Below are 67,264 nucleotides of genomic sequence, written 5' to 3'. Positions count from 1 at the left end.
TGTAAAAGACATAATTCAGTCTGATATGCACACACACACACGAGTCAATTTGGATGTACTGAATAATAACTGTATATAGAATTTTGCATCTTTTAATACCTCTTCACATATTTCAGGATCAGAGGTGATCAGGGTGTGGAGAAAAAGCGTCCACAACCAGAGGTAAATTACATCAAATGTTTAGCAAGATAACCTGAACCTTGACTCAGCATCATTTATCACTGTGTGCAGTTATCAAGACTATAGATATGATGCACTTAATTAATTTAACAACATAAATCTGAAAACAACTTATTGCCTTATCAGCACATGTAAAATCCATATGAACAAGGGGCTGATTCCATTCCCCAGTACCCCGTTGCCTAAGGATCTCAGTCTCCTGGTCTGACATTGTACTGGACCCTGACAGAGAAATTCCAAATGATGCTATTTGATGCAAAGTCTGATTCTCTCCAGTTTAGTACTGTATTATACATTTATTTATTATTTAAGTGCCCCTTTTTACAATTTACACTATTCCTCACTCAACAGATAAAACTGTGATTGTTTTTTATCTTACAACTTCTTCATGACAGAATCGAGCGGCTTTGGAGGGACGTGTGGACCGCAGTAACAAGCACATATTACGATGTGCTGCACAGTCTCGAAGAAGAGGGACTGCTAGACATCTCAAACACGTTGCACATCTTCCTGGTGCATTTTGTGTTCCTATACCTCGTCTACGCAGTGACCTTCAAACCTTCAAACCTTCATTGAGGGCTGGAACCATCACCCACTCCGCACAGAAGGAAACATGACCCCTCAGCAGTTGTGACAAATGGGGCCGCTGCAAAACAGCACAGCCGAGGTTGATAATGTTGAGGTGCATGCTTACAGTACTGCATTTATCTCTGTTGAACATACAGTCCTCTCAACAACTGAAACAGCAAGGCCAATTCCTTTGTCATAGGAATTGGCCAACATACATTTTTGCTTAATTGAAACAAGGGTTGTCAAAGTAAAGTTGTTTGTTTGAAATCCTAGGATCTGCAAGAACTTGACATTGACTGGGAGAGGGCCCTTCACAGTCATGAGCACCTTCCAGAATGTGGGGTTGTGGTCCCAGATTTCCCCTCACCTCTAAGTGACCAAGATGTGGCAGACCTTCAAGCTGCTGTGGACCCTACAGCATCATCTGACAACCATGGTCAAGACATTTACTACCACTGTCTTCAAATGTTTCAGTGAACGGTCATTTTATGTCAATTAGAGGCCTCTATAGTGCAAATAGTGTTGTTACGTTTGGGGATCAAGAACACACACACACACACACACACACAGCAGTGTTTCTGTGAGCTGATTGAGCATTTCCTTTTATTGAACAATGTTCAACTGTTGAAATCTGTAAATGATTCACAGATTCTCTGCTGATGTGACCAGATGTTGTCAAAGATAATGAAAGTTAATAGATCAGGTCTGCAAAGACACGCACTATGATGTGTCATTGCCGTTGCATAGCAACAAACATGCGTGCCAGAGTATCTGGTGACAGATCATCTCTACTTCTGTGATTTACGCCGTCTGATTTATGTGGTGCTCCCTCTAGAGGAATCCTCCAATCACACAAGATGTACGTTGGAAAGTATGTGAACATTTACGTTAAACTCTGCATGTCTACGCTCCAGGCGGCCAATCATATACTAGATGGGGCGGGACTTGTTGCCCAGGTAACAAGTTAAACAGATCACCTAGATTTACGGTTACAGGATGAATAACTTTAATATGGGGGACAAATCTTTCACATATTTAAGACAGCAGCTGTTTTAAAGCACGTTTCGCTGCAGCGAAACACACACACACACACACACACACACACACACACACACACACACACACACACACGCACGCACGTGAAATGTGAAAACCAGGAAGGAAGCAGGAGGGTAAATGTAATTGTCTTAAACAGTATGTACTGCATTATGTTCTGTTGTTTAATTTTCATGAAATGGTGAACCTTATTATTACATGTCAAATTGTAAATTATTTTCATTGATATTTAAAATTAATATTTTAAGTAAAGGTTAAAAGATGAAAATATAAACTTTAAAGTGATTAGGTCACATATGGCCAAAGCTGCTGTCCAGTCCTTACAGTCAAAAAGGTTGGGGACCACTGCATTATAGAAATGGTTACAATGTCTTCAGGGCATCCAATTTTCCAAAATTCTACATGCATTTCTGGAATATTCTTCTGTCCATATCAAGAATGTATTTGATGTTTTATATTTAACAGAAAAGGTTACGTAATTTGAAAACAAGCATTTTAACGTGATTACAGGTAGATACCAAACAAGCCTGATTTTAAATAATTATTAAAGTGTTACGTATTATTTTATTAATCAGAGTGTGAACTAAATGTCATGTTAGCTGGATACATACTTTTGAATTTCCTCTGCAGCACATTTTGAAACATCTTCCACCGTGGAAGGCATTTCCTCCACACTGTCAAGTAAATGATGAACATTACAAAAGAGTGTCTGTTAAGTTGTTGCATTACATAAGGTAATGCCCTTAAAAATCAGGACTTTCTATTAGAAGAGTGCTTAATTATCTGTGGACAAACAAAAACCAAACTTATCCTTAACCTTTAATTACCTTGTCCTTAATTATTCAGTATTTCACACCAAACACACATGTTCATCTCTCATAGGGGTCTATTTTTTACCTGTCTCCACATGCGCTTGCATGGACTTCTAAATAGTCCATTGGAAATTCCACCTGACATACTGGACAGGCAGCCTAAATGCAAACACAGTCAAACAGAATGACAAGAAAATGATTTAAGTTCATTTATAACTGATACTGGTTGTACAACAATTTCATCTTTATGGGGTTGTCATGGTTGTGCTTGTCCCTGGTGTAGATTCTTCCAGAATTGACTCAACCATCATTATATCAGGGGAACCCTAAAAAAGACATTTGAGTTACACTTAAATCTTAATGTGAAATAATCTGAGATATCCAAAAGCTGTGCAAAGTTTGAAATACTTCTCCATGGAGATCATAGTTGTCCCCCGACAATTGCTGTTCTACACAGGACTTTATGTGAACAGCCAAAACTTGCAAAGGCATGCCAGAACCGCATATTTTGCAAGTGGCCTTGGGCATCTTATGGAACTCATGCGCATCTGCTGGAAGAGGGGATGTATCCAATTCATCCTGGAGTGGCACAATATAAATGGTGTTCTTCCCTCCTCCAGTCTGTATTTTTTTAAAAGCTGCATTGTACCCCTCAGCTTCTGGGGGGATAACTGAAAGTCTCCTTTGTCCAGATCCACCTGAAACAAGCCATAAGTGAATGTTAAGAGAATAAGGCAATAAATAAATAATTAGACAGTTCAAAGCATTTTTAAAAGATTTATATTACCAAGTGCTTTGTAAAGCAGCCAGCCTCCTAATAAACTGCCAATCTTAGGGTACTGGCAGGTCAGGAGTCTTGAAATCTGTTCAAAGCACGATTTGCCACATTATATCAAGGCAGTTCATCTTTCACTGTACTTACATTGTATATTTTCATTTGTCACTGTTAAAAAGGTTAAATACAGCTTTGCTTAATTTACCTCTGAGTGGTCAGCAGACTCAGGCAACGTGAAGCTTCGCCGTCCCAAACTGGCAAGCAGCCATGTTAGTTCCCTGCTTGCGGATGGTGTTCTGTCTGTATTTTCTTCCATCATGTAGAACTGCAGCGTCACAGTTCTGCCACTGATGTTCTTACAAAGAGGTAGAAATCGTTTTTTCTACCCCTAGCCGAGGCTCTTGAAAAAAAGCCTGGGAATGACCTGTGGATTCAAATAAAGTCATATTCATCAGGCCAAACCTTAATTCTAAGGAATAATTCATTTTGATGTTACGTATCACACTAATTGATTTAACATGCTAATACACCTCAATAGTGCATGAAATTCAAACTCTTTTTAAGGGTGCTGAGGTATATCTAATTTAATCAAAGCAACTCCAGAATAATCATTACTATGAAGAGGAGGCGGTTGCTTTTGTCACATACTCTGGAAGACTAACTATAATCATACCAATCTGCAGTAAAAAATCAACCATAAAGATCTAAACCTGGAATGCCCTTGAAAGAAACTACACAAATCATTTCTAAAAATATTCAGAACCTGGCCATGTCTTGGTTAACCCCTGATGGCCTTTGGGATGTGGTTGCTTGTTGTTGTTGCTGAGGGGTCGTTTGATCTCCTGACTGCCCCTCTCTGTCCAGCAAGGAAATCAAATTCCTTGCCATCTCACGAATGGCGTTTCTCTGTAGGTTAGGTGGAAGGTTAATGTTCATCTTTTACTTAGCCACAATGATTTAACTCTAACAGGAGATTTTCTACACCCATAAAAGGAAAATCTACATAGGGCCAAGAACACAGAAGATAAATTATTTATTGTCTATTTGAAACATAAAAATAGATAAATTATAATATTACCCAGGCAAAGGTAGAATAAGCAGGAAAATATCCCCCCAACACACAACATACTAGAGTAGCACAAAAAGTAGAAACACTTACAAAAAAATATATATATTTAAAATTGTGTCAAAAAGATTGATTATTTGTGAAGTTTGTCACATTTGTTTTTGTGAATAAAAATGTGAGATAATTTAATTGGCAAATATAAATGTTAAATATTATATCGAAATGTTAAAAATACATGTCTTGATTATAAGTATTTAGGGTCTTAGTTAAATATTTAGACATTTTTTATATAGCCTATCTAAATATTAGATATTTATTTTCAATCTTAGCTACATTTTTAGAATCTAAACTAAATGTTTAAAAACGTAGCTAAATACTTATAATCAAGTGTCTCTCTCTCTCTCTCTCTCTCTCTCTCTCTCTCTCTGATGTGATTCTGCTCTATTTTGCTGTCTTAACACTAGGACCACCAACAGTCTAGACCCCCCTCCAAGCGCCGCAGCCCTCTGTCAGACGGCATATGCAAATGAAATTGTTTGTGCTCAGAAGCACACAAATAATGCATTTTTTTGATGAAGTTAAATACAACTTACTTTTATCTACAAACCAAATAGGCTATCAGCATAAGGCAGGATTTGTAACCTTTTAAATGTCGCATGTCAATTTACAATATCTGTCAGCTTTTTTAGAGCCCCGTTTTTTACTGCTGCTCCACGTCTCCCGTTTCTAAAACACATTGTACAATAATGAAACAGACATAACTTTTAGTCTATTATACTGTTAGATATATTAGGCTATGCATTTTAATAAAAACACTGCAAAAAAAAGAGATAAACATCGATGCTCCTCCTCCTCTCTGCAACTGGGTTTGTTTCCCCGACATAGAGGAAATCATGTCAACAACACACACACGCACGCCAAAAACAACAACAACAACAACAACAACAACAACAACAACAACAACAACAACAACAACAACAACAACAACACACGGCTATCTATGGGCATGACACACCATATAGCCTACAAAAATAACTGCAGAACTCCATAACAGATGCAGCGGCGAACAAACAAACAGATGAACAAATGAACGATCAGCACCTTGGACAGCGCCGCGGCACGTGATGCACAAACCTGCGGCAAAAGTGTTCAACCTTTACGGTGCACTCTCCACTCACAGGGTGCTTGCACCCCTTGCAGGAGACAGTGGTCATATTCTTCTTGCAGTGCGTGTTTGTCTGACACTGCCTCCTTCTCAGCTCTTGTGGATGCTGTGGCTCAGTGGGCACCGACGTCAGACTGGCCTTGACACGCAGGTGTTCCTCTCTCTGTTCCTTTGCCGGCTCAAGAATGAGCATGTATCTATCTGTCTATGGTCTCTATCTGTGTATGGTCTCTATCTATCTGTTGCTCTTTGTTAAATTCCTGCGCATATATATGAAGTTTATAAATAGAAACAATAACTACTAAAAAATAAAACAACGCGCGAAAACAATCCAGGGAAATGTATAATTTTCAACTGCTGTCAATATGAAGGCGGCGGCGGTTAGAGGTATACATGCTCAGAAATCTTGTGTGTTTTATTTTAGTTACACATAGACTTCAGAAAACATACAGGACACATATTTAAGAAAAGTCATTGGATGATATTGGATGTCATGATTTGGTATTATTTAGTTTTGTATTTTCAGTGTTTAGTGTTTCTCTATGTTCTAGTGTGTTTTGTTCATTCTTGAGTTCTGTGTGTCTTCAGTGTTTCATGTATTTATTTTGGAGTTGTCCTCAGTGTTTCTTGTGTCCATTCCTTCCTCTGTGTGTTTCCCTCCATTATGATTTCCCTCATTGTCTTCACCTGTGTTATTAGTCTCACCTGTGTTTGATTACCCCATGTCCAACCGTTCGTGACACCCTAACCCATTACATTTTAAACTACTTTAAATGGTTTAAAGTATAATATGCTTAAAAAATGTTAAACATCTCTGAATTATTTTATTTTTGTAAACTTTTGGAATCAAACAAGTTTTGAACAAAGTTTAATTGAAATATATATATTATATATTTGGCACTTAATTAAAACCCAAGTTATCAGTAGGCTACATAAAAACTATAAAATCGTCATGAATCAAAAAAAGTTATCACAGTCAAGTCAAAGTGAAAAATGAATGAATACAGTTTAAGATATAAAGATATATTTTCACTATAGATGTACATTTTTTATTTAATAAATGGTTCTGTTCTTTTTAGCTGTTAAATATTTTTTAATATCTAGTAGACCAACAGTGTAGGCCAACGTCGACAGATTAGACGGTAGTCATACGTTTGACAGGAATTTGATTGACAGACACACTGGACCAATAGTGGAGAAGACAGGAACGATTTAATTGGTCTAAATCTGTTCGTCTACATCAAGCGGAAAGAAATGAGCCAACCAACGTTCGAGCTGAGGGGTAGAGGGCGGGGCTTAGTTGTAGTATAAAACAGATGGTGGCGCCGTTGGTGCGCGCATACAGACACGTGAAGTCATTCATCGAAGGAGTCAGTCTACCAAAACAAAAACAAAATGACGGAAATTGTGCATCTCCAGGCCGGTCAGTGCGGAAACCAGATTGGTGCCAAGGTTAGTACAGGTTTTATGGAAGCGATTAGTGATCAGAATTCAAATGATAATGCTAATTTGAAAATTCAAATGCATTAACAGAAATTATTTTTAATTTTCAGAATATGAGTGTATTATTTGACTCAAAAATAAAATGATGATTAATTTATCTAATTTGAATTTTAGTTTTCAACTTTAAAAATGCATATTCTTTGACTAAATTAAAATGAGGAAGAAAATGACATTTGCTTTATCATTTAAAAAAAATGCTCCGCTAAATCTGTATCATAATTCAAATGAAAAAGCTAATTTTAAAATGAAAATACAGTAACAGAAACATGTTTTAATTTTCAGATTATAGGTGCTTTATTTGACCTATATTTAAAATGAATATTCAGTCATCCAGTTTGCATTATACTTTTACTCTCTATGTATGCATATTATATGACATAACTGAAATGAAAACGAAAAGGTCTTTGGCTTTTCGTTTTCAAACTTGCCGTGCTAAAAAGTGATCATAATTCAAACCAACTCGAAAACGAATTGGCAAAGTGGACGACGCAGGAAAGTGACGTCAGACTCCAGCTCCCAGGGAGGCGAACGTAATATTTACAGTCTATGAGGCGAGCGGGCAGAACGCGCAGTACGATGGGTGGCGGGGTGGGTTTTCGGTAATTGTTTATTTGTCCTTACATTCCTTCTCTACTAGCTACTTCTCATTTTGCATTTAAGTACTGTTAAGCTTAATTCCCTCCCCCTTTTTTTTTTTTTTTTTTTCTTTCCTCTTCTAGGCCAGAGTGGTGCTGGCAACAACTGGGCCAAAGGTCACTACACGGAGGGTGCAGAGCTGGTGGACTCTGTCCTGGATGTAGTGAGGAAGGAGGCAGAGGGCTGTGACTGCCTGCAGGGCTTCCAGCTCACACACTCTCTTGGTGGTGGTACTGGCTCTGGGATGGGCACACTGCTCATCAGCAAAATCCGTGAAGAGTACCCCGACCGTATTATGAAGACCTACAGCGTGGTGCCCTCACCCAAAGTATCAGACACAGTCGTTGAGCCCTACAACGCCACACTGTCAGTCCACCAGCTTGTAGAAAACACAGACGAAACCTTCTGTATTGACAACGAGGCTCTGTATGACATCTGTTTCCGCACCCTTAAACTTACAACCCCCTCATATGGTGACCTCAACCACCTCGTCTCTGCCACCATGAGCGGCTTTACCACCTGCCTCAGGTTCCCGGACAGCTCAATGCTGACCTGAGGAAGCTGGCTGTAAACATGGTGCCATTCCCTCGTCTGCACTTCTTCGTGCCAGGCTTCGCTCCTCTCACAAGCCGAGGCAGCCTGCAGTACAGGTTCCTCACTGTACCAGAGCTCACCCAGCAGATGTTCGACGCAAAGAACATGATGGCTGCCTGCGACCCACGTCACGGCCGCTACCTGACAGTGGCTGCTATCTTCCGTGGCCGCATGTCCATGAAGGAGGTGGACGAACAGATGCTGAACGTGCAGAACAAAAACAGCAGCTACTTCGTTGAATGGATCCCCAACAACGTGAAGACTGCAGTCTGTGACATTCCTCCCCGTGGCCTCAAGATGGCTGCCACATTCATCGGCAACACCACAGCCATCCAGGAGCTGTTCAAGTGCATCTCTGAGCAGTTCACAGCTATGTTCAGGCGCAAAGCTTTCCTCCATTGGTACACCGGCGAGGGTATGGATGAGATGGAGTTCACCGATGCTGAGAGCAACATGAACGACCTGGTGTCCGAGTACCAGCAGTACCAGGACGCCACCGCCGAGGAGGAGGGAGAGTTTGAGGAGGATGGCGAGGAGGAGCTTGCCTAAACCCTTAAATTGTCCAAAGCTTTGCTGGCAAATCTGCCATGAAAATGTAACGTTCCAACAAAGTGTTTTCAGTGTTCTGTCTGCTGTTCATGTGAATAAAAGTTTCTTCTGCATTTTTGAAGTCTTGATGTGTTTAATAGTATTCACAGGCTACTTTCAAATTAATGACATATAACTATGAAGTCAAAGTATTTATTAGAGTAGAGGCTCTACACTGTAGATAAGGTGTAGTGTAGAAGTAAACAAACATTTAAAATCTGTTATAATGTGACTTAAATGAAAAGTAGTAAGACCATGATGGAGATTCTGGATATAAATGTGGTTCATTCAGTGTTTTGTTCTTATTTTTATTCATTGTAGATAAAGGTGCTGCTAAAATTTAGACGACAGAGCACATGTATACATAATTACACTACAAATTAATTAAAATGATTACATTACAAGCTGAAAGTGTTCATCAGATATCACATGCAGTGTTTGGCGTTTGAATTCTACTGATAGTTTGAAGGTAACACTGATTATCCAGCTTCTTACTAATAAAATGATGCATCTTAAACCACCTCTGCAGACATCTCCATACTGTCGCTCAGTCTCTGACAGTTCCTGGTTGTGGTCGGTAGGTGGCAGTGTTGGCTAAACCACTCTCTTCCAAACGCAGTAGGTCAGGATGCTCACAGCCTAGGCCAGCAGAGTCCAACAGCACACCTTCTTCACCTGGCTCTCCAAGCCCTGCTTCGCTCCAAAGCGGGACACAAAGCCGCTCTGTCAACAACAAACAAGTAGATTGAACTCTCAATGAACACAGACATGTACTGCAATCATTCAGATTTCTAAGGAACACATTTTAACTTGAATTCTTACTTTAAATCAGAAAGATTGTTGATACAACTCAGATTCAAAAGTCTCAAGAAACCTGTATTTTACAGTTATGATTTTACCCAATTAGTTTGTAGATCTCTAAACACAATTAGGACAGCTGTTCGTGTTGTTACTGAATATACTAAACACTTAATAAAATAATCTAAATGTTCTCTACATGTTTGTGTGCTCCTGCAGCAACAGCTCAACAGATATGACTGATTAACATTTTTATCAAAAATAGATCATTGTGGGAAAAAGCAGATTTAAGTTACATGAAAAAAACATGCAGACATTCTCTGGGGCGGCATTAAACCTTCAAGCTAAAGCTAATGTTCCTGTACCTACACACAACATCCTTGCCTTTTGGGTTATACTTTCTTTTTTACAAAGGTGTATTTCTTTATGTCTTTATTTGAGAGACAGGGCAGTGTGAGATAGAGTAAGAAATCGAGAGAGTGGGGAACAACACGCCGCAGGTCGGATTCAAGCCTAGGACTGTAGACTCTGTACATGGGGCGTGTTGATGAACCACTGTGCTACCGGCGCCCCTCTTTTGGTTATTCATAGACCTCTACTCTTCTTTATGAGACAGTAAGAAGAAGAAGAAGAAGAAGAAGAAGAAGAATTTATACTTTATTGATCCCGCGAGGGGAAATTCGTTTTTACACTCTGTCTAGTAAACATGCTACACAAACATGAACTGAAATACACACACATGCACAAACAGGATCCTGTGGACATGCACTAATGGAGAGGTCTCAGAGTGAGGGGGCTGCCCTACGGCGGGCGCTCCTGAGCTTGTGGGGGGGGGGGGGGGGGGTTAGGTGCCTTGCTCAAGGGCACCTCGGCAGTGCTCAGGACGTAAGCGTGTGTTTTTGTTTTACACCTTATAACAACAGACCATTTTCTCTGTACATGAGAATCATTTTACTCCTAATCGCCTGAAAATCCCAGTGTAGCCTATTTTGAAAAAATGAATGACAGACGATTAAAATAAAAAAATAAACTCATTGGCCCAGGGATGACAATGAAAAGTATCCCAAGTAAATATATTTATAGTAAGCCTCTGATCAGACATCTTCTCAAGCCTATTCCTACACTGGAGTATTTTGAAATGTGTGTCTGAGGTTAGATGTGGAGTGTGCATTCAATTAACAACTTCGGTTTGAAGCCAAAAATAAGCTTTTTGTTTTGTTGAGTAATGTAGGTAGGTAGGTTGCTTTTCTCAGAGTTTAGAAAAGGATATCTGAGACATTGAAAAATTGTAGTGTGCCGTCTTCAGGTTTCACAGCTCAGATTACTTCAGATGCTCTAAAGGCCCGGAGATAACAATAAGCCATGTCATCATTTCTGAACTGATTTTTTTTAATTGTATCATTTAAAAATATATAAAATGAGTAGCTCTCATGCAGCCATCTACCTGATCTTTAATGGGACCCAATGTCTCATCAAGTGAATAAGTGACATGATTATTCTATGTAGGATGTAGTGGTACATAGTAGGTCTGAACTTTCAGCCTGTGCTGCTTTGATTGAAAAAGGTGTTTTTAAAATAGCCTCTTGTGTCACCAATGTTTATAAGTGCACTGCAGTATAGGTTCTCTCCTTGTTTGACAAACTGCATTTCAAATTTGAGCTTATTTATTTTCTTAGTGTTATTTCTTATTTCTATTCCTTTAAGATCTTATTTGTCATCATATTGTCATATTTAATCTTCTCTTCAGATTGTTGTGGTTGTTTCACAATCTGAACAGAGTGAAGCAGTAAACTTCTCTGTTTCTACCATTTGATCAATTAATGAGATAGAATAAACATCTTGTGATAAAGAGTGTTAATAATAGCTGCTTGAATCATTCTAGATTGTGAAAATTGAATTCAGATAATTCATTTAATGTATTATTACTTTTGTTCTAATGTTGTTTTTTTCCCTTCACAGAATCCTTCCAGTTCCAGTCTGGCAAGACAATTCAGAGGGAGGTCCAGAAACCTATTCAGCATGTCTCGGGAGAACCACGGCTGGGAGTTTTCACAAGTCTACTAAATATTTCTCTAGTCCAGGATAGTCCTACAGTACCTATAATTATGTTTCCATGTCAGATCTGTGGACATCAATGTAATACTGTAGTGGCCTATGGGAAACACATGCGTATTCATAGCAATACCCCAAACATAGCTCTTAAGTGTTGCATCTCAACCTGCACAAGAAGCTTCCTCAAATTTGCTACTTTGAAATCGCATCTCTACAGACATCACAAGCAGCCTCCTAGATCGCATCTATGCTCTTCAACAGACCTAAAATGCCATGTTGATTTGTGTAGCGCAAAATGTGATACAGTGAGTCAGTTGTATTCCCACCTGAGAGTGCACATTTAAAGAGGGACGAACAGTGGCATGCCCCTTTAATCAGTGTGACAAGTCTTTCACTGTAATATCATCATTTACGTCCCACTTATCAAGAAAGCACAAATATTCAACAGAGGCAAACCTCTTCAATCCCATTGTTGCCACAGCACAGGAGACTGAAGCTGAAACCTCTCAAAACAATGATGGTGATACGATGACATCAGAACAACATATAGACGAGGAAAAGGATTTTGAGGTTGGTCCAGAGAATATCGATGAGACCTTATTATTAAGGAATCTCGCTCTGTTTTATTTGAAGCTACAGGCTAAACTACTGCTTCCGTCCTCTGTCATTCAGACAATCATTGAAGACACAGAGTCAATTCACGATGTCAACCAAACGCACTTACTTTTTAAAATGAATGACAAGTTAGTTGCACTTCCAGAGGCTTCCATTAATGACATCACTGAAGAACTGAAAGCAGATGATCTCTTCCGGGCATGCAATAGCCGCACATTAAAAACAGACCAGCGCAGAAAAACATGGTACAAGAAGAGCTTTAATTATGTTGAACCTTTGCCCGTTTGTCTAGGACAGAATGAAGCTGGTAAAGAGTGTTTTGCTCAGTATGTCCCTATAAAACAGACAATTGAAGTCAGTGATGGAACAATATAGCAAAGTACACAGCCGTATCCAGTCAGATGATATTTTACAAGATGTGTGGGATGGTGAAAACATCAGAAACAACATGACAGAGACAGAGAGGTCAAATTTAGGCTTGATACTTTATCAAGATTCATTCGAAGTTGTAAACCCAGGAAAAAAGAAACATAAACTACTGGCCATGTATCTCACACTTGCAGACTTTTTGCCACACAACCGGTCAAGTATCGACCAGATGCAACTTGTTCTTCTCTGTAGAGAAAATGATTTTAAGTATTTTGGTCAGGATTTGGTCATGGGATGCTTGACGAAAGACCTTAAAGACCTTGAAACCAATGGGGTTGTCTTACCTAATGGACAGAAATGCAAAGGAATCTTGCAAGCCATTGCTGGAGACGACCTGGGCTCACACAAAATTGGAGGCTTTCTGGAAAATTTCAGTGGCAAGTACTTCTGTCGCTACTGTGAAATTGAAAGAGATACTTTTCAGGCAGATCCTCTCTCCAGAGGCAACACTCGCACACAAGAGTCATACAAAGAGCATGTTCAGAACCTTGGTGAAGATACAGTTCATAGTGGAGGTATCAAATTTGACTCATTGTTCAACGACTTGTCTCGCTTTCATGTATGCCAGCCTGGGCTTCCTCCTTGTCTTGGGCATGATTTGTTTGAAGGTGTTGTTGCCCCTGCTCTTGCTATGTATATCCGCCATCTTGTCACTGTTGACAAACAGTTTACTTACCTTGAATTGAATCGCAGAATCAATCAGTTCAAATATCTAGGTAACGATGCAAAAGACAAACCCTGTGCGGTAACCCCAGGGAGAGATAGACTGAGTGGCCATGCTGTACAGAACTGGTGTTTTCTGAGACTATTGCCTCTATTGATTGGAGAGAAGATTACCTCTCCCTCTGAAAATGAGATATGGCAACTAGTTTTACAGCTAAGAGAAATCGTGGCGTTTATTTGCGCCATTTCCACTGGCCAGATAGGGTATCTAAGAGTCCTTATCGATGAATATTTGCATTCCCGAAAACAAGCCTTTCCCCGTGATCGACTAAAACCTAAGCATCACTACACGAGCCATTATCCAGAGCTCATCATTCAGTTTGGGCCACTTATTCGTTTGTGGACTTTGAGGTTGGAAAGTAAGCGCACATAGTTCAAACAGTGTGCTCAAGCTGTGCAGAAAGACATCAGCTTCTGCAAGCATATCTTAGTGCTGGCAATCTCTTCCCACCTACAATCGTTTGCAACTGAGTTTTTTGAAGAGGACTACGATGATGGCATCAAGGATTCGGTTAGAAGTTATGATTATCAATCCACAAATACTCTGATTGCTCATGAAGCAGTTGTAAAAGGAACAAAATACAAAAAGAAAAACATGTATGTTGTTATAGGCAAGGGTGAGGATGGACTTGAGGTTGGTAAGATTATCACGATACTGATCCACAATAATTCAGCAATCTATTTCATCACTGAAAAGCATAAGGCTTTGTGTCTGCATGATGTAGGTGTTTATTCCCTCACACCAATCAGGAGCTGTTACTTATTATTACTTATTACCCTCTCCCTGAGTACACAATTTGTGACATGGCACTAATAGTTCTTCACCATTCTTTCCCCTCATTGTAGTGCAATGAGTGCAGTGGATGAAGAGCTGAGGGTTATCATCCTCAGAGCTTTGCCATTTCTAAAGACATCCAACAGGAATTAATAAACAAGATAAAAAGCTGTGGATTAGAATCCACTGAAGACCTGAAATACGTTGCAAAGGAAGATATTGTCGACATACTGCCTGCCATTCAACTCCGGAAGCTGCTGGGAGCATTTAAAAATGGTAATGCTGAACTAAATGTTAATAATGTTATAAATCTGTGTTGCAATATACTGTAAATTCTTAAATAGTGGCCTGACCGGGTTTTTTTTCTAACCAGTCAACCCACCCTTACTTTAAGTTTAATAGAGGGTTTTGTAGTTTCCATTTTTTTTCAAAGTTTTGTTTAGAAAAGATGACCAATGAGAATTTGAACAATAATTTTATCAAAAAAAGAAACGTGGTTACAAATAATTCCAAACAAAAATGTATATGTGACCAACGTTGTTTTCACGTCTTATTTGAAACTTGGAAATTATTTGAAAAGTGTCTTTTCAGTGAGAATTTATGGTTCAAGAGAATGATTTTGATCATCTCATCTTTTCCATTTCCAGAGACGACGGTGGTCACTTTGGAACTGCAAACACTGCCACACCCCAGCCCAGAAGTGAGCAGTCCATCACCAGTTCCTTTCTCCAGTCCATCTAGTGTACGCTCGCTCTCAAATCCAGAATCTAGCGGTGCAGAAGACTGTGGGTCACCCTCCACCATCAGAAAACCACGGCCAGAGACATTCCAGGTGCCGTGGAACCTCATGCCTGTGGAAATCCATTCAGCCATTTCTAATGGCAAGAGACCGCCACCTGCTGCACGGCAACAGATGATCAGAGTTCTGGCTGACGAGATGAGGAGGCACGAGGCAAACCCAACGCGCTCACAGTGAACAAAAAATTATCCGCCAGCACCCTCAGAGTTTTGCTGATCTGCAGAACAACAGTGATCTACTGGGAAATAGCTACTCATCACTCATAAATCAACTAAAGAACAGAATTGAAAATCTGAACCGCAGCAGCAGCTTTAGGCAGCACCGTTCATCAGGTGATGGGCTAAAGAGAGGGCCTACTGATGTATACGGCTGCACCAGATACCAGCCTGACCTTCCACCAGAAGAGACAGAGCAAACAGTAGAGCAGAAACGTCAGCGGTTGGAGGAGAGTAAAGTAAAGTAACTCATGGAAACCACCTTCTGCCTGCAGCACAGCCAAATGAATGCATTACCAGCACCAACCCTCACAGATCTAAGAGAGAAATGGCCGTACCTTTTCACCCAGAAAGGCCTTTATGCTCATTTTGAACTTCTTACTGACATCAAAGTGCTGCGTGCACTCGAGCTTGCCATGGTGGAGTGCGGCAGAGCCATCGTGGAGTTCTTCAAGCAGAAACCCACCAATGCAGATGTACAGGCCGCCCTCTTATGTGGTCCAAACCTTGAGCTGTCGTTCTGTGTGATCCAGCTTTTGATGGCTCACTTCTCTGAGCATTCAGAAAGGTTGATCCTAATTGCAAATGTAAGTTACTTTTTCTGTTTATTATTCTTTATGATGCCAAAGACTGCCCTGAAAAGCAATACAGGCCTCCCCTCTTTCTTTATTCAAAAAGGGACACACTGATAATAGTATCAATAATACAATACAGAGAATTATTTTTGCATTTTTTGCTACTGTTTATTTTGTCCTTGTCATACTGTATAACTTCTTTTCAAACTACCAATCACAAAAGTATTTACAATTTGAACTGTCCTAGGAATCCGCCACAGCAGCTGATATGGAGAGAACCCTCCCACTTCCCGCAACTCCTCGGCTGATACTCCGTGGTATGTATGAAGTATTCTTGAAATGTTGCTTAATGAAGAGACAGGAACACAATTTTACCAACAAATAATTTTTTGCAAATGGATTTCTTAGTGTGGAAGTCAAAGGGTGTGTTTAAATGTGTTTTTAATGTTTTGTGATTATGGTTTGAGCCATGTCACTTGACATATCCATTCAAAAAAGATGTTAATTTATTTCTGAGATCTCAATAAATTCAACCATTCAATCAAGAGAACTTTTTTTTCTACATGAAGAGCAACTTACAAGTTTCTGTAACACACCTGTATGTCCACTAGAGAGCAGTAGAGGACAGTTTAGACAGTTCTGGGTTTGTTTTCACTTGTAGGCTACCTTCTGCAGGGATCGCTCATATCACTCATCCCAGCTCATAAGGTAGTGTTTTCCATTTTATTTTCGGTTATTAGTAACTGAGGGATGTTGTGATGTTTCTCAGACAGCCTGATGACAACAAAACGACAGATCGCCTCATTTTCACAACATGCCAACAAACATGGACCAACATCATGAAATCAGAACACACACTTGATGCTTACTTCAAAGACGTTTTACTGTTTTACTAACAGGGTTATTATCACAATACCAGAGCTTTAAACTTCGATATGCTTCTATTAAAAATCTAACAGTATAAATACCTGTTTCAAAACCATGGAAATAGAAGTGCCCAATTTTGGGTGATTTCTTGTTTTTAATTAACAAAAGTTGTAGGCAAACTCATGCACACTGTCTAAATGCACAAATATGTTGGACAAATCACATAAACACGTTGGCAAAATTTTAACATTGGCAACATATTTTTGCAATTTAGGTGTTGCCCTCTCACTTTCACTCATCACTGCTTTTGGTTAAAAATATGACTGAATTTCTGTATTGATTTTCTGTAAATAAAACAAAAAAAACAAAAAAAACGTTGGCACTTTTTCAATACAATCAATCATTAAAATAAAAGAGATATCTTTTCAAACACATGGTATTGAAAAATATAAAGGTATAGAACATTTTGACAAGCATATATGTAGCTGCAGGAGAAAGTCTGCATAAAGTTGAGGTGAACAGCTTTGGACAAATTTGCATATTCACATGTGACTGGTATATTTTTAAAAAGTTGCAGTGTGTGAAAGTTGCTATAGTTTTGCACTTTACAATTGGAAAGGTGTGAATTCCAAGCTCATGGTTATGTCAGTCACAGGATATAAACAATCATCACCTCCGCCCGCTGACTTGCTCACTTGCAGTAAATGTTCCTAAATATTACCTGCTTCATTGGCAAATCTGCTCAACCCAACATGCAGAAAATTTAAGAAGAGGATAGCAAGGAAAAAGGTCTGGGTAAAAATTTCAGCTGTTTGTGTTCACACATGCATCTAAACCTGAAATGTTCAAGAATTTTCATGAGGTTTGTGCATGTGTGAAAACAGCTCCAGACTCTCATTATTCAATCAATCAATCATAATTTGTTTAGTGCCAATTCATAACAAATGTTATTTCGAGACACTTAAGAAAAGAGCAGTTAAAGACCTTACTCGTTTTGATGTTACAAAAGAAAAATGGGGATGGGGGAGACTTATTATTGAGACCCAGGAGGGCTGACACCCCTGAAGAAGCTACTCTGAGCGTGTGTCTGCGCGTGCATGTGTGTATGGTGTGTGTGTGTGTATGGTGTGTGTGTGAAAGGGTATGGGTATGTATGTATTTGTGTGTGAGCGGATGTAAAGAGATCAGTGTGTCAGCAGCTGTTTGACAGGCTCAGACAATACCTGAAAGCATCAGGTCAGCTCCTGCTGAGTGTGTGTGTGTGTGCGTGTTAGCCATGGGTCACAGACTCTGCTATCATGTCACAGTGTTCCCATGACACTTTACAGCCACCTGGAAACACCTGAAGCAGAGAGAGGAGGAAGAAGAAGGAGAGGTCAAAGAAAGGATGAACAATTAAAACTAAATTGGTCTCTGCGGTGAACTTTGGAACCATTTTACTGTTGGTGTAAGTTTATTTACAACATAATGGTAATGAACGCTGGTTAAAGGGGCGCTTTGGGAATTTTTTGCCTAGGGTCCCAACAGACTCTAAAAATGTCACTCTTCATACAGGAGGTCATAGTTCTAAGGTACTCTATCTATGAATGCTTCAATGTAAGACATTGATATATCTACTTTTCTATACTAGTCCTCTCGCCATGAATCTGGGATTTCTATTTCTATTCTATATTTGACTTTTCTTTCATAAGGCTGCCCTAGTAAGTCTCTTAAGACTCTTCAGCTGGTCAAAAATGCTGCAGCACATGTTCTGACTAGAACTATTAAAAGAGATCACATTACTCCCGTATTAGTTCTTACTTCTCTGCACTGGCTCCCAATGAAAACTAGAATGTAATTTAAATGTCTTCTTCAAAAGCTTTTATTTGCCAGGCACCATCATCTTAAAGAGCTAATAGTGCCGTATAACCCCTCTAGAACATTACGCTCCCAGAATGCAGTTCTGTGTGTGGTACCCACAGTCTCTAAATGTACTATGGGAGGTAGAGCCTTCGGTTATCAGGCCCCTCTCCTTTGGAATCATCCAGACAGAGTCCGGGAGGCAGACACCTTCACTAACCTTTAAGAGTAGGTTTACAAACTTTTCTTTTGATTAAGCTATTTGTTCGGGCTGTCTCAGGCTTGGACCAGCTGCTATTTGCTGCTATAGGCTTAGCCTGCCAGAGGAACTGACACACTGAGCTGCTCACCTGATTAAAGGCCCTGACTCATCAACAAGCTTGTCGGTTCTAGTTGGACCACCAGTGAGCGGTCGTCGCCTGTGTCCGGCTCTGACGCTACCTGCCGGACCCCATCTGCCTTTTTTTGGCCGATTCGACATGTTGAATCGGCATCGGCGGTCGGTGAGAGGATTCTCTGATTGGCTGTTCGGAGGTTCCATTTATCTCCAGCTCTTGACACACGTTTGGGAAAGCCCCTCTAGCATGATGCTGTAATCCATGCTTTCACCCATCGTTTTCTCCTTATTTGTCGGCTCTTCTTTTCTTTTCCACTAAGAGACCAAGGGCTGACAATGCCAGCGCCATTTTCAACTTTTTATCAGACATTATTCTCGATTAGTAGGCTACCTATAGTATGAGCGGTGTGAAAATGGTCTTCTCTTATCATAACAACGGACTACCGCCACCTGCTGCCATGGAGAGTTATTTCTTGTGCAACTTTTTGGACAAGGCGTGAGGCGATGCACTTGCCGTCTGCTTGGTGTGTCAGGGCCGTATGTATGAATTAAAGAGTGAAAAGGGAGATTTCAGACTAGTGTGTAGTTTGGTTGTTATCTGTGGTAAATACTTTGATGGAGGTACTTGATACTTGATGTGATTTTATGTAAGTATTCACTTCCTCTGGTAGTTTGCAGCCTGATAACTTTATTTTTTTAATTCCTCTCTCGTGTTTTTCTCGAGTCTTTGTGGTGCCGAAAGCCTTAAAAATGCTGAACGCGAGCAAGATTGTGCGCCAAACTGCATCCGTGTTTGAACTTCCTGCAGCTGCTCTCCATCGCCCAATTAAATCTGAACCTTTGTGAAAACAAAAAGAGAAGCTGTGAGGTGACATGCTCCGGCTGGACGACTGTATCATCACTGTCTCTTTTTAGCAGCGATGCTAACGCTCCACTTTTCCTTCCTTTACATTTCTAAGTTTCCTTTTCATGTGCGACATAAAGAGCGGAGATTAAAGTGGACGAGAGAAATCTCCAGTTATTTCCTGTTAATATGGTTCCCTTATTGGGCTCTAATGAGAGGAGTCGCCCCGTCACTTTAAGAGGGCTTAGCAGCAGTTAGCTGGCTCGGGGCCACGGGACAACAATCACACTTTAACTCACCATCACTCACACCGACTAATTCCTCCTTTCAGAGCGGCCATGAAACGCCACAGGCACAATTAATCGATGCTAATGGCCGCCTTCAATCAAAGCTGAGCCGCGTCCAAATCTGCCCGTAAGAACTATTAATTAACATGTGGAGGGGTGGGGGCAGCAGGGGGGCAGGATGGGGAGGAGAAAGGGGCTCTGCGGTTCACACGGGCCTCCACAGGGCAGCACATTGAAGGAGGAGGCAGGGGGGCTTTGTGGGGACTCTGGGGCCACAATCAGAGACTCCTGAATGAGCTGCCGTTTGTCCTCCAGGTCCAAAAGCTGCGCAGGAAAACGGGCCAGGTGGGCGGGGCAAATCAGACACTGAGAGGTGACACGAGTCAAAAAAATACAAGAAGATAAAGATTTTACTTCTTTGTAATTGTGTTGTGATGATGCCAGAAGGTAAACTTTGATATGATTGTAGAGTCAAATCAAATGATATTGATACCCGTTTCCACACCACAGCAGCTAAAACAGAAGTCCAAGGCACCCGATATTGGGTCACGTCTTGTTTTTAATGATCAAAGGTTGCAGGCTGCAACACCTTCACAGTGTCTAAATTCCACAAATACACAATGTTGCCAACATATTTGTACAATTTAGTCACCGTGTAGGAGTTTGCCTGCAATTTGTGATCTACTCTCTCCTACGCACCTGCTTAATGAGGACGATTTAGTTTGAATTAATTATTGAATAATCGAAAATGTATTTAATCTAAAACCCCCTCAGAAAAGTCATCTGTGCTCTGTGGTATTTTTTTTTATCTCTCAACCTTGAACATGTGTAACATAAATGTAGTATACTATAGTAAGGTATTGTAAATGTCATAAGATCCAGCCCCATGTTAACAGACGGGATTTGGGTCAACATACAAGTCAAATAATTTTTTCTCCAACATGTTTTCTGTATTTACAGTTATTATAATGCAGAAAATATCCGTTCTTCATGCTTCAATTTTTTACAACAGTCAGTGGCAAATGTCTGTACTTTTTGTAAGGGTCCTGAACGCCTCAGCAAAAACTTTTAATGTGAGTCTGTTAGCATACGGCTGAGTTAGCTGTTCCTCTTAACCTGAGGTCTGTTTACACCTTTAGATGTCTGACACTGACCAACCTGACTGTCAGAAAGTGTGTGTGTGTGTGTGTGTGTGTGTGTGTGTGTGTGTGTGTGTGTATGTGTGTTTGTGTGGGTGTGTGTGTAAGAGAGAGAGAGAGAGAGTGTGTGTGTATGTCACTCTGAACGACAGGTCAATTGACACAGAACAAGAGATTTGACCCTAAGAGGTCACAGGTCAAAGGAAACTCCCTCTGTTTCTGTTGTTCAGTGTTTTTATCACAGTGAGACGTTTCAGCTCTCGTTAGCTCTCAGACTGAACAAAACAAATCCACCTTGATAATCTGAAGGATTTAATCACCATTAATTAAACCAAATTTTCATTGATGCCAAATCAGATTGTGAAATATTTTTTCTGTGTTCGTCTGCTTTTGCTTGTACTTGTGTCTTTTGTATTATCCCTTTTAACATTTTTGAATTCCATTTTGAAATTTAAGGTCATTTTATGTGTTAAAAAGTATTCTTTTTTTTCATTTATAGATTGTGTGTTTTCATGAAAATTCATGGCATTTACGACAGCATCTTACTTATACATGAACAAACCCCGAACAGAAGAGACGAGGAGAAGAAGATGAGAAAATGCATTTCAAGGAAATTTGACTCTGAGATTAAAATATAGGAAATGATAATGAGGCGACATGCCAGATATGCATGACTGCTTTATAAACTTGGGACAGTGGGAGACAAAGTGGTTGAGTGCAAAAATGCAAAAAATGGTAATGTTCTGATCAAAAAAAAAAAAAGGTCTGAAAAAGTCTTGGAGCAACCCTTTTATTGATCATGATTAATAATGTTGACTTTCCCTCTTCCAATCAAATAAACACAAAGATTATTTGAACAGATCAAAGACAGGTTTAAATTCTTAAAGTCCGAAAATGTTTAAACTTGTCAGTGAAACCTTTACTGGCATCATGTTAAATCAATATATGGCACACATCTTGATTTCATTGCTCTGTTTAGGCTCTAAATCACTTTGTGTGGGTTCATTTTATTGCATGTGATAAAGTGAATAGATGTGGCTGTTGTGGTTGCACAGATGTTACGTGCACAACGCAAGATCCAGATGTGGGTGATTTTATTTATGTACAAAAACAAAAGGAAATATTTCAGAACTTTTTTTTAGTTTTTTTTTATATTTATTTTTGGGCTTTTTGTGCCCTCAATGGAGAGATAGGACAGTGGATAGATCCGGAAATCAGGGAGAGAGGGAGAGTAGGGAATGACATGCGGGAAAAGGAGCCACAGGTGGGATTCGAACCAGCGCCCCACCAGCTCCCCAAGATTTCAGAACTTATTTAATAACTTAAAGAAATAAATTCATAACTTCTAAATTAGGTTTCTTTAACTCACTTCATTAATGCATCCACGTCCGGTATTTCAATCTTTCTACAAACAAGTTAAATACATGAGGAATAGACGTAGAGATGGAAAATGGAAGAAACAGGCCTGAGGGGCTATAGCACATGTGATGATGGAGGGGGTTGGCACACCTGACCCTGACACTCCCACTGGCACTGTAAAAAACCTGCATTGTGTAAGAAACTTGGCAGCTTTGGTTGCCAGGGTAACACCGTAAAGAAAAAACATGGTACACCTTTTTCTCATGACGGTAAGAGGATACGAGTACCACAACTTTTACGCTGAAGGTTAGAGTTGAATTCCATATTACTGAATTCAAACTTTTTTTTTTTTTACCTGAATAAACATTGTATTGTCACGATGCAGGTGGGATGAAGGCTTGTGATTTAACAGTGTGTGTTTTTATGCTGAAAATGTCAACAGCGATGGAAACACGATGCAGCATGTATTCACTTTTCAGTATTAAATCAAACTAATCATTTGAACTAAATTGGCACGGTGTGTCTCTCGTCTTCCTAATTTTACAACAGAAGTCACAAAGTTCACACCTGACTCTGGGCATTTTGCAACTTTGTGCAGCCATGTTTTGAACCAAACTTCTCCATTCATAAGAAAGCTAAGCTCTTAATGAACGCCTACTTCTAACATTTAATAAAAAAAAAAGTATTTAAAATTACTAAGTATTTATTAGGCCTTTCATAATTGTGATCTCTATTAATGCAGCGTCATTTTTAAAAGAATATTACAAACCTTGAAAGAATGATTGTGTAGTTGCTAACAAGATTAAATTAAATGTTTTACCAGCTCATCTCATTAGGCCAATGATTAAACCCTCGTTAGTGACGTCGTCTTTGTCAAGACCTCATTAGACTTATATTACCATCATTCTCTGAATCATACACTTCATACTCACCTCCTCATCACTGTCAGTCATCATCACTCAGATCCTTCCTCCTCTTCCTCCTACCAATCAACAAAATGGCTGTCTGAAAGGTCGCCTCTGCGCATGCTCAGCGCACCTCTGTCGGGGAGGGCAGGGCAGGTATCACCCTCCACAGCCCGCTTTCTGACAGACTATCTAGCTCCGCTTTTCAAGCAGCATGCGGCGGCAGGAGGAGCAAGGACACACCGACTGATCAGAGCTTGGCACCCCGCCGCAGAGTGCTCCAAACCCGGCCGCTGCTACGAGGATCCACACTGCCACTGACAGGACACTGTGACGGGAGTTTTATTGATCCTGCACGGGCAGGAGAGACACCGCCCCGCACTCAGGTGAGAGGAGGGAAACTTCAGCCACCTTCAGGTGCACAGATCCGGACCTGCGTGCGGCTTTTACACACTCTTTGGAGACTTATGGATCTCTGGGGACTGCCCGGAGTCTGAGCCCCCCCGAGCCCGAGGAAAGTGGACTAACAGGACGCCGATTTGCTCTCACTTTCATCCATCCTCCCCCTCAAAGCTTCAGGTGTTTACAATGTTCCAGCACAGCAATAACAAGAAATGCTTCACCATCGAGTCTCTGGTTGGGAAGGAGGCGCTCGGCCACAGCGGTGGCTCCGGAGACGAGCCCATCCGGCCCACGGCGCTCCGCTTCCCGGAGTCCCTGCACCCTGCGGCCGCTGCAGCCGCCGGGGTGTTCGGCTCATGCTTCCAGGGGGGCAGCGGCAGGACTCTGTACTCCGCCGGGCCGGACATGGTGCTCCAGGAGCCCGGAGCGCACGGGCAGAGCCCCGGAGGGCTGCCGTTGCACCCGCTGCAGATCCCCCCGCAGAGCTTCTTCAGCCCGCAGCACCGAGAGGCGCTCAGCTTTTACCCGTGGGTGCTGCGTGGACGATACCTGGGACACCGCTTCCAAGGTGAGCCGCGGGAAGGAAGGAGGGAGGGAGGCAGAGGGGTGAGGGTTGGGGGGGAACGGTGGTTTTTGGCTTTATAGTCTTAAAGAATTATCTGCGATTGTGCGTTCAGATTTTTTTTTTTTGCACTTTGGAAACTTTCTATTTAATGAGTTTGTTTTTTTATGGCCTATTTTTTACAGATGTAAATTTAACATCATGTCTTTGAGTGTGTTTGTACCAAAAGAATCAGACATGGCATCACAATAATGAGATTTATTATTATTAATAGATAATTTACACCAGAAATGATTCAACTTCACTTTGTATTTCTTTACTTTTCTTCTGGCAATGCCTTCATTTTCTTATCCTTTTTTAAAAAAACCTGTTTTTACAACCTATTTGTTTCTTATAACGGAGACTTTTGTCCTAAATTAAAATGTCCAGATAGCAACTCACAGAAATCCCTCAAAACGTTTGAATAATTATTAGTCATGCTGAGTGAGGTAATGGAGGTAGAATTGGCGGTGTGTTTAATATCTGTACTACAGCCTGACTCATTGACAGAGTGACTAGTGAGTGAATATCGATTGTTTGATTTTGCAGCATTTGAAAAACATGAATTGTGTTTGCGTAGAGGAAGGAGAGATGCTCAGTTTAGTGTTTCCACCCTGAAGCTTTTATTTAGTTCAAATAAACGTTTGGCTAATATAAATAATCTATTGCCTAATATATATATATATATATATATATATATATATAAATAAATATTTGACACTAACTGATGTATTTTTTCCCTCTTCATGACGATATAACAACACTTTTTTTTTTAAACATTGTATTCTTTTATTGGGTGTTTTATGGATCGTTTCTCTCAGTTCATCCGGATTAATTAAAATTTCTCACGTTTTCTGTGGAAATAATTACCTCACCCCTCTCACCCCTCTCACCTTCACCCTCCTCCTCCTCCCCCCTCTCCCCCTCCTCGTCAATGAGTCATTTTAAATAAGAAATCATGTTAGGATCTTGTCTTGATTTATTTTGAAGACTATACATTTTCCTGCATCATTAGGCTACATCTCCCTTTTTTAAATGCAGGTTTGTTTTTATCCAGGCAGCAGTTGAAGTGACCTCTGACCTTTAGAGATATGAATCTAACCCTGTGTCAGATCCTGCAGTATTCTTGGTAGCATAAAGGAAAGTGTTTAGGGCCCTTAATGTTAAAGCTCTGTTTTCTGCTGCTCTGTGTGAACTTCAAAGAATCTTGTGTTTTTATTTTTCCTCTGAATATCGAGCTCATGAACCAATCAGATCATCTTTTTGTCAAACAACCAATCCCCATTCAACTTTCTGTAAATGTAAGCAGAAACACGACGTCAGATCATCATTTAAAGAATGATTTAATGTGAGGCTGAACGATGTGTGTTGTAGAGTTTCAGACCCACCAAACCCCATTTAACTTTTCAATTAATTTAGGAAGAAACAGGAAGTCACAGTGTCAGCCTACTTAAACAGAAACCTGATGTGAATTTGAAACAATCTGTTGTTCTTCATTATGAGAGTGTCAGATCGTCTTCGTTGAAACAACCAAACCCCCATTTAATGTTTTGATTAATTTAAGAAGAAACGTGTGAAATGTGCGTTTGGACCGGTTGTCTTCGTTTTCAGAGTTTATGAACCTGTAATGAGTAAATGAGATGCCCTTCTCAAGTTAATTGTTTTATAGATTATAGAATAATTATGCTATAGATAAATTAAACTCGTGTTCTCGTGTTTATGAATAGGCCTAAAGGTAGCCTGAACTAAAACTTTATTGAAACTCGAGGGGTCATCACAGACTGATGAGTGTTTTATAGTTTATTATTAGTAAAGAATATGATTAATAAATACTGTTTAGCATCAAGCCGCGATGTGTGTAAATTTAAATGAGTCTGATCTGTTTAGTGTGAGTTTACCCGAGAGACTCAATAATAGACTATAACATCCGGGTCTTGCTATTTAATTAGAGGAGGTGGAACACGTTTTCCCCCAAACGAGTAAAGGTGATTAAAATCCAAGACACCTGATGGTTTCACGAAAGGAGATTTGACGTAAAAAAAACAATCAGCTGAATGTTTTTATAAGAAAATGTTTGTTAATTAAATTCAGCGCCAACAAAATTGTTTACCTCACGCGCCCTCCTGAAGACGATCTTAAGTTGTTTACGCAAATCTTTCAGTAGGCTATTTGTTTAATGACACTACAAAAAGGAAAACCAAATAAATACTTAAGACTTCGTTCTGTTTAGAATTTGACAAGGCCCATGTGACGCCGCAAAAAACTCAGTAAAATGAAACGGCCAAAATAAATAAAGAATTAAATAAAAAATGAATTTTACTCTCGTAAATTAAGAAAATCAAGTCTTCAATCAGATTGTTTTGAATTGCATTTATTTGATCTTCTTTTAAAGTGATTGTCAATAACATGAGTTTTATCACGTGAAGGAGTATCCTCTGATCCTCTGAAGATCCTCTGACTCAAATCAAACAAACAATTTATGAAAAGTAAATAAAAAAAAAATATATTGAATAAGAACTAAACTAAAATATCACATATTAAAATCCATATGCAGAGATGTAAAACAAAATAATTATGAGTAAACATAAAATGTAAACATGATTACAAACTGGTTTAAAAAAACACATTCAAATATTTCTTAATGAGTTTTTGACTGAATATGTTAACCTTTTCGTTTCTCTTTAAATTAGAGTTGAAACATTTCCTCCTCATATTTACATAGAAAAAAACTGTCAAACTAAAATTAGACCGCCAGCTTATTTGATAAAACTGAACTTGGTGACATTTTATTAAGAGAGGAAGAAGAAAGAGAGACCAGAGGTGGATCTTCTTTTACCTCAGCTTTTTCTTATAGCAAGTCTTTCTTATGATTCTGATCAGTGACAAATAATCAGAAGGTGGAAAGTAACCGAGTGCCTTTTGCTCCAGAACTTATATGAAGTACACACTACTTGGCTTGTTTTGTTTTCGTGTAACTCTCCTTCTGAATGTAACTGACAGCTCCACAAATGAAGACATTCAAACAAAACATATTCAGCCTTTGATATAATTCACAAACTTTCTCTACAAGAGCAGGTGAATAATTAATTGACTAACCAATTATTGATGGACAGAAAATAATTCAGCCACTTCATGAAATCTGTTGAATGATCTTTCCTGTAAGAAATGTCGCATTGTTGATGCATGCTTGATATTTTTCAGCTTTTCCTTTTGAGTAATTGTCACTAAAAAAAACTCAATCTAATAATAGAGGAAATCATTTGTTGATTAATTCAGTGAACTAAATATTTTTTAATTGCAGTCCCATAAAATATATATATAGTTAAAATGAGCTCCACCTAAAACAACTCCAACATAAAAATCTACTTTTCTATTATGATTACTCCTAATAATCAGAAGGCAGAATAAACAACAATACATCTATATATATATATATATATATATATATATATATATATTTTTTTTTTACTTTTAATAATTTAATACTACAGGTTGCCTTACACTTTCTTGACGGTTTATTTTTTACAGTGTTGTTTTAGTATTAATGGTAGCTGAAGATGTGAAAACGTTCATGACCTTTGACCTCACACTGTGATGTCATCGAGCAGCTTAACTCACCTGTCAGTGTGCACGAGTAATAAAACTGATTTAGTTCAATTCAAACAAACTTTATTGACACAAGGTGACTCAACACAAACTGATTGTTGAATCTTCCTGTCAGTCACGTCATCATCAGCTGATTTAACCCTTTCACGTTTGCTTCATTTATCAGGGATTAAATCTGCTGCTTCAATACATTTTATTGTCCATTAATCTGATTTGATTTATTTCTTTTGCACATTAATCAGTGGATGTTTTTGTTTATAAAATGTTCTAATAGGCTAAATAAAAGCCCACAAATGTAGTAAAAGTGTTAAATGAAGAGGAATAATGTCCAGACCTAAGTTTAAATAATTAAAATAACTTTTCACTGTTAGACATATATTCTTCTGGAGTACAAGGTTTTTATTTTTTTTCTCTGTATCAACCCGTTAAAAGCAACAGGATAGTTTTCATCATCACTTTTTTACAAAAATGATAAAATGTACATTTTAATGACAAATAGATTTAGAAGTTGCTGAAAAAGAAAAACATATATCTCCAATATATTTTCATTGTTTCACATTTCAGTAATAATTCATCTTTATCTATTAGGTACTTAATACATGAGGTGTGGCTCAAAGTGTTTAAATTAATATAAATTATGAAATAAATTGCATTCAAAATTTAGTAAAAGAACATGTGAGTTCGTCAACCTGTGGCTGTGGACCCTGAAGAGGCCGCAGGGTTGTTGTTAGAGGGTCCCATGCTGTTTGAGGGTGATCGCTGCACGTCGCCTCAGCAGGAGACCTGTAGATACCTGTCAGTGTTTAACACACACACACACACACACACACACACACACACACACACACACACACACACACACACACACACACACACACACACACACACACACACACACAGCTCTTCACGTGTCAGATTAAAGGCTTGTAGCTCTTTTGTGTGACAGCTGTTAAAACACTCAGACTCTGTTGGAAATTTGGCTTTTGTGTGTTTGTAGTTTAAGAGATTTGAAACTCTTTTAGGATTAGTACCAAGTTTGGATACTTTAAATATTTAAAACATATCAGACAGGAAACAAGGAGTGACTGTAAGTATTCTACAGGAGAGATGGCCTCCAAAATATCTAAAAATAATTCACTTCATCTTTATTTTTTTCTGGCTATAAATGAATTAAATGTGCTCGTCCATAATTCTTGTAACCACACCAACTTGTTCTGCTTTTGGAAAATACAAAAATCTGTGAAAACTGAATTACTGTTCATATCAAATGTGTGACTAAAATAATTAAAGCCAGCTCTTGTGTTTGAGATCTGCAGGATTCAAACTTTATCATCACACAGGTGTAAATGATCTAAATCCTGCAGGAAACATTTCCTCTTTCGGTTGAATGAAAAACAAACTCTGCAAAGAGAAGCTAGAATTTAATCTTTAAGAGTGGATGTAATGTAGTATCTTTTCTCACTTCACTGACTGTTTGTTTTATGTATCAAATGTATCTACAATCTATCTAGAACGTCAGAAAGTATTTGAAATTTTGGATCAGTGTTTCCAAAAGCCCACAATGAAGTCCTTGTTTGTTTTGTACTGCCCACGGCCCTAAAAATATTCAGTTTAATATCATGAGGGAGGAATGAAATCAGAAAATCTTTGACATTTTTCGTCTTAGAATCACACTAAAACATGATGATGAAACTTCTTAAATTTGTAAATCTTTATTTTGTCCTTTTCTAATATAAATTGTTGATGTGAAAAAGTGGCTCAGTTATCTCCTCAACAGCTGCTCCTAACATTTCTGAAAAATCTGTGTAACATTTCTGTGGTGTGGTGCATTTGTTCAGGACTATTTTCTGCGGCGGATTAATCCACATCTGGTGCTATAGTAACTAAAGGTCTAACTGATCAATGTGAAGAGCAGCGATAATTTAAACAGAAATAAGTTACCTGTCACTTTACTCTTCCACACAAGTGATTCTATAACTCCTCCTCCTCCTCTCACAGTCTGCTGCTCCTCCGCTCACTCAGACACATTTTTATTCATTATTGTGGAAGCAGCTGACAGCCTCCGCTCAGATCTCTGTCACCTTCTTCTGGGGGCCTCCTTTTGTAAAAATGTCTCCTTTAAGAGTGTTGTTGTGGTTTGAACCTCCTCTGAAGGAAGGTGAAGGTGAAGTGGACTCAGTTATCCTTGATCCTGATTACTCCTTATTCTACAACCACAGGTCAATGGGCCCTGTCTTTGCATATGTGTAACCAGAAACAGTCTTTAGCGCCTCAAAGCCACAAGAGTCCTTATAGACAAAACGACTGTTTTTACCCGAGTAGAAAACAGCAGATAGTGGCCTGACGCTGCCTCAACTGCTTAGTAGGTCTTTGTTATTGTGTGACTTTGGCGTGTTAAAGGGTTAACTCTGAACCAGCATAACACTAAAACACAAACAAACTAACCAATCAACGCAGAGGTATACCAGCAACTAACATTTTCTGTTAGGGTAAAATCACTGTTTTTATCAATGGAGTCTGGTGTCTTTGAAGAGAGTGACGTAACAGCTGTCATCTCCCTCTTTAAAAAAAACAAATACAAAGATAAATATACATTTATTAATCAATCGATCTTTATTTGTATAGCACCAATTCATAACAAATGCTATCTACAGACACTTCAGACAAGAGTAGGTCTAGACATTATTGTTTACAAAGACCTGACATGAATCCACCATGATCACAGCACTTAGCAACATTAAGCAAAGTAACAGTGGCAAGAAAAAAACCTGCCACTAACAGGGAGAACAGAAACTCTCTCTCCCTCTGACAGGTCTGGACTTGTTTTAGTGCCAGGAGAGCCTGATGTGCCATCTGAGCCAACAACCTTCTCCTTCTTCTTCTAATGCCTCATTCTTCGTCCCCTCAGGCTGTCAAACATTTTTGATCCTTTTTCGATCCTGCTTGTTTGTCAACGATACATCTCTGTTTTTTTTTACGATGATATCGAAAAGTACTGAAACATTTAAAAACGATATCTAATTCATGAAACAGGTGTGTATGAGAGAAATGAATCCATCATTATTTTCATGCAAACACCTGCACCCTGTCTAAAATTTCGACAGGGTGCAGGAGTTTGCATGCACGTCTTGTGTTTAAAACCTAATATAGGATGCATATAGGACTTTTGTTGCCATGGTATCAAACAGGTAGCGATATCAATTGAGTTTTAAAGGTAAATGCATGTTTAACATTTGGGTTATTTGTCAACTCTATACCTTCCATTTCTCCTCCTTCTCTTCCTCCTTTTTCTTCACCTCCTCCTGCAATCCTTTATGATTTTGTTGTTTCTTCTTCGCTCCTCTTTCTTCTTCCTTCTCTCCGACACATTCAAAGCTTTCTCTCTGCAGCTATTATGTGTGATTTTTTTCTGGCACCATCACATTCAATCTTTTCCTTTTTTGTTTGTGATTTTTATCTCAATTTTCTTTCTAAACTCCTTTTTTAAAAAACTGTTTTAAAATTATTTTCTTCCTCATCTTGTTCTTCCACCTGCTTTGGTTCATCTCTTCACTTTCCTTCATTTTTAACCTTTCTTTTTCCCTTTCATCTTATTTACCTTTACGTTGTTTTTTTGAGATTGAATATGAGAGGAGGAAGACAGACCTCCTCTTCCTCTTTCCATCGTCCTTCTGTGGAATATCTGGAATTCATTTCTGTCAGTGTTTATCGGTCGTTCTGTCTGTACACTTACAGGGTAAAGGGGTTGCTTTTGATTTTCAAGAGACAGTAGAAGAAGAGGGTTAGAGTTGTTGGCATTTGCTGTCCATCTACTGTAAATGAACAACAGATACATGAATACCAAACCAACCACTTTGATTGACAGCTCATAGTTCACAAGCTCTGTTTTTATCAGCTGCTTCTGTTTACATTCTTCTTCGTCTTTTTCTTCTTCTTAGTCGTCCGTCATCGTAGCAGCTGCAGCAGTTTGTCAGTGAGGACTGACAGGAAATATGTTCTCTGCAGTGAGTTTGTTTCTTCAGAATTTTGCAACCAAATTCTGACCTTTTAAAATGGCTTTTGCCCGGGCTCATGTGATTTAAGATCACAGCCTTAGATGATGTATTCTGTGTTTTTAATCATGTTTTGAAATGAAGAAAGGACGAGACAAATATTACACGTATACGAGTTTGCATAACTTTTCAGAGGCTTTGCAACTTCAAGGGAACTTTTTCTCTCCTCAAGTTTGTCTGAATACGAGCTGTGCAACTCACAGAAGTTGAGTGCACAGCTCTAAGTTGATTCACAGAAAAGAAAGATTTATATCTGGATAATATTTGTCCAACATGACTGAGCGATGTAGGATATTCCTCCATAAATCCTGTGATCTTAGGACAGCATGTTGTTGTCTTCGTTGATGTGTTTCAAACTGGATGGTCAGATGTCTGAGCCGGTCTGAAATGTATTTTTTTTTTAAATGCTAAATACTGAACTTCTCTGCTCTTTAAAACTGTACCATCTGTAGAGACTCATTTAAAAAAAAAAAAAAAAACTTTTAGAACTCACCTTTAAATCCTAGAAAAGATCACAAAGTTTCCAAACGCACTACACATCTGACACAAGAGTTGAATGCTGAATATTTATTTTTTGTTAAAACGTTTGATTATTATTATATTTGAGTTAAAATGCAAATACATTTTCTTTTTTTTGTGTAATATGGGAAAGCTTTCATGCCAATATAAACAAATGAAAGTAAGAAACTGAGATTTTAAAGGGCTGAAAAAGAGGGCAGAGAATAATTCACTTCATCTCCTGAACATCCAGACAACAAACATGTTTCTATTGACCACAGGAGCTGATTCTGCAGCTCTTAAAGTTCAAGAGAAAATCTAAATGTTGTTTTTTCAGCTCCTTCAGGGAACAGACAACGAACCTGTTTCTATTGTTGCTTCTTGCTTTTGTTGTTGTTGTTGTTGTTGTTGTTGTTGTTGTAGTAAGCAGTGTGAGGGGAGTGTTTTCTGTCATTACTCTGCAGCATGTTGTTATTATCTGCCTCCAGTCTGTCAGCTGCTGCAGTTAAAAGGTTTAACACCTTTAAACTGAAGGTCATTAGAGACTCATGCAGACTTCAGACAGGAGGTGAAATACGTGCAGGTCAGAGGCGGAGAGAAGAGTCTTTTTGCACAGCAGCAGATTTTCTCTGCATCGCTGTAGGTTGAGGCTGAGGGTTTCCACTCAGTCTGAAGTCTCCATGAATCCTCTGAAGTTTCAGGAGAGAACTAAAAGGATTCAGATTTTTCTAGATTTTCATTTTTTTTTTAAATCATCAAATATTTGCATGCAACAAAGATAGCCTGCATCTGTAGATTTGTAAAAACACAGCTGAATATATTGTGTTCAGTCTTGATATAGTTTTGTAATTGCAGAACAAAATATAAGCTTTTTGCACAGACATAAACCAACAACGAGTATAAATAAGTCTAAATAATTTATAATAAACTATAAGGGGTTTCTGGCCAAAGTTCACTATCTTCTTGATGTCCCGAAGAAATAAAAAAGTCTCAAAAGTAAGTTGCAAAACGTTGTTTGTAAAAAAAAACAAAAAAAAACAATAAACTTGTTTTCCCAAAAATGTAACAACAAATCTCCTTTAACCTTTTTTTTTTTTTTTTTAAAGATTTTATTGTAGAGATAGGACAGTGGATTGAATTGAAAATCAAGGAGAGAGAGAGTAGGGAATGACATGCAGAAAAGGAGCCACAGGTCGGATTCAAACCTGGGCTGCTTGGAGGACTGTAGTTTCTGTACATGGAGAGCGCACACTAACCACTTTGCTACCGGCGCCCTTACTTAAACTTTAATAACATAAGAAAGACCATTACACTACCTCCCATGTCAACTCTGACTTTGACAAAAAGTATGCACATGCACTGACTTGATTACCTGCAGATTTGATATGTTGCAATGGATGCAGTATTGCATCCTGGGTAAACTAGAAGTCTGAGTTGTGAAGCACCAAAAGCTTCAGTTTTATCACAAGTTTGGGCAACAGAATCAATCTGTCTCAGTATATTGATAACTCAGGTTGTTTGTGTAAATAACGGTGTGTTGTACAAATAGAAGATTAATGAACACATGGCCTGACATCTTCTGACTGATGGAGAACTTTCAAAGTCTGTTTGGTGTTTAATCCTGCAGACCAACTTTATGATTTCTCTGAGCAGCTAAAAGTCTTCTCTGGCAGTTTGAACCGTCAAATGTTTGATGGACAAATTTGTCTTTCACTGCTTTTAAATCTAGGGTTGCATCAATTACTCGATTTTTTAACTTCAGTATAATTCTAGTAAACATTTCTAACAATATCGATACTTGTTTTAATACCATGGCAACAAAAATAGAAGTCCTAGCATCCAATATTGGGTAATTTATTATTTTCATTATTAAAAATTGCAGGTAAACTCCTGTACAGTCATAATTGCACAAATACGTTGTTCACGTTTATGTACTGAAACATTGCCAACAGTTTTGTAACTTAGACTGTGCAGGAGTTTACCTGCAATTTTAAATGGATTAATTATTTTCTTTTTCTCATGTTTTTTTTTTTTAAATAGATGTCGTTTATGTAAAGCCTCTGCTCCTTGATACTACCAAACATTCAAATAACAGAGATTGTAAAGTTTAAAAACATGGTATTGAAAAAGTATCAAAAGTTTTGACAATCTCATCTAAATTTGTGAATTTATTCTGAAAAGGTTTCTTAGTTTGAGTTGAGCATTTCCTGCATCCAAGCTTTTATTTCTTTGAGTCTTTTGCACAGATTTTGTGCAGGAACATTCAGACCCAGCAGACGGTCTCTGACCTCTGACCTCTCTGCTGTTGTTACATTACAGAATCGTTTTTTAAAATTTGTCATTCAACAAAAATAAACCGTCACATTTGCAATCCGAGCTCGTCTGAGATGTTTGATGACCTCCATCAGTCACGGCTCGGCTTCGAAGTTTGCATATGAATATATTTTTGAATCTGCGCTAACGTTGACTAAAAGGCGTGAGCGTGTCTCGTCGCTGCTTTCTGCACGCCATTATTGTCCCACCCCGCCACCTCGAAGCCAACAATAAACCGACTCTTTTGCGTGCGGCGTGACGGCGGCTCCTTTCAGACGAGAACTTGCAGAACGTGTGCATTGATTTGTTTTTATGTAAAATATATAAAGAAAGATTTACGTAAGATTTCAATAAACAGTCAGAAAAGTCGAGCAGATGTTTGATGTGGGTTTGAAAAGCGAGGGAACAAAGAGACGCAAAATGCCCGTTTTTTACCGAGCGTCTTGCTCAGATCGACCGCACGCTATCACGCCTGATAAACAAATTCAGCTTTTTAAACATGCGACAAAGTCAGCGGTGAAATATCACATCTCTAAACCGCTGAAGGGAAATCACAGCAACCGCAACAGAAAAAAAAACACACCTGCAGCCGATGTTTCAGGTGATTATTAGCATTAACGTGGAACTTTGTGGTTCACTAACTTCACGTTTTAAATCTCGACGTGATTAGCTTATCAGACTTGATTCTGTGGAATAACTTCAACCATTAAATAAACTTATGACATTAAAGGGTATCATGTATCCATCTGAATTAAAAGCATGTTTTCAAAGTAAATCATTTATTTTATTTTTATTGAAGATTATTTTATAGCAGAGTGCTAAGAAGCATCATGACTCATTTTGTTCATCCAAAAATAATAAATCCAGTTTATTATCATTTAAAAACAGAGACAGATTTAAGGTATAATAGATGAACTGTTTCATCTTTGAGTGCACGTATATTTGAGACACGTAACCAAAAGTACGATGTCTAAATTTATACAACAAAATACAACTTTGTCTCAAGAAGAGATAAAATAATGAAACAGATACTGGGACAGCTTCTGATTGTAAGTTTGAGTTTTAACTCATCTGACTTCATGAACTTCATTAATAGCTCTACGTGGAGCCAGTAGAAAATGAAGACAACTCTTTAAAGTTCTGTCAAATCCAAAAAGATGACACAGCACATGTAATGCTAGTTAGTGTAAAGTTTAATCAAACATATATTATGTAGTTTATGATCTGTTTATTTCAGGTTTATCATTCATTTAGCATGTTTTTAACCTAATAGTGCGGGACATATCCGTCATGTTTTAACATCTGTATTTTCATGAATTACAGAACTTATTACCTGTTGAGACTGTCTTTTAAAAAAAAAAGAAAAAAGGATGACATCACATTTTGATGATGCGGCATAGAATCGTTGAGTCAGTTTAGTCTGCGGTTTGATTCAAACACAGATAACACACACCACACATACACATCCGTGAGGACCAGTTTGAGTTTTAAACCGTAACTCACTGACTAGGATTTGGTTAATCTTTGGGCCTTTTTTAAATTTAAATCAATCAATCAATCTTTATTTTTGTGTAGTGCACATACATAATAAATGTTATCTGCAGACACTTTACATAAGAGCAGGTTTAGACACAAGTTTTTGTTAAGATAATTACAAATAACCGACATGACTCCGACATGAACCAACATTTAGTAAACTAACAGTGGAAAGAAAAAAACCTCCCTTTTAACAGGTAGAACCAGAATCATCAGCCCTCTGCTGACGCTGTGTTTGGTTTGAGACGGGATAGAGGGAGAGACAGGAAGAGATAAAGACAATCAGTGTTTTGGGTTTTTTTTGGTTACAAGAGTTCTACAACACCTAGAAATAGAAACGCCCCCATGCACAAATGAATCTGCTGTTTAATCAACGTTGCTGTCATCCAATACGAGTCCAACATGCACAGAGGTCATGAGTCTATCGGACAGATTGACAAAATCAGACTTTTTTTTTACAAACCTGAATCAGGACGTAGTTATATTTCAATTAATCAGCTGCAGTTTCCATCAGTTATACACATCTGGAGTGAATGCAGCTGGTGAGACTCTTTTACACAGATACAGCTGAGTCACTGAAAGATCTCCTGAAATCATTTATTCCCAATAACCCCTGTGTCTTTAATGATATGAACACTTCACTTCCCCAATAAACACACATTAAGTATGGGTATATATGAATACATGTTTATATTTTTAAAAAATATGTGTTTGGCATGTATGATCTATATTACATGTTATTCTCTGTTGAACTGGCAAATCAACATCTCTAATATTAGTATTTATTAAACCCCGGGGTCGGGGCGGTGCTTCGGTTTCTCTTTGTCACAGTTTTTTTTTGTTGTTTCTGGAGGTTGTTTTCTCTTTATATACAAATATTTTATATTTCTGTTTCTTTTCAAATTGATTTATTTTTCCATTCCTCATTCGCACAGATATCTTGTTAATCTTGTAAAATATTGTAATTTAATCTGTTTTTTTCTTGGGGTTCAAAGTGTCTGGAAGTATGAGCACAGTCATTACAGTGATTTGTTTTTTTCTGAATATAAAACTTCAAATATTTGTGTTGTGGACTTCTCTTTTTGTTCTCTGAGGTCAAAATGATTCAATTCTTTTTAAGTCAAATATCACTTTAAGACTTTAAGTGTTCATTAAATCATGTTGTGTGTCTGTTGTGTTACGTTTTTGTGTTCAGGTGACGACGGCAGTCCAGAGAACCTTCTTCTTCACGGCCCGTTCTCCAGGAAACCCAAACGCATCCGAACGGCGTTCTCCCCCTCGCAGCTGCTGCGTCTGGAGCGAGCCTTTGAGAAAAATCACTACGTGGTCGGAGCTGAGAGAAAGCAGCTCGCCAGCGGGCTGTGTCTGACCGAGACTCAGGTAGGCATTATGGCGGGGGGGAAAAAAGAGGAGTGCATCATGGGAAACTGAGGGTGAGGAGGAAGGCGTGATGGAACGAGAAGACAGGAGATCTGTTATTATCAGATAAATAAAAATACAACAACAGCAAAATGAACACAGAAGAGAATCCAAGTGAATGTTCATTTTATTCTTAATGGGATTATTCCTCAAGAAAATATGAATATATTAATGAAGACTTATTAAAGGATAACATTTTTTTTACTACACCATAGTTTCAGATCAGAGTTCAGCCCATCATGTTTCTTCCTCCTCCGTGTATCCCAGGATAATCTCTAAACTGATCTGATGTCGTGCTGCGTTCACGGTCGCTGCTGTTGATTTACAATTGGAGGAGTGATGGAGGTGGGGGAGGGGGATGAGGGGGTGAGTCGTGTTGAGTCAGCTCCTCGACGCTCTTTTTCTCAATGTGATTGAAAGGGTTTGTCATCAGGTCGCCACAGTGATACGAGCCTGATACTACGTGAATCACCACAACGCTGACTTGAATGTTTTCGGTTCATACTTTCTTTGTAATCAAGTTTGAATCAGAGGGAAGCTGTTCCCACGGGGGGGAAGCGAAGACAAACATTAAAGCTCTCAGCCACAAGATGATACATTGTAAAACAATTTAGTGAGTTTTAAGGGTCACAGTGTCTCTTTTCCTGTTAGTATGCACATGATGCAACATATACTGTAAGTCAAGGAGTTTTAAAGCATGTTGGTGCATGTTGTTTTTTTTTTAAACTTAATTTCTTCATTGTGTACTGTTCTGTTGTAGCTACTAGTGTGGAAACAAATCAAAGTGGAAGTTACACCTTTGGCGTTATCTGAAACTTGTGAGTCACTGTAGATTACAGCATTTATGTGCACTGCAGTGTTTATCAGATATCTGTCAAACATTTAATTCTACAGGTAATGTCCATATTTAATAACTACTTTAAGATTTGTATTATTTTAGCTTCACCTTTATTAAAGCATCCTGACCCCACATGGCTGCAATTTGAACGCGTTAAAGATTTAAACAGAAGAATGAAAACCTAAAGTATACTTAAAAAGAGAATGAATAAAATCATGATGAAGCTCCTTTAATGACTCAGATGTTCACAGATCAATCATCCGTGTGTTCACAGTTCACTTTGGACCCAGTGTAAATATTTTAGTCCTTTTTCAAAGGATTGCAGTCTGGGAATTTAACAAAGTACATTTACTGATGTATAGTTGTTGAGTATACATTTGTGGTGATGTGTGTAATAATTCATAGCATGGTTTAATGTATAAATAATAGAACATAAACAGTTTCTGAACTTTTGTTTGAAAGGTTTAGCATGTAAATCTGCAAAGAATATTGTTGAAAAGTCAATTACTCCCAACTGTTTTTTAATTGTCACAATGGTTTAAGTAGTTTCTCATGCAGAAAAAAAACCAGTTCCAGCTGCATAAAAGTTGTAAATTTGTGTTTTTCTCTGTTCTTGATGACATTACATTAGAGTAAATATATGTTTTGGACTGTTGGTTGGTTGGTTTGACAGAAAAATTAATTTAGAGATGTCACTTTGGGCTCAAGGAAACTGAAGATTGAACTTCATCCTTTTCTTTCATTTTGTCAAAGAATGCAGTTACATGTTTCTCTGTGTGACTCCTCAGCGCGGAGGTGACAGTGACAGATTTTTCTTCCATCATTGTCATAATTACACTCGGCTCCGTCACACATGAAGACCGTCTGATATTAAAGTGTCTCCCGAGGCCTTTGGCAGCTCTGAACACTTTTCAGCTTCAGTGTCGTTCTGACTCCTGATTTACGGTCCGTTCACTCTGACAGATTGAGCAACTTGATCTCTTAGTCATCTCTGTGTTTGAATCCTGCAAGACAGGCGGACGTGTTTCGACAGTGCTGCATGTCACATTCATGTTTTACCAGCAAACACACATTAAATCATTGTGCAGCTCTCACACATTTATGATTATTACTGTCAGAGGGAGAAGTACCTGCCTGACTCTCCAAAGATTTCCAAACAGAGGCACTAATAGTTCTAAATGATGTTTCAGAGCTGACAGGAGAAAAGTAATAAAAGAGGAAGTATGCTCTAAAGGATGAGATCATCTACGCCACTAAAAGTAGCATCAAATATAATTTAATACATATATAATAATTTAGGTATTTTTGAATCTGGGCCCCTGTTTTTTTAAAGAATATATATATTTCTTTTGTTATATTTTTGGGCCATTTTCCCCTTCATTGGATAGGACAGAGAAAGAGAGAGACAGGAAATTGTGGGAGGAGTCATTTGTTGACTTTTGTGTTTTGTGTTAGTTCATATACTAAGTGGATAAAGCAGTGAGTAGAACAACAACTCATGTATTCTGTAAGGTAGAATTCATTTTGTATTCAGTCTGGTGACTTAGGACTGAATTATTATTTTTATTATTATAATATACATATATTTTTTTATATTCTTTATCAATCCCCGAGGGGAAATTCGGGTTTACACTGTTTACACTCCGGTTCCAAACCCAAGTCCCTACAGACTGAGCTACTGCCGCCCCCAAATTTAATGACTGTTTCCTTTGAGAATCCCAACATGAGAGTTGTCGGTCAACTGTTGCCTCGATCGGCTTGTTTTAACTTAATGTGATATGACTTTTGTGTTAGTTAGTTTAGATCCAAAACAATATTTGTGTAACGAACACAAGTCAGAGAAATTAAGCAGATAAGGCAATATAGTAGACCAGCAACTCCTTTGTTCTGCAATGTAAAATTATTGTTTTTTTCAGTAGAGTCTGGGGGCAAAGAGATTTTTGGTTAAAGACTTATAATGAGTTGACTGTTCATCAAAAGTGGGCGCTCTGTTTGAAGGATTTTGTTGCAGCTATTTAAGCCTGTTTCACTGCAGGCTACTGAAAACGCCTGTTTATCATTAAGAACCCAGAACATGATAAAAATAAGGCCCAGTTTAAAACTACCCCAAATCCTGCATATAAAGTACTTTTAATACATTTCACTGCTTTATGTGTGGCCTTGATTATTATGAATGAAATGTACCTGCCATGTATTAAGACACACCTGTCTGTCTGTTGCAGGTGAAGGTGTGGTTCCAGAACCGCAGGACGAAGCACAAGCGTCAGAAGTTGGAGGAAGAGTCACCTGAAGCTCAGCAGAAGAGGAAGGGCAGCCAGCACGTGAACCGCTGGAGAGCAGCCACGCACCAGCCGGGAGGAGAGGACGTTGACGTCATCAGCGATGACTAGACTGCTGCACACACATAAACACAAACACACACACACACACACACCACAAACAGACATAAACAGGCTCAGCAACACACACAAACAGACAGACACAAATGTTGGTGTCAAATCTCTTAATATTTTTTAAGCTGCATTCAGACACCTTAAAACTAACGATAGCTAATTCAGCTAGCGTAGCCAAAAGGCTTAGTGCTAAAAGGCCCTAACAAGGCCGTTGATTTCAATAAATTTTTAGCCACTCATCAAATTTGGAAATAAAATTAGTTTTTTTTCCAAACTTTCCAACTTTTTTTGCCCACATTTGATTTTTCAATGTTACACAACTCTGTCCAAAACAAATAAAACAACCAAATGTTATAACAATTTCAACCCTATAGGATAGGAGAATATATACGGAGAATAAAAAAATATCTAAAACTTAAAGACATAGAAGAGCTGAATCCAGAATCCATTGACAAAAACAGTAGATGTTACCTGCAGAACCTGGGAGTCACTGGTCTACCTCTGCCGAGATATATTTGAGTTCTTGTGAGACTATGGTGTCTTCAGTGGCTTGTTTGTTTGGCTTTGATACACAATATTTGTGTAACACACAAAAATACAGTTTTCAGCGTTAGACAAGCGACTCCCATTGTCTGCAGGGTAAAATGACTGCTACCAGACTCCATTCACAAAAAACAATAACTTAAACTTGCCCAAAAATATTAGTTTCTGGTCTGTCTCATATAACTATGTGATTTTCACATGTTAAAGGTTAAACTGACCCAAAATAAACACTTAAGCCAATTGACTGATTGAGGCAGCAGTGGTACAATCTCTGTTTTTGTCAATGGAGTCTGGTGTCTTTAAAGAGAGTGATGTAAGAGTTGTTTCTTGAAAAAAAAAACATTTTCTCTTTAACAAAAAGCTCTATCTCTGTGGGGATCCTTTCTATAATGTTGTCAGACACTTAGAATAAGATTCTGAGACTGTCAGTGACAAAGTGAACAACTTTTAGAGGGCACACTGTGATTCATTGAGGACTGTATGTTGCAGAATTTGCAGCTGGTTTCATTGCTGCAGGTGGAATCTACTGGAGAAAATATTTTGCAACTTGAAGTCATTACATCCAATGTTCCCACACTTATTTATAGAATACACACATACACACACATTACACACATAACACATGGATGCTGCCTTTTCCAAGGACTGATGGATGTCACTGAAGGCATCGCGGAGGAGGTTGAAACTCTCATGCAGAGATTAAAAGACAAAAACTCTGATCAGCCACAAAGGAGGTGATTTAAAACAATAGAAAACATTTCACTTTGGTGTTGGACTGCAACGAGAGTTGATGCTTCAGAGAGGCAAAAAACAAAACAAAAACAAAAACAAAACAGGAGTCCAAACACTGTCACAGCTGTTGACTGAACACTCGACGGTGGATTTTGGTGCCAAACGAAAGCCAGCGTCTTAAAATAGGAGACGGTTAAAGTGAGAATCTGCTCGGCTGAAGGTTTCTGAGCGTCTGTCTGCAACAGACGGCCGCCGGCTCGCAGGGAAATCTGCTCCACATGTCTGACAGAGGAAAAGAAGGTTCCTGCTGCAGAGGAAGAAGAAGAAACAGAGGGTAATTTAAGGTGGAAACACTTCTCATTTACATTTCCTGAAAGTTTTCTATAAAAACCGTTCAGTAAGAGCAGCTGCTGCTCAAAGACAATGCAGGAAGCTGATTGAGTTTTAACAAGTGAAAATCTTCATTTTTCTGTGGGAGGAACCTTTACTCCTCTGTGGGATGTTTGCAGGAAGAAACACTCAGTGAAAAATACCTTTTATAACTCCTGTTGAGGGATTTCTTTCAGACTCAAAGCAACATTAAGTGAGTCCATCTTTAAATCCTTCCTGACTTTTCTGTCTCTGGCTCTAAGCCCATTGGTTCCTACTGAGGATCTTTAAAAACATATTTTAAATACCTCCAGATAAATCCCCCTGCAGGTGTGTAATAGTTGTTTTTCACTGAGGAGGTTTAGCAGAGTGTGTGTGTTTGCTCAGCGGCACTGCAGCAGCATCAGAAACCAGCTGATCTCAGAGCAGTTTGGACTTTTATTCAGCTGGTAGTTATTTTTTTTTTGTCTTTTGGAAACAGAAAAGTAGGTATTTATGTAAAAAAGGATTTGAAAAGTATTCTATGCACCTGCTGTGTAAATAATGCTGATAATAATAATAATGTGTGGATTGTTTGTTTGTTTGTTTGTTTCTCTCACTGCATTTGTTCATCTGTTTGTTTCTTCTTCTTCTTCCGGACAGATTTACCTCATCCTCTCCTTATGTAGCACTTCTTCTTCTTCTTCTTAGTCAGATCTATTTTTTCATCGTTTTAGGATCGAATGCACTAACTGTACGACTCGTTTCCTCTGACAAGAAGCTTTGTACTTCCTGTGTTCAGATTTGGAAAAAATATCAATAAAAAAGAAATGTGAAATAAAAAAAGTGTCTGCTGCTGCACCTGAGGGTTTTATTCTCTGAATATCTAATGATAGAAAAGTTTAATGTGATTCTTGGAAGAAAAAACGGACTTGACCTTGGAGGAGAAAGCAAAAAAGAAAAAGTGAAATGTGTTTTTTTTCCTTAAACAAAAACTTTTTTTTATAGTTCAGCAAATTAGAGCTTTATGTTCCAATTAAAAATGATATCATCTACATTCATGAGATATGTTGTTGAAGGGGAATTTAAAATGAAATGGTTTTCTCCCATTTACAGTTGATTAGATATTGTTTTTGTAGTTGTTCTTGCAATTATTATTACAATTATTATTATTATTATTATGTAGGCCTATTTGTTGTCATTTATTCGTATTATTACTATGAGGCCAGTGGTTGTCTAGAAGAATATTTTAATTATTTATCTGAAGAAATCTTCAACTTTTTCAGCACTAACGGCCTGCAGACACATACAATTAAATGAAACAAACAGCGTCGTACATACATATTACATATTCATATAACAAATACAAATCAATTGATTCAATTAAAAACGCTGTCGTCGATCTGAAGAGATTTCAATGTCTTGATTCGGTTCCTCGTCTAACTAAAACAGGACGTTTGGTTACACACACAATAAATAAATAATAATTTCGCTAGAACAGAAACATAACCTGTGTTTAGTGTTGAAGTCACTGACCGTTTAAATAAAATAAAAACACGACACAGAGAGAGGCCGCATGACCTTTAAAATCCTCCGCAGGTCGGAGCTCATCCTCGGCTGCTGCAGCGGCTCGGTCCCCGGTGTCCCCCGCTCCTCCTGCGGCCTCCGCCTGCAGCTCCGTCCCGCTCTCTCTCTCTGCAGCACCTGAACGTGTAGAGAAGGCTGTACATTTCATTAACCGAGACATATGACAGTTTACATTAAGTTAGTTAGCTAGTTTTTCTTTTGTTCATGTGTTATTTTGTCGTCCGGAGTGAGAGGACAGAAGTAGCATAGATACAAAAAAAAAAAAAAATAGGAGACCTAAAGTTATGGCGTTTTATCCCGTGACAGGCCTCTTTCTATAAGAGGCTACTCATTTTTATCTCACATAAATATTCAGAAGTTATCACTCCTGCGTCATGCTGCACGACGTTATGACGTTTTTGACGGATGTTTTCTTATTTGCGTGAAATGATAAATAAATACAAACATGAATAAATAACGGATGAGTCTGTGTCAGATACGATGAAATAACTGACTCGCGTTTTTTATAGCCTAAAATGAGTCTGCAAAGGATAAGGATAGTAATACTAAAACCTCAAATTGACTTTTTGGGAGTTTTTTTTATTGAACTGTTAACTGGTGGCTGCAGCTGTTTCCTCTGCAGAATTCGTCCTTTATGTTTTTCTGCAGTTTCACATTGTGACAACAGACGGGAAGGCGAAATGCTGCTTGTTCAGAATCAGAAATCTGAATCAGAAATACTTTATTAATTCCAGGGGTATTTCTGATTCTGAACAAGCAGTGCATCAACTAGCTCCCTGCACGTTTAATTCATTATCAATTTAAAAAGCATCGAGTAGCACCTTGTGAGTGCACATTTCTAATCAATATACAGCGTAATGTATTATAACAAGAAAGAAAGGTTATTCGAAAAAAACAACAACAACACACAATAGCTGGGAAAATATGTTTTTACATTTGAAGTGTTGCAAGAAGGGTAACTTGATGGATGGACAGTAAATAGAAAAGCAGGTAAGACATACACATTTGAAGATCAATGGATCCAGGTGGATAAGAGTAAAGCTGTCAACATAACACCTAAGTCCAATCACCATGCACTCCAGGAAGATAAAAAAACCCACAAAACTGCATTAAACATTAAAACAGAAATTATACAAAGAGGAGGAAATTACACATATAGAGATAAAGAAGAGTGGAAGATGAATGATGCAGCAGAAGGAGATCCTGATCATAAACATAAGTCAATGTGAAATATATAAAAAATACAGGTTTCTTTCACTGTGTTTCCTTTTTCAGCAGCTTTAAACATATTTCATCATTAGACTCATATTGTTCGGTAATGTTTTCTCTTTTGGGTCACAAATAATGTACAAATCTTCACAGAAAAATATGAATTAGTCAGTTTTGTGCAAACTACTTTCCTTTTTTTGTAAAACAAAACAAACAAACAAAAACTACTCTGATATTTGAAACTATGTTTTGTTTTATTAAAATATCTTCTCTTCATGATTTTGTAATATTGATCTAGTTTTGATCATTTGCTCTTCTTGTGAGCACTTAGCACGTAAAATGACCATTTGCTTTAATCAACACCTCTCTAAATATGTGATGTGTTAATAAATGAGGTAACAAAGGTTTACTGAGAGACAGGACATTGTTAATTATTATGGGTGTTAATTGTCCTGTTGTGCATTATCAAGGTCTTCAAAGTGCATCGAACACACAAAGAGAAAAACAACCGAGGACTTTGTACAATAGAACTGTTAGAAATGCCTGAGGGTATAATAAAAATACTGCACTCTGAATTGACAGAATATTAGGACGGTATGAGCTTGAAGCAGCAACATTAAAGAGATTTAATCCAGTCATTAATCAATTTATACATAAAAGAACGTGACAGCAGTATTGTGCTAACGTTAAAGCACGGAGTAGAAAAGCAGGTGAGAAACACAATGAACTGTAAAGTGAGTCCTGACTGTGAAAATGATGGAGACATCACAGTGCCCCCCCCCCTCCCCCCCCCCCCCCCCCCCCTACCTGCCTGTATGTGTCTGTATGTTGGTGCTGTTGCGATGGAAACGTTTCAATATTCACAATGAGAGAGCTGAAATGAAATAACAGATGGTGGGAGGCGTGTAGGTGCACGACTGACAGAAACAAATTATCACTTCTCTTTATCTGCTCAGAGTTTTAAATCACAGACAGACTGACAGGTGAGTCCAGGTGAATCACAGCGGATACTGATGGTTATTAAATCATCTGATAATTATTCTTTATTTCTACATCCTGTAATTTAATCTGGAGAAGAATTGACAATGAATCCAGCTGAAAGGAAGACTGGTGTTAACAGAGACGTATAACAAGGCTCCAGTCTCGTCTACAACAGTTTAAACAAAATGAATAAAGATGCACTCACATACAGAGGCAGTATTTTATTTTGACAAAGACTTAACCCCTTAGGTCAAACAAACATTCAAGCTTTACTAAGCTAGTTAGCTGCTACAAGTCAGGTATGATCAGCCGTTAAGAAAACATGTCAATTTCCCACCTTAAAATGTCTACTGATGTCTACTGAGCTATGTAACTTTAGCAGCGATGGTGCACATGGCTTAACGGCATCAGTTCACACAGCAGCCATCGGCCTCAAAGCAGCCGGTTAGCCTGTCTCTGTACTGTTTGATACAACGGCCGAGGCTAAGAGACAGAAGAGGAAGGCGATGGATGAAGTGAAGAAGAGAATAAAAGAGAGAGAGTTAACGAGTAAGAAGCAGGTTTTACATCCCTGCAGAAATGTTTCATAACAGATTGTAACGTAACATTGGGCTGTGTTGTTATCGTAGTCATTGTTGTCACATGTTTAGCAGCTTTACCAGGTGCAGAAAGTCATCTGACCCAAGTCAAGTCATGAAATCAATAAATAAATCCATCTTATAACAAAAAGTTGTCTCTTTCTTCATACATCTTTTTTTTTGGGGGGGGGGGGGTTCCTTATGCCTTTAATGAGAGACAAGACAGTGGATAGAGTCAGAAATCAGGGAATGAGAGTGGGAAGAGAGCCACAGGTCGGATTTGCGCCTGGGCCGCCCGCTTGAAGGTCTATGGCCTCCGTGTTTTAGTCGTGCCCACTGTTGCCCAGCCCCCCTCCTCATCCATCTTCAAGTTAACTTCATAACTTTATAAACCTATCTCAACTTACATAAAAAAAACAACCTCTCAAAAGTAGCTGTTTAACCACAGCCTATGGACATCATGGTAACAGTTGAATACACAAACACGTACTCCACATGCATACGATGGTCTAAAGACCCGAGCAGAGTCATATTTGTCCAAAATCCGGTAATATTACTGAACAATGTCAGACAACATGGTTGCTAAGGTTCTCACAACGTCTTTGCCGACTTCGCACCATCTGCTGTAAACAAATGCATGTTATCTATGGGAAGGCCACACAGCACTATGTGTGAGTTACGACAGTGCAGTCGCAATCAGAGAACTACATTCCTACATATTATTGTTTTTTAATGAGAACCAGCAGTTTCCCATCTTTATTTGCAATTTAACAGCTATACTAACTAGGTTAGAACTTACTTAATCACACAAGCCAGGCTACAATTTGATGAAGCTCAAAGAAACGAGAGGTACTAAAGTTGTAAAGTTCTGATTAGGGTAAATCTAACAGAATCAGCCTCAACATCCCAGATTTCACCCAACTAGTTTAACCATGTAGCAGCCGCAATCCAAGCTAAAGCTTCATAATCAGCTTTAGGAAATCAGTGGTCACAAAAATCGTAGCAAGTGAGCAGCTTCAAACAAGGCTACATCCAATGGAGCCAGCATGAAGAAAACCAAAGGTCTTCCAACAGTTATGTGCCAAGCGAAAACTAATATGATCGGCCAAAGAATGAGCAGAGTCTGCTAGCTGTGTTACTTAATTAGCAGCGCTGAATCTGACCTAAGTGAAATGTATCAGCGAAAAGAAACCAGGGCCCAGATTCAAGTCTGTCATATTTTGGCATATATATAGTTTAAAGGCTCTATATTACAGTGTTTTCTTTCTTTGTAATAAATCGTACTTCATCTCAGTCCTGTTGCTCTATCACTTTTCTGATAGGCTTCCCCAAAAGTTGTTTTCTTTTGGGGTAAAAAATAATTTGTATCATAAATGTCCAAATACCAGTTGACCAAAAAAACCCTTACTGGTGTGGTGAGCATTAAATCTCCCATAAATTGTATAAAGAATAAAAAACTGAGCCTGTAAGAAGCAAAAACAAACCTTTTTTATTGGATGCATTCACCCCATTGGATGATTTTTCAGCCAATTATTTGAATGATTACAAAACATGTTGTACCTATTAATCATTTAAATCTTTACAATAACATGGTCCAGGTTAGAAATACTGGAATAAACCCTTTAATTAAATTCTTGCTATCAACAAACTACCACATATTACTCTGATGCCAACAAATGTGGACTTTTCTGCCATTATTTTCTTCTTAAAGGAAACCAGATAGTCAAAAGATCCTGGCATGTTTTAGGAGTGAGAAGTGAATGATTTTTTCTGTTTTTTTTCGGTCGAACCTTTCTTGCTTTGTTGGTTGAAGTTTGCCTCACACTTGTTGAGCTCTTAGCCCCTGCAATCAGTCAAGTGCTACAATTAGCGTCAATCATCCATCACCTCACTGTGTGCTAAATCAGGGAGGCTGAGCAGCTCTGAAACGATAATGGAAGTATTTATCCAAACGAGACAAATTAACCCAGCCACTCGTTATCAAACCCCTAATCAGTCAAATCAACCAAATTGCTGCAAATAAAAGCAATTAACATCAGAGGCTGTGTTTATCCACTCTGCTGCTGCTGCGTGAAAGCCTCCACTCCACATAATAGAGGCCGTAATGAAGAGATATCTGTGGATATATTTACCTAAACCCTTCCGTTGATCCACCTGTCTGTCGCTTCCTCTAAACAAACAAGAGCATCACTTCTTCGTTTTTGGCTTCTGGGTGTGTGTTTGTGTATTAACATGTGGTCTAGTATTTGTATACTCCATTGTGTGGGTGGGTGTGTGTGTACACATGCATGAAAAAAAACTCATCAAAGCAGTTCTGATGGAGGGAAAGTTTGGTGTCAGCGTGTTAAAGTAAAGGAGAAAAGGCAGACGGTGTCAGGGCTTGAAGAAGGGGATTTCCACATGCACACAAATACACACAGTCGTGGTTCCATCACTTCAACATTAGATGTACTTCCAGTGATTTCCTGGAGACATCCCCTACTACTTTTAAGAGCAGGCTTAAAACTTTCCTTTTTGCTAAAATGTATAGTTAGGGCTGCCTCAGGTGTGGACCAGCTCCTATGCTGCTTCTTAGGCTTAGACCGCCAGGGGACTTGACACATTTAGCCTCTCTCTCTCTCTCTCTCTCTCTCTCTCCGCATTCACATCGTATAACTGCATGTCACTATCTGTAGATATCCATGTACCATTTAAGTTACAAACCATATATCTCTCTGAGAGTTCCTAAGCTCCCTTGTCTCGTAGGTTCCTCTGGATCGTTGGTGTGGATGACCTTCCTGCTGTTGACCTGCCTGACTCCAACTGCAACAACTACTAATATCAGTCCATACGGCTATTATCAATTTTCAAACATGTCAGTGTAAATCTATTAGCTGCTTCTCTTCAACTGCAATAATTAACACTACCAGTCCTCCCCATTTTAATGTCATCATAGTTGACTGATCAGTCTATTATCATACTTTGTTGTTACTTCTAAATTTACATGTTTGCCATTATTAGTTGCATTAGCTATTAATCTGTTTTATTCATTGTTGTTGTTAAAATAGCTTTTTTTAAAAATCTCTGTCCAAGCCATTTCTTTCTGCATCTGCCTCAATCCCACTTTCCGACGCCCACACAGTTGCAGCAGACGTCTACATAACATGAGTCTGGTTCTGCTTGAGGTTTCTGCCTGTTAAAGGCAGCTTTTCCTTGCCACTGTCACTTTGATTTAAATGTTGCTAAGTGCTGTGCTCATGGCGGATTAATGTTGGGTCTTGAGAGTAAGGTCTGGACCTGCTCTTGAGTAAAGGGTCTTGAGATAAAAATGTGTTATGATTTGGTGCAACACATGCATTTATTGATTGATTGAAACAAATCTTCAACATTAATTATATTATTTGACTCACATAATTTCCTTTAAGGCATAAGGGTCCCTGAATAGGAGGGTTCCCACAAGGAAGAAACGTTCCTGCAAGGAGTCCCCATAAGGAAAGAGGGTCCCTGCAAGGCATCCCCATAAGGAAAGAGGGTCCCTGCAAGGCGTCCCCAAAAGGAAAGAGGGTCCCTGCAAGGAGTCCCCATAAGTAAGGAAAGAGGGTCCCTGCAAGGCGTCCCCAAAAGGAAAGAGGGTCCCTGCAAGGCGTCCCCATAAGTAAGGAAAGAGGGTCCCTGCAAGGCGTCCCCATAAGTAAGGAAAGAAGATCCCTGCAAGGCATCCCCATAAGTAAAGAGGGTCCCCGTTACTCATCCTCATAAGGAAGGAGGGTCCCTGTTAGTCATTCTCATAAGGGAGGGGGGTCCCGCTACAATATCCCCCAAAGGAAGCAATGTCCCCACAAAGCATCCCAATAAGGAAGAAGGGTCAACACAAGGTGTCTCTAAAGGAAGATATGTCTCTGCTCGGTGTCCCCATAAGGGAGTTGAGTGCACACAAGGCGTCCTCGGTTAACGTTCTGTTAAATTGAATGTGAATTTTCCGAACAGTCATAGCTTCACGTGTAGCAGCAGCTGCCAGAAAATAACGACGTAATAAAGGAATGTCTATGAGCGCCAGTGATTCATGTCCATCGATCAGTTTTTATGTGACAATGTTTGATTGCTCCTCCTCGCTAACTGCCAGGTAAACTCCTCCGATTATTAACAGCCGTTTGATTGATGATGTGTTAATGTTCCTCCATAATGTTCACGTGAAGATGAAACTCTGCACGCCAAAAACTGAAGGCTCATTGTCGGGAATGCTAACACGCTGCGTGTTCTGAACGATAATCGCTTTGCATAAAACACCTCATTTGACCTAAAGTACCACTCGATTTTCTCTAAAAACTTCCCCAAGTGAGCCAAAGGGCTGTTGGCTGAAAAGCCCAACCGTGATGGTAGGCGTGATTTATGACTACCATGACAGACTAATGACGGGTTTTGGTGTTTAGCTGCTTCACAGACTGGAAGAGCGGGTTTCGGACTGACTAAACGCTGCTCCAAGATCAGCTCCAAACCCCTGCAGACAAAGGAGACCTGGAGGAGGAAGACCTGATCCTGAATCAGCATCCCAAGGCAACCTAACCCCCCTCTTAGAGTTTCCTAACATGCCACCTGGACAGTTAGCTGTGATTGGCTGAGAAGAGCTCATGGGGAAATGATAGGCTACCTGCAGCCACGGAGCTCGGGCAGGTAAAGATGTTATTTTATGAATCAGTAAAAGAGCTCTAATTAAGTGTAATGACGGCTGAGTAATTAGACGTGAGCGTTGCTGTGATTCCGCGGAACAATGATTGGGATAATTACATTTAATCATTAAAAATAACATTGAAGGTTTGACTTCAAAGCGGTCCACACTCGGTTATTTTATATTCTTGCTCCATTTCTGCCATAATTTGTCTACTGTGAAGCACTTTTCTGTTCTAGGACTTAAAGGATAATTATGTCATGTTATCGCGAGGACAGATTAATAAAAACATAATTTAAAAAAAGTTAACTCGATGGCAATCAAAAACAAAATTTCAGTCATATACAACCGTTTGCCTTATTTAGAGATTCTTCAATACTCTCTTCTACAACATACTGGATTGAAACAGTAAAATGACTTAATATTAAAGTAAAAAAACAAAACAAATGTGCACTCTTTCTACATTTGATGCTTAAAAATGATATTTATGTTTTAAAGAGATTTTCACTTTTTTACCAGAATTAGGGCTGTACTGCAGTTTTTGCTGAAGTATTATTTAGTTCTTTGGAGTATGAGATAAATGAACCTGAACTTCTGTGTTTTTTCAGATAAAAAAAAAACAAACAACATAACTAACTGAGTAAATTAAAGCTATGTGGTTGTTTCATTTTTGTCCCTTTGTCTACCTTTTGTTAGATTTCAGTAGATTTTTTTGACAACACTCATCTTGGCAATTTAGTGTAAAAACTAAATAAGCATTGATTTTATTGTTTAAGGGACAAAAATATACTGTTGTTATATAGCTTCATGAGTGATTATTTGTGATGCCTGATGTTTTAGCTCTTTATTAATCTATAATTTGAATTATTAAGGGAATTAAATATTTAAATATTTTTTTAAAAGTGATCACAGAAAAATGTTTTAATGGTGCACACATAGACTGCAGAACAAAGACGTTTCAATCTCTGGAGAGGCATTATTGTCGTGATTATGATATAAAAAAGCTTTGATTTATGACTGTGAAGAAGTAATGAGTTCATTAGTTTTGTTCTAATGATGAGAAGGAGCTGGTCTGAGATATTTAGAGCACAGGAAATAATTATAAAGGAAGCAAAACGTGTTATATCGACATCACCAAATAATTGCTGTATAGTGAAGAAACAATTAAAATTACAGCTGCAACATTTACGGCTTTTGTATAACAAAGTGAAAGGTGACAAACACATCAAGATCTCACCTGAATACATCATGTGTCTAAAAATCACACGGACACATTTGCACATGCAGTGATCTGTCTGATCGGTTGTTTTCGGGACAATGTGGCCTGACCTGTTGTACGGGTGAGCAGCAGTCAGAAAACACAAAAACACCAATTATATGAATGTTTGGAATACAAACAACCGCCAGTCTCTCTGCTCAGACAGGACGTCACTTTCCAGTTGATAACAGCGACGATCAAAATGTGTCAAACTCGTCTGTCACTGACCAGCACCTGTTTACAAAAACGGCTAAGTCAGACAGATTCAGGTGTCTAGAATGAGGGAAATGTAAGTTGTGAGTAAACAGAGTGAGACATCTTGTCTGAACTCGTCTGCATGGACACCTGAATGATTTCGACTTAAACAGATCAACTGTGGACTGTTAACAAGCTCTTATAATTACAGTAAACAAAGAAGATTACCTCTAATAACACTAAATGCATCATACATCCAGACTGAAGAGGAGAGGATAGAATACCTTCAACGGCAGGCCTATTGTACAACAAGTTAATGTTATTGCAACGTTATTGTCACCTGTTTGACTTCAGGTAAAGAGCTGTATGCTGCTTCAGAAAGAAGTCCAAATTGAGCAGCATGTATTCTGGCTTACTGCTGTAAAAATGAATTCAGTTTGTAGCAATCAAGGGATCCAATCATTGATGGCGAAACAGTGGATGCTAGCCAATGTTTTGCCAAACATTTTTTTGGAGGCTGCAATTCTTTAAGCCTTGAGTTCTACCTATTGGCAGTGGCCATCTTGTTCTTATTTGAGTGACTGTATTTGGAGAGGAGGGTCAAATCAGAGAGTCTTGAACAGCTAGAAAACTCTCAGTTATCAGCTAATGCATTCACAGTCACACAATAATAATAATTTATTGATCCTGTGAGGGGAAATTAGTTGTTTACTAACATTAACATGCTACATAGGCTGAAATACACACACATTAAAAGGATCCTATGGACATGCACTAATGGAGGGGTCTCAGAGTGAGGGAGCTCCTGGGCTGGTGGTTGGGGGGGGGGGGGGGGGGGGGGTTGGGTGCCTTGCTCAGGGGCACCTCAGCAGTGCTCAGAAAGTGGACTGGCACCTCTCCAGCTACCAGACCAATTTCTGGACTTGGTCCGTGCCGGGACTTGAACCGGTGACCCTCCAATTCCCAACCCAAGTCCCTACAGACTGAGCTACTGCCGCCCAGATGAGAGATGAGATGAGATTCAACTTTATTGTCATTACACATATACAAACGAAATGAGGTTTGGCATCTCACCAGAAGTGCAAATAAGCAGAAAGTGCAAGAATCTGTGCTACGTACAGTTATTTAAAAATTTACAGAGGTAGACTAAAAAAAAGTGAATTATTGGGTATATATGGCTGATATAACACAATTATCCTGCTGGGATAAACTACTCTTTTATCTGCTGGCTTTAACGACTTGAAAGTGTATAAAAAAGAAGTCTGGGTTTTAACAGCTGTTTCATCTCTTCAGAAAACAGGGGTTGCTTTCTCTACCATCACCTTGATTGGTTAGTTTTTTTAGGTTACTGATTGACTTTGGTGCTTTAAATAATTACTTTATATCCAACACAATAATTCTGTAACACGATTACACACAAACACAAACACACAGACCTACAGCAGTAGACCAGCAACTCATGTGTATAATGAGGTCAAATTACTGTTTATTTCCTCCTAGTGGATTCTGGATTCAGCTCTCTTCATCTCCTTTTATTAAGTATTTGGAATTATTTCTTTGAACAGGTTGTTTTTTCTATTATTTGGAGCTGTAAACTAACATTAAAGAGGTAGCTCCAACACACAAATCCCCCTCACTCATAGAGGTAGTAAAAGGGGTAAAGAGCGTTAAATGGGTTCATTTTTAAGGGCTTAGATCAAGTAATGCAATATTAGATTCACAAAAGAATGATGAAACCCAAAGAACTCAGAATCTTGAGATTCTGCTCATCATTATTTGCTACACAAAATTCATAAATCATGTGGTTTACTCCACTCAATGAGGATCTCTTATCCGGGAAAGAGGTCTGATAGCCTCATACAGGCAACCAGAAGGTCTGTTTTAAAAACTTTTTTTTTTTTGAAAGAAGATTCCTGGAATCATTCGTCATCCTCATCTTTTTTATTTCCCATCAGCCTCTGTGTTTGGTGCGGTAACAGCCGGCTCGACCCGAGGCTGTGACTGACTGACAGCTGATGGGCTGCTGCTTTGTCGTCTTTGTTTACAGCATCGACAGTTTTGCGTGTTTTATGGAGGATTAGAGCTCATTAAGAGAGCGAGGCAGGCGGCCAGGAGACGATTACAGAACCACATAGATGTCAGACTGAGAGCTCTTTATTCAAGCTGCACAAGCCTTATTACTGATATTTTATGTTCCATGGTGAGTTTTATTATTGAAAGACATCTGATAGAGCTCTCTCTGTAGGACTCTAAGTTTTACTCATATGGACATGCACAATTAATAACCTTTTGCTTATCTATTAAAAGTCCTGGCCAGACCAGGCAGCAGCCAAATTAAGAGTTTATGACAAACAATGAGCAGCCAAAGATACACAAACATAATCTGTTTCTCAACAAAGTCCTATAGGTACAGTGACCGACAAGAGCAAATGATTGACAACAGCCAAAACATGTACATTAGGAAAAACGTAAAACACGTGCAAAAATCCCAAAACAACTGAAAGGCCTCTGAAAAAATGTGCTGCAAAAGCTGAATAACTGCATTGACATCAAACATGCTGCTAACACTTAAATAGTGAGTCAAATATATTCAGAGAATATCTGTAAATAGAAACAAACACGGCAAATCACGCCTTCAACGGAAGGGCTTCAAGCCTGTCGGGGCGCTTGGTGGAACAGTTAACAGGAGAGAGTAAGGAAGAGGAGGAAAGACAGAAACAATACAAATATAGCAACCAGAGGTGTAAAGCGAATTCATCCTGTGACGCTGACACCAAGGATGAGACAGCTGAGTGAGATTCTGTTGGGGCAGCCCTGGGATGCAAGGAGCAAGCATCAGGGCTAACTAAGCTCTGTTACTAACGAACCAAAGGAGGGATCGCCTGATGAGTGGAACATAGGAGTGTGAAGCTAAATCAGTCTGAATTGGTAACTGATCTTTACGTTTAAGATCCAAGTGAATCAGTCTGTGGAGCCCTGATCGGTGAAAACATAATACAATGCGTTCTAAGGGGATTTGCAAGCTACCATAAATTCTGATAACATAAATAAACAACATCGTCCAAAATCTCTGCTGCAAATTACAGTTCTGCACCTCAGACGTCAAGTGGACTTAATATAAAGGAAGAGAGACTTTCAAAAAGAAGAATCTCACCATTGGGAAAAAGGTTAAAGAGTAACCTGTGCTGAGATACTAACATTTGGAAGCAGTGGCGCAAGCAAAACCGAATATGAAACACTTGCCAAAGTCATGGCGTCTATTGCCAGGCTTAAGTTTCCAAGCTAACGGTTTACTTTATACAGCCAACACTCTATACTATAGAGGAGTATAGGCCTATTCTCTTGTCTCTTGGAAAGTAGGTAACACAAGGACATTTTAATTAAAATTAAATACAATTATTTTCGATTCATTTATCAATTTGTATCTGATTGAACTGAGTAGAAACAAATCAAATGCCACATATTGCTTTATATTTTAAGTCATCGTTCCTGAATTGGATCGTAGCCCGAGAAAACGTTATCGTATTGAATTGTCTTCTAAACAGTAAACGAACACCATGCTAGTTTTATGGAGACTTAGACTTACACTTTCTTTATTGTCATTCAAACTTGTACTTTACAGTGCAGATAAGAACTCAATTTTGTTGCATTTGACTCGTTATGTTGTTGAGATAACCGTTTGACTAGCAGGCTTCTCTGGATAAAACTGTATTTGGGATTTAATCGATTTTGTGTTGGGAGCAGGTTGTTTTTTTTACATCAGTGGTCCATCCAGCTAACTTTAACGCTTAGTTAGAAATGGAGGAAAACTTAAGAGAGTCAAGGCAACAGAGAAAGATTTATAGGCTATCTTACAGGCGCTTCTCAGAATGGTGATACAGTGATACCTGTAAAGTAATGTACCTGTATCATACATAAACGTCAGCATGTTAGAAACACAGCGACTCATCAGCCTGCAGTTCTAAAACAAAAGCAGCTCCTGGGGCTGAACATGATTGGACAGCTTCCTAACTGACACTCAGCTTCCTGCCGAAACCCTGCAGCGATGTGACATCGTGGTAAAAGCTGCAGATCGGACGTCCTCTGTCATTAATTCACCTCTGATACAAGTCAGCACAGGTGATCCCACACAGGTACGCAGCTGCAGGCGGAGGCCCGGCTGCTCATGGTCTCCTGCAGAGACGAACTGAAGAAGATCTCTTTGTGGTTCTTTATTAAACAAAGGGGGCGGAGACTGTTTGGATTCCCAGAAATGGAAAGTATTTTAGGTTTATATAAACAAACTTCATCAGGAAAAAACCCCAAAACAACCCCCGCTAAAGCTTCAATTTCTCTGCTAGGAACAATTATTTCCCACAATATGTTCACAGGAAGTAAATCAACTCTTCAGAGTTGAATTAGAGACAAAAACATCTCCAGACTTTTAATTATACATCATGTGGATCTTGAAGACTGACTTTAGCATCCTGCAGACATCATGGAGGTAAAAAACGTCTCTAATTCTCTATAGATACGCTAGTTTACTACACATTTGTAGCAGTTTAATTATATTTAGTTAATTATTTGGTTATTATAGCACTTATTATTTTACAATAAAATAATTTAGAAATTGGTTATCTCCATATTGATATTTTTAATCCTACACTTTTCAATGCTAATAGTCTTTTCTCTTGTAAGTCAACAATTCTACACTTAGAAGTTGCGCTACTTTCCCCAGTTTAAAACATAAAATAAAATCTGTGTGTAGATCCATAACTGCTGTAGCTTGTAGGGCTGTGAAAAAAAAAATATTCACATTAGAATCGCAGTTATAATTAATGCCTGAATACTGAAGATACTGAATTGATACTAAACCTCCAATTATCAATTCTGAAAATACAGACTTTCTGATGTCCTTAGTAAATTTTCACCAGAACCAGTTTGAGCAAGATAAACCACTGCTGACATTTTCTTCCATGCACTCTTTCCACCTTTGTATGGCAGTGACACGTCGTCATTGAAGGTGAGTATTAAAGAACACTTTGGATTCTATGATGCCCCGTGTGAAAGGAAGCTTGACCTGATGTATTCAATAAGCAACATCAGCAAAATAAAAGTGAAAGACTTCAGGAATCATACACTCCCAACTGGAGTTAAAATAAGAACAGGGGCGTAGGTGGCATAGTGGTTAGCGTGTGCGCCCCATGTGTGGAGGCTGTGGTCCTCCAGGCGGGTGGCCCGGGGTCAAGTCCGGCCTCTGGCTCATTTCCTGCATGTCTTTCCCCACTCTCTCTCTCTCCCTGATTCCTGACTATCCTCCGTCCTATCTAATAATAAAGGCAGAAAAGGCCCAAAAATACATCTTAAAAAATCAGCCATTTCTGAACAGATAATAAAAATAACAAGATGTAATTTTTTAACTGACAAGCTTGATGAATAATACGTTAGCTGGCTGAAGCCCACAAACTTAAATCAAATCAAAGTATTTTTTAAGTAAAGCATGAATAAGCTTCAGCGTCTTTCAGGTGGAAACACGAGAGGCTGAAGCCGTTGAGATGGTGGAGGTAAAAGCTGAGCATGGAGGCGTCTATGAATCATGTGTTCGGTGGGTTTTTGGGAGGGGGGGGGTGTATCTCAGACATTTGTTTACAACACATGAAGAGCATCTTTATGCAGATGTTGGACTTTTAATGAGTGTTTCTCCTCTGCTGGAATTCGCCAAACAAACATCTCATTCGGAGACACGCAGGTGAAAATTAAGTATATAACATGGGGGGGGGGGGGGGGGGGAGTTGAAGGTGAGCAAGCTCGGTGTTAATTATTACTGCCGGGTCTCATTAAGGCTCGAGATTGACGACAACATGGAAGAAGAAGAGGAAGGAGCGTCTGCGGGTATGAAAATATAGGTTATGTAGGTCATTCACAACAGTAAGAAGAAGAAGTATTATTAGATCATGTTAGAATATACAAACTTTTTTATACAGAGAATTGAGAATTTCAATAAATCACTGGCAATGTTTTTGCTATTTACGCAAAGCAGCAGCAGCACAAACTAGATTAAACGATCAATCCGGGAAAAAATGGGGTAGTTGACGCTTCAAACTGTAGCAGCTTTTCCACATTGATGCCAATTACCCCCCCCAGTCCCATTGACCCCCCACATCAGACCCTTTCCTTGTAATCAATGCAATTTGTATTCAAAACAGCCCTTTCTTCTCATAAACTCAACTGTGCTCTACTGTCTTATTAAAAGCCAAATCATCTTAATTTCTGCATCTCCCGGCGTTAGCTCTCTTAGCAAATATTGAGCAAGTATAGCACTGTGCTAATTAGTATCAGAAGAAGAGAGGAGGGGCAGAGAGTAAAAACAATAGGACCTCCAGTCCTCATGTTTTAGGCCCTGGAGACATTTTAACACCTGGAGCGGGTTCTTCTTCTTCATTGGGAGTCTCAATAACTCATTAGGTTTCTCTATTCTGAGTCAGAAACAATGTGTTAGATGGGGGAGAAAAAAAGAGCGCCTGCAGGTTTGCAGTCGAATTTTCATTACTTTTTGTAATGTGCATATAAAGTTAAATTCCAATGATGCCGGCTGGGTGCTAATCACATTCAAGACAAAGGAAAATTGAATATTGCAACAATTAGCAGGTTTGATGGAGACAGTCACACAACCTTACGGCAGTGCGTATATTTAACTCTAATAAATGACTAAAACAGTGTCTGAGGAATTGCAAATAGGCTCCTGTAGAGGCGTCAAGACGTAAAAACACAGCTGGAGACCAAATAGTGAGTGTGAGGGAACAAGAGAAAACACAATAGTTGGGGCAAAGCAGCAATAATCATTGAACTTGAACACAATAGTGCTGCACTGATGGATAACTTTTTGTGCGCATTATGTTGTTTATAATAGTTAGTTTGGACCTCAAACATTATACATCAATCAAACAATAATGTATGCAACGTACTCATTCTGTGCTAGAAGTGTGTGAGTTAAAATGATTGCTTTTGATGCAATTACATCTTTCTCTTCATTGCCACCACACTCCATTGACACAATTACTAATTTGACCTCAAACATCATTCTGTAGGAGTTACTTGTCTACCTCTGCTTCAACTCTTAAGCTGTTTGAGATAATATTATTGCTGTTTTTTTTTTAAAACCAGAGAAAACTGTTACATTTAACTTACATATATCTTCAAAGCTGTCAGATCCCAATAACAAAAAAACACATTTTACATCAAAGAACTCAGTAGTTGCTGGTTTACCTCTGCCTCAAGTGGTTCCTTTTTTTCTGTTCATAGTTTTGTGTTTCTATAACTACATCTGTATAACAAATACACGTATTCAGGTACCAGCAACTCCTGTGTTTTTTGTGAGGTTAAAGCACTACTTTCGTGCACTTTTGTATGAAACAACAGTGACAGGTATGTAGTTTTCTTAAAAGCCAAAAGACTCTCTGGACAGAAACAAAAATGTTATCTTGAATATAAAAGTTGCTGGTCTAGTTCGACCACAAACGGTTCTTTGTTTGTGATTTTATATGCATCATGGTGTTTTTCCAGATGACTTACGCATTATTTTACGACAACAGTGTAACAACTTACTATATATTTATATAAAAAACATATTTAGGCAGCAGTTGACAAGCAACTCCTGTATAAGCTAAAATGACTTCTGTTATTGCTTTATTTATTAATTTGACCAGAAACAGATTTCATCTCATGTAATCTCTGTTTTTATGACTCAGTGAAGTCCAACGACACCGGTGCTGTCAAACAGATAGTTAACTTTCCTTTGTTTGCTGACTTCATCACCAATAAAAAAAAAGTACAAGTGTCAATCAAACTACTTTTATAGATATACCGTCAGTAATAATCCTAATACTCCATTCAACTGTTTGCAAAATGAACGAACCATAAAATACATTCTTAAGAAAGAAATGGAGTTGTGCCAAACTGAACACCTGAATCTTTTTATTCAGTAAGTGATGACAGTCTTAGATTTATAACACCAAGAGGCACGTTGGCTCAAATGTGACTGTGTTTGCATTTTTATTTTTTTGCTTACATGCAGAGTGGGGACACTTCTTTGTCTTTATTTTCTCTGCTTAATGTTCACGTGTAATGACAGAGGAGAGAAAGCTATCAAAGAGGGAACAGAGAAGAAAGTGGTTTTAGACAGATGTCAGTAATTCTGTAATTCAGATGCAGAATGCTTTGTCGTGCAAAGCTAATTATGACAAATGATCATAAATCAAATTACTTTGAAGGAAGAATGTGCGACTTATTGATCCAGTTGATGTCGCCCTTGAGCACCAGCAACCAAAACAAAGTTCTGTTTGGCCACACCTCCGCTATTCTGAAGCCTCTGCCCTCCTCCAGCGGCACACCTCCAACCCCTCTCCGTTCGCGTTAGCATGAAGGAGTTATGAATCCAAACGCACCATAATTAAGCACCATTAAGCACAAGTGGCGGTTTGACAAGTTTGCTCCAGCTGCAACTGCCTGTGGTCTGCATTGTTGTGTTAGCACGCTAATGTTAGCACACTTTGGTGAACTCGTAGCTTCATAATGCACATAAATTGACATGGAATGAATAACACTAAAACTATGACCTGCATGCAAAATGTACTGATTATTTTATCATCCAAACTGTGACTTCATGTAAAGTAAAGACGCATTAAACAAGTGACTCAGTGTTTAAACATCTTCAGATTTCCCAGCATGCTGCAGTAAAAAGACATTAGTTAGTGAGCTGAGCTAATTTGTTTAAAAAGGCAGCACAGGTTAAGAGGAGGCCTCGTTATCGACTCCGTCTTTTCAAACAGTGACAGCGAGCCTCTTTGTGGGAGCCCCCCCCCCCCCTCCTCTTCCTCTGCTTGTTTAGCTGCAGCCATGCATGCTTAAAAATAGGGAGGAGGACGGCACATCCTGCAAATTAGCAGGCTGATTTCCCTCGCGGGGATGGACAGAGGGTTCCCGCGGCTCATCGCCAAGCCCTAAACACTGAGGCGGCGTCACAGTGGCTGAACAAGATGGCCGCCTGCGATTCAAAGCGCTCCAGCCAGTGTTTTTACAAACAGGGATTACCCAAATGTCCACTACACGGTCTGTTTGTCTCTACAGCAGGAGAGAGGAGGACATTGAGCAGTGGAAACTAAAGTTCAGAGCTGACATGAAGTCAGTGTTCAGGGTTCAAACACAGTGAGAAACAAAGGAAAGAAAAGCCTTGACTCCTTTTTGTTTTGGGGCGATAAAAATCACAACTAGACACTTCCATCCAACTTCTCTATAATGTACTGTATGTGTGTGTGTGTGTGTGTGTGTGTGTACATTTTCACTTAATTCACATTAGTTGTGTCATTTTTCCATTGAGATAACACAGATGTTGGCTTTTAATGATGTAGAAAACGAATAACATCTCAGTTTAGACATCGTAACCATGTTGCCTCTTCATACTAAAACTTCAGTGTGCATGGTTTCTGTGCTAAACTAACAAAAAAAACTGAGACAGCTGATGTTAAACGAAAAAAAAAGGATATGGCACAACATAAATCATACGGCCAACAATCAACCATTTAATAAAAAAAATGAAGCTCAGCGTAAGTTCAAGCATGAAGACTGGTTGTACTCTCTCACACATTTATTCGATTTCTTCATTCTACTTAGCCACTCCCTCTCTACCACTTCCTCCATGGTGATCAGCTGATTTGGGGCGTTTACTCTTGAAGTAATAATCCAACCAGACTCTGCCCCAAACCTCTCTCAACCAATCATCCTGCCGCCGTCAAATTTTAAAATCTGTTCTGTCTCTTCCACGGTCAGCTTGTCATTTCAGTGCGATCGCTGCGACCCTCCTCCGCCCCAGTCACCTCGATACCAGCTCAGCAGAGTTCACATACAGATCCTCATCACATCCTACATTCTTCCATCACCACCACCACCACCACCAGGGTCTAGACTCTATAGGGGGTATCCTATCCTGCTGTCGGCCCCATTACCCCTCCGAGTACATGAAGTCGTCATGATGGAGTCTAATCCCCAAAGACTTCAAACATTTATTTCCTAAATGGTTAAATAAATAATTGTTCATTCTTAATTAGGTCTCTCCTGGTTGAACTGCTTATAGGTCAGTTTCAAACAGTCAGAGAAGTAAAAGTATAGTGACACCTCACTGTCAAAAAACTTCATTTGAAGTCAAAGTCCGACACATGTTCTTCCAGCTGTTTGTCAACAGTTTGTCTCTCTCCTCTTTAAAAACGAAACAGAAATAGATTTTCTAGTTAACCCTTAGATGCTTAAGTGGGTCAAAATGACCTGGTGAGGTTGTTTTCTTGCAATATATAAAATGTAAATTATAAGTTTCTATAAATTCATATTCCAGGTCTTCCTCCAAAAACTGTATGTGCTGAGTGTTAGTGTGTCTTTTGTGTGCATTTATTTTTGTAATTAATATTGATAAGTTTACTTGTCATTGTCTTTCCCTCTTGTATCTTTCCTGAAGGTGTCATGGCTGCTGGGAGGTATACAGTTCAACAGGTTTGACCGATACTGGAAGAAAATGAGTCACACGCACATGAATGTTGGTATTTTTCTAATACTAGCCTTTTTCAGACAGCTTGTGTCGTCGCTAAGCCGTCATCATGTCTTTGTTCTTTCATATTGATACCGCAACAGCATAACATTGATGTCCTAGTCTGTGAATTCACAGCAAAGCAGGAGCTCCACGTACACACACACACACACACAATCAGACATGCGCACACACACAGAGCGCTGCGTTCCCCGCTGATACCATCTCGCTTCTGTAACGCCTCTGTTACTAGGAGGGGGGGGGGGGGGTTACTTCGCCCCCCCCGATTACGGCTTGGTGACTTTCAGATTGAAGGTGAAACAAGGGCGTCAATATCACGGCTTGAAACGACAGTCTGAATAGGACTACTGTTATTTGTATTATTTCCATTTACTTTACAATGTTAAATAGTTCAAATAATTGAATTGTGAAATCTTCTGGCGTTGACCAAAATAATAAACTGAATTCAACATAAGTGAATACTGTTAATCAAAATTTGCTTATAAACAAACTGACTCTAATACAGGTCATTGTTTGCCCACTTATGGAACAGTGTCAGGACAAATCAAATGTGCATCTAAGGGTTAAATCTTGAAAAGTTGACCTCAATCCTGTTCATCATTTTGAGATTTTCTTATAGACAAATGTGAATTTTGATGCTGTAAAATCTGAGCAAACTCACCGCTAACAGGAAACCTTAACTCTGATTAAGAGCAGAGGATATCTGGCTGAGAAATGGCAGCCCCCCCCCCTCCTTCTTCTCTCTACATGTAAATGTAAATGTGATGCTCTGACTGGAACATGGAGGTAATAATGGCACACGCGTGATTTACATGAAAAGCAATGAGACATAAAACTGCTCTGGGTTTGTCTTTCAGTTTTGTCTTTATGTGCAGACAACAGAGGGAGTGAAGTTATCATGACTCTTTGTTGCTTCTGTCATCACCACCATCATCATCATCATCATCATCATCATCACAGAGGTACGTGTGGAGGCACTTAAGATGAAACTCAGCTCAGTCAATCAGCAAGATAAAAAAACAAATCCTCCATCTGACTGTCAATCTGCTCTCCTCCTGTTAAAAAATATTTTCCCGTTTATTACAACATGAGTAATATTTCCTCAGTTGAGCCCTTATGCTCATTATTCAAATGTAAAAGCTCATTTATAATATCTGTACATATTTCAGCTATGTGCTCTCTTTTAGTCTGACCTTAACAAATCTTCTGATCATCGGACTTGTTTTTTTTCTTTCCTTTATTTGAGTAAAATATTCACATTATTGATGCAAATTAAGGACAAAACTATGAAAAACAGATGTCTGTTTGCAATAACCTTTTAATCCTTAAAAACCAGGGGAAAAAATCAACGCAATTAAACATTTTGTGCTGAAATCAGCCATTTATTCCATGTTCGAGAGTTATTGCTGTGTTACTTTAAGGACATTTCAAGGCATTTTAAACCGTGGCCCTTTTGATACATTTTTGGGGACTCTAAATGACTAAAAGGTGCAAAAAGTTTGGAATGGCTCGGCTTCATTTCTACATCCTGCAGCAGTGAAACACACTGATGTCTGCTGCAATAACCCTTGATGGATCAAAGTGTGTCCACTAAAGGTTGTTGTTTTGGTCGCTGGCTCAGATTGTTTTTCTAAGTCTCTGACAATAAAAACAGTAAGTTGACCTCAAAGAACACAAGACTTGCTGTGTCTGCCACTGCCTTCATTTGGTTAAATAAATTTGGTTAGTTTGTTGGTGTTATTGTGTTAGACAAATGATCCTGGGACTAACAATGAAGAGCACGAACATCACACTATTTCACAAACAGACTCATCCTGTAGGCTTCAGAGATTGCTTGGCTGTGAAAAAGAAAAGGGGGCGGGACATGTTCATTAAAAAAAAAAGTTGTTGCAGAAAGGCCGATGAATAAGTTCTGTTAGCTCTGGTCCAACAACATAATAAGCCAGAAACAGATGTTACATCACTCTTCAAAGACACTAGAGCCTAGACTCTATCAATGAAACAAATAAGTAATTTTACCTCACAGGACAAAGGAGGTGCTGTTCTGCCTGTGTCTCAGGGGATTACTTTGTTTGGGTTACTTTTTTCTATAGTGCTGTAAATGGTAGGTTTGGTTCTAAAACTCTAACTATGATGACATAATTAAAACTTACTTATTCAGGTAGCTGTAGACCAGCAGCTCCTGAGTTCTTTAAGGTAAAACTTCTACTTTAAAAAAAACTTGAAACAGCCTCAAAGAACACAGGAGCTGCTGGTCTACCTCTGCCTTGATCACATGAAACACAAGTGTTGTTTTGGGTACCAGATATTCATTTAAAACACCACATTCACCAGTACAACGTAGTGTGTCTGCTCTCCTTACATTTTTTTCAAATTTAAAACTGTTTGATCGTTAAGAATTTCAGGGATTGACAAAAATGGTAATGCTAGTTCTAAGAACATGTGAGTTGCTGCCTACATTTGGGTTTTGTGTGGTAGAACATTTTTGTTATGGATCTGAACTAATCATTTAAAATTAGCACTATTTAGCACTATGTATTTGTCCATATTCAATTACTTTGGTAATAGGACCTTGAGATAGAGCAGAGGGTGGTGTCAAATGATGCACATTCATGGTGTGACCATGGGCCTTAAGTCCATTCTTTGTGAATCCACCGTTCAGACTGAACCTGAGTGAAAAGGTGCTGCAACACTGGTAGGCAAAAGAGGCTTAAAGCTCTATACAGCGGCAAACAGTGAGGATTCTGTACCTTTCATTTAACAGTTACATATACAACCCCCACTTTAATTTTTATACAAGTTTTAAAATCTGTTTTATCAGGAGAAGGGCCTAAATTCCTGATCTCATTTTGCAGTGTGAGTTCAGCTCGCAGGCGGCAGAAGCTGAGAGATCAGTTTCCTCCTCACACGGTTTAATAATAGTTCACATTTGGTGAGAAGAGCCTCTGAGGGAAACACAAAACTGACTGGGCTGTGAGCACAGAGAGCCCGTGCCAGCAGTAGACAGTCGGTGTGAGTTTAAAGCGTTGGTTTAAAAGTTGTAATCGTAAGCATATGCACCACAATCTGTTCTGTTATTTATTGGTGTGCTAATCACAGCGCTGCAACGTTTTCTCTCCCTCTCCCTCCTCGCTCCGCCCGCACGACAAGCTCTGGAAGGATTTCACAAGTAATACTTCATAGGCTAATCTCACTCCATGACTCTAATTAACGCATCATTAAAAGCATAATTCAGATAATTATAATTTCTCACTTTTTAAATGAGAGATGGGGAAGAAGGGGAAGGGTGTCTGAGGAGCCAATTTAGTGAGTGAAACAGATTCTGAGGCAGCGCTGAGCCGAGCGGGTGGGTGGAGGAGAAAAATACAAAAAAACAGAGAAGAGGAAGAAACAAACAGCTGCCTGCTGCTCGACACCAAACACTTTAAACATAAATGTGTGTGAGGAACGTGAC

At 38.9% G+C, this 67,264-nt stretch overlaps 1 protein-coding gene, 1 long non-coding RNA gene and 1 pseudogene across 2 annotated transcripts in view; all 3 read left to right on the top strand.

Moving 5' to 3' along the window:
• Positions 1-146, top strand: part of LOC132982235 (uncharacterized) — a 1,499-nt gene extending 1,353 nt beyond the window's left edge. Inside the window, exon 3 of the long non-coding RNA XR_009674693.1 lies at positions 117-146. This is a non-coding gene — a long non-coding RNA (uncharacterized LOC132982235). The remainder of the gene's footprint in view (positions 1-116) is intronic.
• A 7,661-nt stretch (positions 147-7,807) lies between these two features.
• On the top strand, positions 7,808-9,019 carry LOC132982234 (tubulin beta-1 chain-like; annotated as a pseudogene).
• Positions 9,020-23,670: 14,651 nt separating this feature from the next.
• emx3 (empty spiracles homeobox 3) lies at positions 23,671-43,670 on the top strand. Its single transcript, XM_061048594.1, has 3 exons — positions 23,671-24,473; positions 37,707-37,891; positions 40,991-43,670. Exons 1-3 carry the CDS (start codon positions 24,092-24,094, stop codon positions 41,156-41,158), a joined length of 735 nt encoding a protein of 244 aa, XP_060904577.1. The 5' UTR covers positions 23,671-24,091; the 3' UTR covers positions 41,159-43,670.
• The last annotated feature ends 23,594 nt before the right edge of the window (positions 43,671-67,264 follow it).

Source organism: Labrus mixtus, chromosome 10 (genome assembly GCF_963584025.1).
Source record: "Labrus mixtus chromosome 10, fLabMix1.1, whole genome shotgun sequence".
Classification (NCBI taxonomy): domain Eukaryota; kingdom Metazoa; phylum Chordata; class Actinopteri; order Labriformes; family Labridae; genus Labrus; species Labrus mixtus.
The sequence above is the reverse complement of the archived record's forward strand: the minus strand, read 5'-3'. Positions and strand labels throughout refer to the sequence as shown.

What these genes read in the sequence shown, in the direction of transcription:
- emx3 (XM_061048594.1), top strand. Translation starts at nt 24,092, where the DNA reads ATGTTCCAGCACAGCAATAACAAGAAATGCTTCACCATCGAGTCTCTG. An exon ending in CCTGGGACACCGCTTCCAAG is followed by an intron (nt 24,474 to 37,706) that starts GTGAGCCGCGGG and finishes TTTTGTGTTCAG; the next exon opens with GTGACGACGGCAGTCCAGAG. An exon ending in TGTGTCTGACCGAGACTCAG is followed by an intron (nt 37,892 to 40,990) that starts GTAGGCATTATG and finishes TGTCTGTTGCAG; the next exon opens with GTGAAGGTGTGGTTCCAGAA.